The following is a 67,416-nucleotide window of genomic DNA, read 5'->3' as shown; positions in this document are numbered from 1 at the left end:
GCTGCAGCAGTTTATTTTATTTTACCCGTAATTCTGCGCGCGAAGATCCGAACGAAGATGACGGAGTCGTAAGTATTTAAAGTGTATACCGTTCGATTGGGTGGGATTCGGTTGCCTGTGTGTAAGAGTGTGATTGAGACGGAACCTGGTTCCGAAGTGATTGTGGAGGTCTTCTAACCGCGGTTCCAATCTCCCGCGAGGGACTTGGCCGGTGAAGGACCGAAGCGATTCCTATAGGATTCGTGGGTGGGTGATAGGTCCTAAACCCCCTGCAAGACACTCTTACTGGTAACCAAGGGCTGTAGGAATTGCCACAGTAAAATTCCTAGATGGGTCAGACAAAATCGAAGACCCAGGACCAGAGGAAAGGGAGCAAATTACCAGATATACCACTGGAAAGTCCATTAGGAATAATGATTAGGAATTGGAATGAAAGGGGCCCCAGAAAAGGAAAAAGTAAATTAAAATTAGTTCACTATTGTATGATTGAATGGCCGAAGAAACCTTTAAAACCACATGTCTTTTGGCCTGTTTTTGGATCCTTTGAAGACTGGATTTGCCAGGCCTTAAATCTATATGTTAATTCAAAGGAACCTTTTAGTCAGGAGGAAAGTGATTATGCAGGATTATGGATCAGGACTTCACGTCCTTTTCCGGCTTCAATACTTACATTAAAAACGGATGAAAAGTCTGAGAAAGAAGAAGGAAACAAAGACGAAAAAGGGAAGGAAAAAGATGATAAAGGGGAACCACTGGATAACTTACCACCTCCATATCCTAACAATCCTCCTCCGACGGCGGCTCTCCCTCCAGGGGCCGTAGTACCCCCACCAGTGCCACCGTTACCCCTGCCTCCACCACCGACAGCACCGGAATTAGATCGACCTCCAGCTGCATGTACGAGAAGTAGAACTGCCACATCTGGGGGAGCTTCTCTATATCCCTTACGAGAAGTACCCCTCGGAGGCAATCAGGGAGGCATCGGGTTTGTGGCAGTTCCATTAAATACCACAGATGTAAGGAATTTCAAGAAAGAAATGGGGACCCTATTAGATGATCCCCTTGGAGTAGCAGAAAAACTAGACCAATTTTTAGGACCTAATACTTATACCTGGGAAGAAATACAATCCATTTTAGGGATCTTATTTACTGCTGAGGAAAAGGGAATGATTAGACAAGCTGGAATGAGAATTTGGGAAAGACAGAATCAGGCAGGACCCCCCAGGAGATCAGAAATGGCCAAATGTGGATCCCCATTGGGATCATCAACAACCCCAAGGGAGACAGAACATGAGGGATTTGAGAACATTAATAATACAGGGAATAAGGGAAGCGGTTCCCCGAGGGCAAAACATTAATAAAGCGTCTAATGAACAACAAGGAAAAGACGAATCTCCTACAGAATGGTTGGAGAGGTTGAGGAAAAGCCTGCAAATGTATTCTGGAATTGATCCGAATACAGTGGCTGGGACTGCACTCCTTAGAACACAATTTGTAGCCAAATCCTGGGGGGGATATAAGAAAGAAATTAGAAAAACTTGAGGACTGGCAAGAAAGAGGATTAGAGGAGTTACTTAGAGAAGCCCAGAAGGTATATGTTAGAAGGGACGAAGAAAAACAGAAAGTAAAGGCAAAAATTTTTGTAGCAGCAGTAAAAGAAAGTCAGAAAAATCAGAATCCGTTTAGAGAGAAAAGGGAAAAAAGAATAGAGCAGACACCCAGAGGACAGCCTCATAGGGAGAGATTCACAATTCCTGTCTGTTACTACTGTAACAAGAGGGGACGTGTTCAGAGGAACTGTCGTAAGCGAGAACAAGATGAGAAAATGTTCAAAGAAGAATAGGGGTGTCAGGGGCTATATCTTTTGGGGACTTCAACATCAACAGAGCCCTTGATAAAATTATTAATAGGTCCCCATAAGGAGGAGGTTTTATTTTTAGTGGATACAGGAGCTGAAAAATCAACCATTCAGAAACTTCCAAAAGGAATAGAGATGATAGGGAAGAATTATATGTCAGTAGTCGGGGCAAAAGGAGAACCTTTTAAAGTCCCTATCTTGAAAGATGTAGAAGTAGAAACAGAAAAGAAAATTTGTCTTAACGACTTACTTTTGCTCCCTGAAGCGGAATACAATTTACTAGGAAGGGATCTGATTTTGAAGTTAAACTTGAGCATTCAGAGTCAGGGGAACAAACTGCAGATCAAATTATATACTTTAACACAGGAGGATGAAGAAGCTATTAACCCCTCGGTGTGGTATAAAGAAGGGGAAACTGGAAAAATAAAAATGAACCCCATAAGCGTTCAAATAATAGATCCACATCGTTCGATTAGAATCAAGCAATACCCTATACCCATGGAGGGTCGAAAAGGATTAAAACCTGTAGTTGACAGACTTTTGGAAAAAGGAACCTTGGAACCATGTATGTCACCTCATAATACACCCATCCTCCCTGTAAAGAAACCGGACGGGTCATACAGAATGGTACAGGATTTAAGAGCTGTAAATCAGCGAACGATTACTAAATTCCCTGTAGTGGCAAATCCCTATACTTTATTAAGTTATATTTCTCCCAGACATACTTGGTATAGTGTGATAGATTTGAAAGACGCTTTTGGGGCCTGTCCTCTGGACGAGGGATCTAGAGATTATTTTGCTTTCGAGTGGGAGGACCCCGAAACGGGACGGAAACAGCAATTAAGATGGACGGTATTACCACAGGGGTTTACGGAGTCACCAAATTTATTTGGGCAAACTTTAGAGAAAATCTTACAGGATTTTGCATTACCCCAGGAGATAAAATTATTGCAATATGTAGATGATTTATTAGTAGCAGGAGAAACTGAAGAGGGGACCCGAGAAGCTACTATTAAATTGTTAAATTTTCTAGGGGAGAAGGGATTGAAGGTGTCCCGATCAAAACTACAGTTTGTAGAACAGGAAGTAAAATACTTAGGACATTGGCTAAGTAAGGGAAAGAAGAAACTAGATTCTGATAGGATATCTGGGATTCTATCTTTAAGACCCCCACAAACTAAAAAGGAGGTTCGGCAAATATTGGGATTATTAGGATATTGTAGATCATGGCTTGAAAATTATAGTGACAAGGTAAAATTTCTATATGAAAAATTAACTAGTAACCAACTTAAGTGGTTTACAGAAGATGACCAGAAATTCGAGGAAATAAAAAAGGCATTAATACAAGCACCTGTATTGAGCCTCCCAGATCTAGAAAAACCTTTCCATCTTTTTGTGAATACATCAAATCAGACAGCATATGGAGTTCTTACTCAAGACTGGGCAGGAATAAAAATACCTGTGGGGTACTGTTCTAAATTACTTGATCCAGTAAGTAGAGGATGGCCTGCTTGTCTCCAAGCTTTGGTAGCTACCGCATTATTAATAGAGGAAGTTCGGAAAATTACCTTTAGTGCTCCTTTAAAAGTGTATACCCCACACAATGTCAGGAGTGTTTTACAACAAAAGGCAGAAAAATGGTTAACGGACAGCCGGATCTTGGAATATGAAGCAATATTAATAGACTCCCCCGATTTAGAACTGAGGGTGACTTCTGCTCAGAGTCCAGCACAGTTTTTGTTTGGAGAGCCATCAAAGGAAGTACAACATAATTGTTTAGAGGTAATTGAGACCCAGACTAAGGTGAGGCCAGACTTAAGAGATACTGAGTTAGAAAATGCAGAAGTGTTATTTGTAGATGGCTCCTCCCGTGTGGTGGAAGGGAGGAGAAAATCAGGATATGCCATAATTAATAAAAATTTAGAACTTATAGAATCAGGACCTCTGAGTCCATCATGGTCAGCTCAAGCTTGTGAGCTGTATGCCCTTTGTAGAGCCCTGGAATTATTACAAGGAAAAAGCGGGACCATATTTACGGATTCTAAATATGCGTATGGAGTAGTTCACACTTTTGGAAAAATTTGGGAGGAAAGAGGTTTAATTAATACCCAAGGAAGGAATCTAATACATCAAGAACTAATAGTGAAAATTTTAAAGGCGTTAAGAAAACCAAAGGAGATAGCAGTGGTACATGTGAGAGGACACCAAAAGGGATTAGATTATCGAACCAGAGGGAATAACCTAGCTGATAGAGAGGCCCAGGAAGCAGCCCTGAGGACTCAGGTCGCTAAAATTAATGTAGTACAAGTACAAGGAGACATTAGTGAAAAAGAACTAGAGGAGAAAGAGAAGAAATTTACCCCTGAGGAACAGGCAAAATTAGAGAAAATAGGAGCTAAGTTAGAACAGGGAAAATGGATGCTGCCCGACGGGCGAGAGATGTTGCCAAAAGCTTATGCCAGGCAAATGTTAGAACGATTACACACACAAACACATTGGGGTACAAAGGCGATAAGTGATCATTTCCTTAAACAATTTGGCTGTATTGGGATTTTTGAAATAGCAAAGCAAATCACGCGAGGATGTTTAACTTGTCAAAAAGTAAACAAGGAAGTGTTTCGACAAGCAGCCACGGGAGGAAGGAAAACAGCTTATAGACCTTTTGAAAGAATACAAGTCGATTTTACTGAATTGCCTAAGGTAGGGAGAATAAAATATTTACTAGTAATAGTAGATCATTTAACACAATGGGTAGAAGCTTACCCTGTAGCACGAGCTACGGCACAGATGGTAGTAAAAATCTTATTAGAACACTTAATACCTAGATATGGGATAATCCAGTATATTGATTCTGATCAGGGCACACATTTTACTTCTAAAATAATAAAATTATTATGTCAATCATTAGGTATTCAATGGGAATACCACACTCCGTGGCACCCACAAAGCTCAGGGAAAGTAGAAAGAATGAATCAAACAATAAAACAGCAATTGGCTAAATTAATGATTGAGACACAGATGTCCTGGACGAAATGCCTACCATTGGCACTATTAAACATAAGAACTAAGCCACACAGTGAGACTGGATTATCGCCATATGAAATGTTATATGGAATGCCTTACTCCCAAGGGATGCCCCTGGGGAATAATGTAGTTGAAGATTATAGTATCCAAAAATATATAATAACCATTGGAAAAAGGTTAAAAGAACTACGAGAGATTGGGATGATGGCTCAAACACCACCATTAGGATTTGCAATTCATCAATTAAAACCGGGAGATAAGGTTCTGATAAAAACATGGAAAGAAGAAACCCTATCTCCCCTCTGGGAAGGGCCTTTTCTTGTTTTATTAACTACAGAAACGGCTGTGAGAACTGCTGAAAAAGGATGGACACATGTGTCGCGAGTGAAAGGTCCAGTGAAGGAGTGGAGAGTCACATCTGAGCCCGGAGAAGCCAAGCTAACCATCAGACAAACTTAAAGAGACCTTCATCAAGAAGCATAAGCTAAGTTGCTGTGGGAATTTCATTGTAACTACTCCTGTAGAATTAGTGGACAGGGATAAATACCTATTAGGAAAGGTAATTTAGTCCATTGTGTAAACGGTGTTGTTTATTTTTAAGGGCAAAGTGTTCTACATGTTTTAAAATATATCATTTTCCAAAAAAGAAGTCAAGGATCTAGGAAACAGTTTAGAATTTTTGTGCATTCGCTGTGGGGCCACCACTCCCCTATATAACCTACCATGGGTTAGGCTTTATTGTTGTCAATTTAATCAAAGAGTGTTTCTTGATTAAAGGTTACCCCTTAAAAGATTAAGGAAGAGGGCAAGACCGGAGGGGAACGAGTGGTGCGGCTTGAAAGGTCTGCCAAGGGCTGCAACCCCTTCGGGCTGTGACCGCCGATCACTATGGCCCTGACCGGACCTCTTCTGGTCCTATTTGGGGTAAGCTCCTTGACTCTGGTTATGGCAAACAACTGCAGCCAGTGCGTAGTAACTACTAGGAGGGGACGGGTAAGTTCCCAGACTTTGGTTTATCATACTATTTATGACTGTAAAGGCCAGAAAATAGGAAGCTGCATTTATAATCTAACCCAATATACTTTATGCAAAGACGAAGAGAGGATTGTGTGCTATGATCCAAAGGAACTCCCCTATCAATATTGGGTAGAAATGAAGACAAATTCGGAAGTAGGAAGACTAATAGGAACAAGTGAGGTTATAACCAATTTAAGTACATCGGTGTCGGTAATTTTTGATGCGTGCGACATTATAGATGATGATCTAGACACTAATTGCGGGAGTTTAGAGTGGAGACGGTACTATAGTAATCAACCAAAATATATTTGCCCAGGGGGACACCAATGTGACATAAATCCTGATTATACACCTAGTCAAACAGTGAGATATCAATCAGCACACCTGTGTGGAAGAAGAGGGTGGTCTTGTGTATGTTGGGACACTGCAGGCTGGGGATATGATAGACAGTGTGGGAATTTACAAGCTTCAATCACAAAGATACAAACAGATAGTAATTGTACAACCCGTACCTGCAATCTAATAAATTTAACCCTAATAAATTTAGAAATTTGGAAGCAAAAGAAAGTAAATAAAATTGGACTTAAGATATATGGACCTGGAGAAGATCCGGGTGTAATTATTAATATCGAAATAAAAGAAAGAATAAGGGAATCGGTACAGCACAGACTACTATTTAACTCATTTTATCATGAAATAGAAACAGGAGTGGAATATGAAATTCCCACAGTTGCTAAAAATCTATTTGTAAATCTTGCTGAAAACATTGCTAAGTCATTAAATGTAACTAATTGTTATGTTTGTGGTGGAACAAACCAAGGTGAACGATGGCCATGGGAGGCCATGGAGAGCAACATTAGTAATCCTCAAATATGGAAAGCAATGGGAAAGGGTAACAGGAAACAACAGTGGGTACTTCAAACGAGTATAATTGGAAGGAGTTGTTGGCAAAATTTAAAAGAGAATGGAAAACAAGTAGGTAATCTAGAGTGTGAAGGAGGTTACCTATGGAACGAAACTCAGAATAAATGGGATAAGTGGGGGAGTCCATGGGAAATGAGTGATCAGTTTAAAAATTGGACCAATGGAACAAACATACCAAATGGATGGCCCACTCCTGAAGGACATTATTGGATTTGTGGTAAACTAGCTTATGCGTTTTTGCCACAAAATTGGACGGGATCCTGTGTATTGGGAATTATAAGGCCCAGTTTTTTCCTGTTACCTATAAATCGAGGAGAGCGATTGGGAGTCCAAGTGTATGCTGAAGCTGGTGAATTAAGAAAAAGGCACTATAAACGGAGTCTACAAATTGGACATTGGAAAGATAAAGATTGGCCTCCCGAAAGAGTCATTGCCTACTATGGTCCAGCCACATGGGCAGAAGATGGATCCTGGGGCTATAGAACTCCAATATATATGCTAAATAGAATAATTAGATTACAAGCTGTATTAGAAATAATTGTAAATACAACTGGAGATGCCCTTGGACGAATTGCGAGACAAAATACCAAGATGAGAACTGCTTTGTATCAAAATCGCTTAGCCCTGGATTATTTGCTAGCACAAGAGGGAGGTGTTTGTGGGAAGTTTAACCTTAGTAATTGTTGTTTAGAAATTGATGATGAAGGGGAAGCTGTAAATGAACTTGTAAAAGAAATGAAGAAAATTGCACATGTCCCAGTTCAGACTTGGACTGGAGTCGACCTAGAAGGATTCTGGGAAAACTTTACGGGAGGTGATTGGCTTACTAAAATCGGGATTGTTATATTGGGGGCATTTGCAGGATTGTTAATAATTCCATGTTTTATACCTTGTTTTATTAGACTAATACACTCAGTTATACAAGGAATGCAGATAGCTACAGTACCTGTTGATTCAGAACCAGGGAAAGAGAAAACTCTTTCCCTGATGATACTAAAGACAAAAGAAGATTCGAAACTAATACCAATTCGGCAAGTATTAACTCGGTTGGAAACAAAAACACGAATCAATGCTGTAGAAAAAGAAAATGGGGGATTGTGAAATGTGCTTAACTGATTCGTGTCAGTGTGGAACAGTGTTAGGGCCACAGGGTGAAGTGTGACCTTTGATTGTTTTGTCTGTATGGCCGCAGACGAGACGGTGTGTCTATCGTGTCTGTGTTTTGCAGGAGCCACCTGGCGAACATTCTACAATACCAACTTAAACCGGTCCTGTTGTTATCTGCATAGTGACCTGTAAGAGGGGGGATACACCCATTTTTGGCAAGGGCCAACCATTTTAGAGACAGTTATGAATATGTATTAGTATAGGAGATATAAACCAAAAATGGGGTCTGTAAGGTGTGTGTCTTGGTTGGGCAGAGACTCCCGGCACACCCAGTGCTGTTTGCTTGCCTTTATTCCTTTAATAAATTATAAATTCTAATTGGAATCCTGTTTGCGATTAAATCATTTATCACAAACACGTATTCTGGGTGGCCGTCAGTTGGGCTGGCCGCCTGGCTGAGATTTTTGCACCGCAAGAGCTGCTGCACGTGTACAAATCGCCGCTGAATGGATTTCGTCTGTTGCCCGTCGATCTAGGCACTGTTGATGTCGAATGTTTTGTGCCGCGTGTCTGTGGAAGGTAATAAAAGCTGTGAGCAGCAGTTGCACAATAAAGATTTAGCATGGGGATCTCACCTCCGTCTTGTGTGTCTTACTGAGGGAAATAGTTCCGCAAGTTAAAACGGCGTCTCCCCGGAGTGTAAGTACGTGGACTGTGTCGGTCTGTTAACAGTGTTCTATAGATAGATAGTGATTTGGCCAGTCATTTGAAGCGTGACGCTGGGACGGCTTAGCAGTCTCCTGCGTCCTGTAGGAAGCAGACTCTTGGCTCTTTGGAAGCGGTACGCAAATGTACGTAAAGCCAGTGTAGGCGGCTGCTGCTGCAACACCTTTAGAAAATACTGTATGCGACGCTACAGGCATGCCATACAAGGGTGCTTTTGTGGGAAAGCCTCCGTCCTCTTCTTTGTAGCCGCCCTTTAAGTACTGGCAGACTGCGATGAGGTTCCCTCCCCCGCGAGCCTTCTCTTCTGCAAGGGAGAAGAGACCCAACTCCTTCAGCCTTTCCTCCTAGGGCAGGTTCTCCAGCCCTTTGGTCATCTTTGCGGCCCTCCTTGGGACCTTCCCCAGTCGGTCTGCGTCTCTTTTTTGAATTGTGGGGACCAGAACTGGACACGGCGCTCCAGGTGCGGCCTGCGGGGGTAGCCTGTGTGAGAAGAGGCCAGGGTCTGCCCTGTGCTGGACGCAGCTGGTGCCAGCCAGCTAGGCACTGGACTTGCCGCAGGCCAAAGCTGAGCGGCTCAGCGAAGCCGGGGGCGCCCCTGGGAAAACCTATTGAAGAAAGGGCAAAGCGCTGTCCGGGGCAGGTATTTCCCTGCTGCCTGTGGGTCCGGCCGGTGGATGTTTCCTGAAGGAACTTTTTCATCCTATTTTCTCCCCCTGTCCTGTTGAGGAGGGGCAGTGAGAGAGCGGCTGGGCGGGCCCCTGACAGCCGGCCGAGGTCAATCCATCACAAAGCCTAAAGGGCAGATTCCTCCATGTAGAAGTGTTGAAGGGGGTTGGTGCTTTAAGGAACGATAGTGACTGGGGTTTTGGAGACAGGACGTTTTGGAGACAGGAAAGTCGGGAAATCGCTGGGGATCCAGTTGCTTCGAGGGGGGGAAATTCCAAGAGAAAAAGCCTTCTTTCTGAGCAATAAGAGGCTCTTGTGAGCAGAGGGCTCTAGTCTCCCTTTGTTCTCACTTGGTAATGAAAGAGACAAGGCACCGGAACTCCTGCGTGCGAAGGGATGAAAATGTGCGGAGCCTGTTGGATGCTCTTTGTGTGCGCGTGTTGGAAACCCAGGAACAGCTATAAGGAGGTGGGTGTGAGCTTGGTTAACTTGGCCAAGCCAACCACGCAAAGCTGACCCAACCTCCCGCCCGCATCAGAACCAGTGCCACCAGAAAAGCACGTAAGGTGTTAGCAATTGGAGATCCCCTACTGAGAGGCACCGACGCACCCGTTTGCCGTCCAGGCGATTTCTCTCGAGAAGTCTGCTGCCTACCAGGGGCTCGCATCCGTGGCGTCGCCGAGAGGCTGCCGAGCCTGGTGATCCCTGCAGATTATCATGCGCTCCTACTATTCCGCGTAGGGTCTGACGAGGCAACTTAGAACCCTCCAAAGAGACTTTATGTCCCTCGGAGCAATGTTAAAAGGATCAGGAGCACAGGTGGTGGTCTCCTCTCTCCTCCCAGTCAGAGGGAGGGGTCCAGGAAGGAGGAGACGAATTGAACAGGTGAATGCCTGGCTGCGTAGCTGGTGCCATACGCGAGGTTTTGGCTTCTGTGATCACGGGTGTACCTTTGAGAAGCCGGGTCTGTTGGGAGCTGATGGGATTCGCCTGACCAAGCGGGGCAAGAGGGTCTTTGCCAACAAGCTGGCCGGACTTACAAGGAGGGCTTTAAACTAGGCTCAGCGGGGGAAGGGGATGGAGTTCTGAGCAACAGAGAAGAGCCAGGGGCTGCTGATGCGTTAGGAACCAACAGGGGAACCCCTGAGAAATGCCGCAAAGGACTTGGGGCTTGATCCTCCAGAAAGGCGACACGGTCGGCAGCCCAACTGAAGTGCCTCTATACCACTGCGCGCAGCACAGGTAACAAACAGGAGGAGTTGGAAGCCCCTGTGCAGAAGGAGCAGAAGGGAGCTGGCAGCTCTTTCAGGACGTTTTTTCTTCGAGCACAAGAGCTCTCGATTCCCACGCGTAAGAAATGGGAAAATAGAAATTCGTCTACCTAGACTTTAGTAAAGCCTTTGACACCGTTTCCCACAGCGTTCTCCTGGAGAAACTGGCTGCTCGTGGCTTGGACGGGCGTACTCTTTGCTGGGTAAAGAACTGGCTGGAGGGCCGGGCCCAGAGAGTTGTGGTGAATGGAGTTAAATCCAGTTGGCGGCCGGTCACAAGTGGTGTTCCCCAGGGCTCAGTACCGGGGCCGGTTCTGTTTAATATCTTTCTCAACGACCTGGACGAGGGGATCGAGTGCACCCTCACTCAGTAAGTTTGCAGCCGACACCAAGTTGGGCGGGAGCGTCGATCTGCTTGAGGGTAGGATGGCTCTACAGAGGGATCTGGACAGGCTGGATCGATGGGCCGAGGCCGATGGTATGAGGTTCAACAAGGCCAAGTGCCGGGTCCTGCACTTGGGTCACAACAACCCCGTGCAACGCTACAGGCTTGGGGAAGAGTGGCTGGAAAGCTGCCCGGCAGAAAAGAGCCTGGGGGTATTGGTAGACAGCCGTCTGAATGTGAGCCAGCAGTGTGCCCAGGTGGCCAAGGCGGCCAACAGCATCCTGGCCTGTATCAGGAATAGCGTGGCGAGCAGGACTGGGGAAGCGACTGTCCCCCTGTACTCAGCACCGCTGAGGCCGCACCTCGAATACTGTGTTCCGTTTTGGGCCTCTCACTACAAGAAAGACACGGAGGTGCTGGAGCGTGTCCGGAGAAGGGCAACGGAGCTGGTGAGGGGTCTGGAGCACAAGGCTTATGAGGAGCGGCTGAGGGAACTGGGGTGGCTTAGCCTGGAGTAAAGGAGGCTGAGGGGAGACCTTATCGCTCTCTACAACTACCGGAAAGGAGGCTGTAGCGAGGCGGGGGTTGGTCTCTTCTCCCAAGTAACAGGCGATAGGACGAGAGGAAACGGCCTCGAGTTGCGCCAGGGGAGGTTTAGGACGGATATTAGGAAAAATTTCTTCGCGGAAAGGGTTATCGAACGTTGGACCAGGCTGCCCAGGGAAGTGGTTGAATCACCATCCCTGGAGGTATTTAAAAGACGGGTAGACGCGGCGCTTAGGGACGTGGTTTGGTGGTGGTTTTGGCAGCGTTAGGTTAATGGTTGGACTCGATGATCTTAAAGGTCCCTTCCGACCTAGACGATTCTATGAAATCAGGCAAGGAAGGCAGGAGCCCAGCATGGCTGAGTAAGGACCTTCTGGTCGAGCTGAAGCGCAAGGAGGAAATGCGTAGGCGGTGGAAGCAGAGACACGCATCCTGGGAAGAATATAGGGATGGGGTCGGGAAAGCTAAGGCACAGCTGGAGCTGAATTTGGCAAGGGATGTGAAGAAGAATCATAAGAAGGGCTTCTACAGGTGCGTTGGTCAGAAAAGGAAGACTAAAGAAAACGCACACCACCCCCACCCCCCTCCGATAGGTAAGACAGGAGAGCTAGCGCCAACTGACATGGAGAAGGCCGAGGCACTCAAGGATTTTTCTCCTCCGTTGTCGCTGGCAATCACCGTTCCCGCATCTCTCAAGTCCCTGAACCTCAAGGCAGGGACTGGGGGAACAAAGTCCCTCCCATCGTAGGAAAGGATCCGGTTCGAGACCACCTGAGGAACCTGAACATACGCAAGTCCTGCACTGGGGAGGAACAACCCCATGCACCAGTAGATGCTGGAGGCCGACTGGCTGGAGAGCAGCTTTGCTGACGTGGGGGGCTCCTGGTGGACATCAAGTTGAACGTGAGCCGACAACGTGCCCTTGCCGCAAAGGCGGCTAAGGATATCCTTAGCCCGCTACAGAGGAAAGCAGGGTTTATACATGTTACAATACAGTTGTGTAGACCAATCAAATTGCTCACTATCCCCGGGGGTGCAGGGCACCAGAGACCACCCTTGGGCAGCTTTGGGGGCACTGCCTGTTTTTCTACGAGCCTCCTACCCAGCTTAGCGCAAATCCTATCTCGATCTGCGCCCCCCCACACACACCCACACCCACAGCCCTCGAGCCACCAGTGCTGAAGACACGCTTTGTATTGTATTTTCTCCCAGGAGGCGCGCAGCTTAGAAACGTCTGCAATCCAAGCGGGGCTTGCAGGGAACAATTGAGAGCAACTTCTGTCGGTTCTGGGGAGTGTTCTGAAAAGTTAAGGCCTGCCCTGCCCTGGCAAAAGCAGTCCTTTGACTGGAGGGAGCAGCACCAAAAAGCCACAAGCACGTTTGGGGTGGAGTTGACGCGGTAATAAATAACAGTCAATAGTACTTGTAGCTACAACAGCCTCTTCTGAGACCTCGTCGCCCGCCCACAGGGTCGCAGCACTACACGGCACGGATCCCTCCGCGGACTGGCCCAACGTCTTCTCCCTCCGCCCCCAGGTCGGATCCCTCCGCGCCCCGAGGGCACGCAAACTCCCTGAGCCCCGCTAAGCACCAGGTCGACGAGGGCGGACCCGCCGGGGGGCCGGGGACAAGCGAAAACGACAGACGAGACAGCCAATCGAGACGCGGGATCGGCCGGCGGCCATCTGGCGGCCCAATGGGCGCCGCGGAGGGCCTGGCCGAGTGGAGGAAGCGCGGGGGCGACAAGGGGCGTTGTCGTGGCCGACGAGCTTATTGGGGCGCGGGCCGCCCGGCCTGGTGCCGCCGCCACCCGCAGTGTTTTCGGGAAGATCATCGGCAAGGCGCTTCCCCGCCAACGTCGCCTACGAGGACGAGGAGGTAGCCGCGGCTTTGCTCTGAGCGCGGTTCCTCCTCCCTCCCCCCGTCCCCCCCTCCCCCCGCGCTCGCAGGCACCCTGAGCCGAGGACCCGTTGCGCGGTGCCCGGGAGCGCGGCAGGGCGGGTGGCGGCCTTGCTGCGGGCGGGCGGGCGGTGGAGGGACGGGGCCTCTCTGGGTTGTGGCGCTCTCTACTGCGCGATCCCTATAACATCGCGCTTCTTCGGTGCGGCCCCCCCGCCCCCGGCTGCCGCGGCGCGTACTGGGTTGCTGGTGCTGGCCGGCTCGCCTCGGTTCCCAGCCCCGCCGTGTCGCGTGCGCGCGTGCGTAGAGGAGGGCCTCTGACGGTAAGGCACTTGGTGGCAGCCGCAGACGTTTGCCGCGTGATATCCCTTTGGCACTGCAAGTCGTGCAGAGTTTGCTGCCGAGGGATGCGAGTGGTCCTACCTCGTGTAGGACGACAGTCTTGAAACCTTAGATTAAGCGCACGCAGTCAGTCTCCTCGGGGATTCCAGGCGTATGTATGTAAACGGTGAACGTCTGAGTGGTGACCGTAATGAGTTAGTTCTGCGTAGGAGAAACGCAGGTCTTGATGTGCCTCCTAATAGCACTGTAGAGATTTCACAGCTCTGCTGTGCTAGGCTTTGGTTCTGCGCCCCCAAACTGGATTGTTACAGCTTTTCTTATTTTTCTTTACCAAAAAAGTAAATCCAGAAACTCGTCATCCTTAGGAAACGATCGACCCGAATTAAAACGTACTGGAGGTCGCTAGTCTGAAGTACTGGCCTGCCTCCTTGCCCCCATCACCTTGCATGCTGAATCCCACTTCTGGAGGGGGCTCTGTAAAGACGACGTATTTTTTTGTACAGAAAGCATTAATATCGCGTAAGAAAAATCAACGTTTCGGCTTGCGTTTGGGGTCTGCTTCTGACTTTTCGGAAGTCTGCTTCTGTAGGAGTTCAGTGGGGCATATTGATTTGCTTAAGCTATTATTACCTTTCTCTGAAGCCAATGACGTTTTAACTGTTTACTCTTCCTCCAGCGCCTTGCGTTCCGTGATCTTTCACCCCAAGCTCCGATGCTTTTCCTAGCCATGCCTAAGGAGGCAATTATGAGGTTATGCGAAGCAGAAGATCCTGGTGAATGTGTAAGTACTGTGGAAGCTTTCTGTATGCTAAACTGTACCTGTCGTTAGTTCCTAATTTAGTAGACTCTTTCCCATCCCCCCTTTTCCTCTTGATAGGGCACGGTAGGCTGGTTTGGGTTTTCTGGCGCTATAATCTTTTCTCTCTGGCTTGTAATGGAGCTGAGCTTTTTGACCGAAAGTAGCGATATAAAGCAATGCTCATCCCTGGGTACGTACTCCTGGTGCAAAATGCAGTGTTGTTTTGGAGCGCAGGGTGATGCCTACTGTCACGGTTTAGAGCAAGAGGAGGAGTAGTACTTCTTCTAATACGGAGAAGAGGGCTTGGGGTTTTTGGCAGGTCGGGGGTGAGGAAGGGCAAAGCTGGTCGAGAGGTGCTGGATGCTTCGCTTTTGGCTATAAAAGTCAAGTTCAGAGACTTTGTAAACCCACGCAAAAGGCAGCCTGAAGCTTATTTTCCACCCGAGTTGCGTATGTTGCCTGAAGAGATAACGGGGGGCTTTAACCCGGAGACAAACTTAGCTTCTGTGGCTGTTTTGTAGTCTGTTACTGTCTAGCTTGAAAACAGTTGCGTAGCCCTCTTTCTTCCCCCCCCCCCTACAGTGTGCGTAATCGGTCTTTGTAGCTTTGCTCGTGAAATGCCGGTTGCAGGCGGACAGACAGTAATTTGAAGCGCAGTGGTTGAATTGCTAGGAGTTGGCTAACTGGTTTCTCTGGGTGCTTCTCTGCTCTCATTCCTCCCCTCCCTGCCCTCTCCCCTTCTTGTGTGTGGCTTTTTATTTTACTTATTTATGGTTTTGTACTTCCTTCTCCAGCTTCTTGGGCATTTAATGATTGTTGGCAAGCAGCGTGCTGCTCACCTGGGCCTGACCGATGGATTCCGGATGGTTGCGGATGAAGGGCCCGAGGGTGGGCAGCCTGTCTGTCACGTACATCTACGTATTCTGGGTGGCCGTCGGTTGGGCTGGCCGCCTGGCTGAGATTTTTGCACCGCAAGAGCTGCTGCACGTGTACAAATCGCCGCTGAATGGATTTCGTCTGTTGCCCGTCGATCTAGGCACTGTTGATGTCGAATGTTTTGTGCCGCGTGTCTGTGGAAGGTAATAAAAGCTGTGAGCAGCAGTTGCACAATAAAGATTTAGCATGGGGATCTCACCTCCGTCTTGTGCGTCTTACTGAGGGAAATAGTTCCGCAAGTTAAAACGGCGTCTCCCCGGAGTGTAAGTACGTGGACTGTGTCGGTCTGTTAACAGTGTTCTATAGATAGATAGTGATTTGGCCAGTCATTTGAAGCGTGACGCTGGGACGGCTTAGCAGTCTCCTGCGTCCTGTAGGAAGCAGACTCTTGGCTCTTTGGAAGCGGTACGCAAATGTACGTAAAGCCAGTGTAGGCGGCTGCTGCTGCAACACCTTTAGAAAATACTGTATGCGACGCTACAGGCATGCCATACAAGGGTGCTTTCGGCACAGTGCAATGCGTTGGAAGCATCCAACTCCTGTTGGAGCACTTCATCAAGGGCTGCGTGATAAGGCCCCGTTGATAATCCCTTTTCTGCTGAGGAGGGACGTGGTAGGAGAAAACAATTGGTCTGAATGGCAGCTGTGGTGCTTCCATAGCACGGTGGAATATCTCTCTTGGTCCATTTGGGTCAGCTGTCCTGGCTGTGTCCCCTGCCAGCCTCTTGCCCACCCCCAGCTTACTGGACTGTGGGGGTGGGGGTGGCTGGAGAGACAGCCTCCGTGCTGTGGGAGCACTGCTCGGCAGTAGCCAGAACACTGGTGTGTTATCAACACCCTTCCAGCTACAGCTACGAAGCACAGCACTATGAGGGCTGCTGTGGGGAAAGTTACCTTCCATCCCAGCCAGACCCAAACCAAAGCTACGTCGCAGGGAGACAGCCAACTTCATCTTTCTTTAACAGCTATTAAAAAAGGGAGACGGGCATGGGAAAGCAGGGCCATCCTTCGTTGCCCTTGAACGCTGCGTCCGACCTTTTGTGGGAAAGCCTCCGTCCTCTTCTTTGTAGCCGCCCTTTAAGTACTGGCAGACTGCGATGAGGTTCCCTCCCCCGCGAGCCTTCTCTTCTGCAAGGGAGAAGAGACCCAACTCCTTCAGCCTTTCCTCCTAGGGCAGGTTCTCCAGCCCTTTGGTCATCTTTGCGGCCCTCCTTGGGACCTTCCCCAGTCGGTCTGCGTCTCTTTTTTGAATTGTGGGGACCAGAACTGGACACGGCGCTCCAGGTGCGGCCTGCGGGGGTAGCCTGTGTGAGAAGAGGCCAGGGTCTGCCCTGTGCTGGACGCAGCTGGTGCCAGCCAGCTAGGCACTGGACTTGCCGCAGGCCAAAGCTGAGCGGCTCAGCGAAGCCGGGGGCGCCCCTGGGAAAACCTATTGAAGAAAGGGCAAAGCGCTGTCCGGGGCAGGTATTTCCCTGCTGCCTGTGGGTCCGGCCGGTGGATGTTTCCTGAAGGAACTTTTTCATCCTATTTTCTCCCCCTGTCCTGTTGAGGAGGGGCAGTGAGAGAGCGGCTGGGCGGGCCCCTGACAGCCGGCCGAGGTCAATCCATCACAAAGCCTAAAGGGCAGATTCCTCCATGTAGAAGTGTTGAAGGGGGTTGGTGCTTTAAGGAACGATAGTGACTGGGGTTTTGGAGACAGGACGTTTTGGAGACAGGAAAGTCGGGAAATCGCTGGGGATCCAGTTGCTTCGAGGGGGGGAAATTTCAAGAGAAAAAGCCTTCTTTCTGAGCAATAAGAGGCTCTTGTGAGCAGAGGGCTCTAGTCTCCCTTTGTTCTCACTTGGTAATGAAAGAGACAAGGCACCGGAACTCCTGCGTGCGAAGGGATGAAAATGTGCGGAGCCTGTTGGATGCTCTTTGTGTGCGCGTGTTGGAAACCCAGGAACAGCTATAAGGAGGTGGGTGTGAGCTTGGTTAACTTGGCCAAGCCAACCACGCAAAGCTGACCCAACCTCCCGCCCGCATCAGAACCAGTGCCACCAGAAAAGCACGTAAGGTGTTAGCAATTGGAGATCCCCTACTGAGAGGCACCGACGCACCCGTTTGCCGTCCAGGCGATTTCTCTCGAGAAGTCTGCTGCCTACCAGGGGCTCGCATCCGTGGCGTCGCCGAGAGGCTGCCGAGCCTGGTGATCCCTGCAGGTTATCATGCGCTCCTACTATTCCGCGTAGGGTCTGACGAGGCAACTTAGAACCCTCCAAAGAGACTTTATGTCCCTCGGAGCAATGTTAAAAGGATCAGGAGCACAGGTGGTGGTCTCCTCTCTCCTCCCAGTCAGAGGGAGGGGTCCAGGAAGGAGGAGACGAATTGAACAGGTGAATGCCTGGCTGCGTAGCTGGTGCCATACGCGAGGTTTTGGCTTCTGTGATCACGGGTGTACCTTTGAGAAGCCGGGTCTGTTGGGAGCTGATGGGATTCGCCTGACCAAGCGGGGCAAGAGGGTCTTTGCCAACAAGCTGGCCGGACTTACAAGGAGGGCTTTAAACTAGGCTCAGCGGGGGAAGGGGATGGAGTTCTGAGCAACAGAGAAGAGCCAGGGGCTGCTGATGCGTTAGGAACCAACAGGGGAACCCCTGAGAAATGCCGCAAAGGACTTGGGGCTTGATCCTCCAGAAAGGCGACACGGTCGGCAGCCCAACTGAAGTGCCTCTATACCACTGCGCGCAGCACAGGTAACAAACAGGAGGAGTTGGAAGCCCCTGTGCAGAAGGAGCAGAAGGGAGCTGGCAGCTCTTTCAGGACGTTTTTTCTTCGAGCACAAGAGCTCTCGATTCCCACGCGTAAGAAATGGGAAAATAGAAATTCGTCTACCTAGACTTTAGTAAAGCCTTTGACACCGTTTCCCACAGCGTTCTCCTGGAGAAACTGGCTGCTCGTGGCTTGGACGGGCGTACTCTTTGCTGGGTAAAGAACTGGCTGGAGGGCCGGGCCCAGAGAGTTGTGGTGAATGGAGTTAAATCCAGTTGGCGGCCGGTCACAAGTGGTGTTCCCCAGGGCTCAGTACCGGGGCCGGTTCTGTTTAATATCTTTCTCAACGACCTGGACGAGGGGATCGAGTGCACCCTCACTCAGTAAGTTTGCAGCCGACACCAAGTTGGGCGGGAGCGTCGATCTGCTTGAGGGTAGGATGGCTCTACAGAGGGATCTGGACAGGCTGGATCGATGGGCCGAGGCCGATGGTATGAGGTTCAACAAGGCCAAGTGCCGGGTCCTGCACTTGGGTCACAACAACCCCGTGCAACGCTACAGGCTTGGGGAAGAGTGGCTGGAAAGCTGCCCGGCAGAAAAGAGCCTGGGGGTATTGGTAGACAGCCGTCTGAATGTGAGCCAGCAGTGTGCCCAGGTGGCCAAGGCGGCCAACAGCATCCTGGCCTGTATCAGGAATAGCGTGGCGAGCAGGACTGGGGAAGCGACTGTCCCCCTGTACTCAGCACCGCTGAGGCCGCACCTCGAATACTGTGTTCAGTTTTGGGCCTCTCACTACAAGAAAGACACGGAGGTGCTGGAGCGTGTCCGGAGAAGGGCAACGGAGCTGGTGAGGGGTCTGGAGCACAAGGCTTATGAGGAGCGGCTGAGGGAACTGGGGTGGCTTAGCCTGGAGTAAAGGAGGCTGAGGGGAGACCTTATCGCTCTCTACAACTACCGGAAAGGAGGCTGTAGCGAGGCGGGGGTTGGTCTCTTCTCCCAAGTAACAGGCGATAGGACGAGAGGAAACGGCCTCGAGTTGCGCCAGGGGAGGTTTAGGACGGATATTAGGAAAAATTTCTTCGCGGAAAGGGTTATCGAACGTTGGACCAGGCTGCCCAGGGAAGTGGTTGAATCACCATCCCTGGAGGTATTTAAAAGACGGGTAGACGCGGCGCTTAGGGACGTGGTTTGGTGGTGGTTTTGGCAGCGTTAGGTTAATGGTTGGACTCGATGATCTTAAAGGTCCCTTCCGACCTAGACGATTCTATGAAATCAGGCAAGGAAGGCAGGAGCCCAGCATGGCTGAGTAAGGACCTTCTGGTCGAGCTGAAGCGCAAGGAGGAAATGCGTAGGCGGTGGAAGCAGAGACACGCATCCTGGGAAGAATATAGGGATGGGGTCGGGAAAGCTAAGGCACAGCTGGAGCTGAATTTGGCAAGGGATGTGAAGAAGAATCATAAGAAGGGCTTCTACAGGTGCGTTGGTCAGAAAAGGAAGACTAAAGAAAACGCACACCACCCCCACCCCCCTCCGATAGGTAAGACAGGAGAGCTAGCGCCAACCGACATGGAGAAGGCCGAGGCACTCAAGGATTTTTCTCCTCCGTTGTCGCTGGCAATCACCGTTCCCGCATCTCTCAAGTCCCTGAACCTCAAGGCAGGGACTGGGGGAACAAAGTCCCTCCCATCGTAGGAAAGGATCCGGTTCGAGACCACCTGAGGAACCTGAACATACGCAAGTCCTGCACTGGGGAGGAACAACCCCATGCACCAGTAGATGCTGGAGGCCGACTGGCTGGAGAGCAGCTTTGCTGACGTGGGGGGCTCCTGGTGGACATCAAGTTGAACGTGAGCCGACAACGTGCCCTTGCCGCAAAGGCGGCTAAGGATATCCTTAGCCCGCTACAGAGGAAAGCAGGGTTTATACATGTTACAATACAGTTGTGTAGACCAATCAAATTGCTCACTATCCCCGGGGGTGCAGGGCACCAGAGACCACCCTTGGGCAGCTTTGGGGGCACTGCCTGTTTTTCTACGAGCCTCCTACCCAGCTTAGCGCAAATCCTATCTCGATCTGCGCCCCCCCCCCACACCCACACCCACAGCCCTCGAGCCACCAGTGCTGAAGACACGCTTTGTATTGTATTTTCTCCCAGGAGGCGCGCAGCTTAGAAACGTCTGCAATCCAAGCGGGGCTTGCAGGGAACAATTGAGAGCAACTTCTGTCGGTTCTGGGGAGTGTTCTGAAAAGTTAAGGCCTGCCCTGCCCTGGCAAAAGCAGTCCTTTGACTGGAGGGAGCAGCACCAAAAAGCCACAAGCACGTTTGGGGTGGAGTTGACGCGGTAATAAATAACAGTCAATAGTACTTGTAGCTACAACAGCCTCTTCTGAGCCCTCGTCGCCCGCCCACAGGGTCGCAGCACTACACGGCACGGATCCCTCCGCGGACTGGCCCAACGTCTTCTCCCTCCGCCCCCAGGTCGGATCCCTCCGCGCCCCGAGGGCACGCAAACTCCCTGAGCCCCGCTAAGCACCAGGTCGACGAGGGCGGACCCGCCGGGGGGCCGGGGACAAGCGAAAACGACAGACGAGACAGCCAATCGAGACGCGGGATCGGCCGGCGGCCATCTGGCGGCCCAATGGGCGCCGCGGAGGGCCTGGCCGAGTGGAGGAAGCGCGGGGGCGACAAGGGGCGTTGTCGTGGCCGACGAGCTTATTGGGGCGCGGGCCGCCCGGCCTGGTGCCGCCGCCACCCGCAGTGTTTTCGGGAAGATCATCGGCAAGGCGCTTCCCCGCCAACGTCGCCTACGAGGACGAGGAGGTAGCCGCGGCTTTGCTCTGAGCGCGGTTCCTCCTCCTTCCCCCCGTCCCCCCCTCCCCCCGCGCTCGCAGGCACCCTGAGCCGAGGACCCGTTGCGCGGTGCCCGGGAGCGCGGCAGGGCGGGTGGCGGCCTTGCTGCGGGCGGGCGGTGGAGGGACGGGGCCTCTCTGGGTTGTGGCGCTCTCTACTGCGCGATCCCTATAACATCGCGCTTCTTCGGTGCGGCCCCCCCGCCCCCGGCTGCCGCGGCGCGTACTGGGTTGCTGGTGCTGGCCGGCTCGCCTCGGTTCCCAGCCCCGCCGTGTCGCGTGCGTGCGTGCGTAGAGGAGGGCCTCTGACGGTAAGGCACTTGGTGGCAGCCGCAGACGTTTGCCGCGTGATATCCCTTTGGCACTGCAAGTCGTGCAAAGTTTGCTGCCGAGGGATGCGAGTGGTCCTACCTCGTGTAGGACGACAGTCTTGAAACCTTAGATTAAGCGCACGCAGTCAGTCTCCTCGGGGATTCCAGGCGTATGTATGTAAACGGTGAACGTCTGAGTGGTGACCGTAATGAGTTAGTTCTGCGTAGGAGAAACGCAGGTCTTGATGTGCCTCCTAATAGCACTGTAGAGATTTCGCAGCTCTGCTGTGCTAGGCTTTGGTTCTGCGCCCCCAAACTGGATTGTTACAGCTTTTCTTATTTTTCTTTACCAAAAAAGTAAATCCAGAAACTCGTCATCCTTAGGAAACGATCGACCCGAATTAAAACGTACTGGAGGTCGCTAGTCTGAAGTACTGGCCCGCCTCCTTGCCCCCATCACCTTGCATGCTGAATCCCACTTCTGGAGGGGGCTCTGTAAAGACGTTGTATTTTTTTGTACAGAAAGCATTAATATCGCGTAAGAAAAATCAACGTTTCGGCTTGCGTTTGGGGTCTGCTTCTGACTTTTCGGAAGTCTGCTTCTGTAGGAGTTCAGTGGGGCATATTGATTTGCTTAAGCTATTATTACCTTTCTCTGAAGCCAATGACGTTTTAACTGTTTACTCTTCCTCCAGCGCCTTGCGTTCCGTGATCTTTCACCCCAAGCTCCGATGCTTTTCCTAGCCATGCCTAAGGAGGCAATTATGAGGTTATGCGAAGCAGAAGATCCTGGTGAATGTGTAAGTACTGTGGAAGCTTTCTGTATGCTAAACTGTACCTGTCGTTAGTTCCTAATTTAGTAGACTCTTTCCCATCCCCCCTTTTCCCCTTGATAGGGCACGGTAGGCTGGTTTGGGTTTTCTGGCGCTATAATCTTTTCTCTCTGGCTTGTAATGGAGCTGAGCTTTTTGACCGAAAGTAGCGATATAAAGCAATGCTCATCCCTGGGTACGTACTCCTGGTGCAAAATGCAGTGTTGTTTTGGAGCGCAGGGTGATGCCTACTGTCACGGTTTAGAGCAAGAGGAGGAGTAGTACTTCTTCTAATACGGAGAAGAGGGCTTGGGGTTTTTGGCAGGTCGGGGGTGAGGAAGGGCAAAGCTGGTCGAGAGGTGCTGGATGCTTCGCTTTTGGCTATAAAAGTCAAGTTCAGAGACTTTGTAAACCCACGCAAAAGGCAGCCTGAAGCTTATTTTCCACCCGAGTTGCGTATGTTGCCTGAAGAGATAACGGGGGGCTTTAACCCGGAGACAAACTTAGCTTCTGTGGCTGTTTTGTAGTCTGTTACTGTCTAGCTTGAAAACAATTGCGTAGCCCTCTTTCTTTCCCCCCCCCCTACAGTGTGCGTAATCGGTCTTTGTAGCTTTGCTCGGGAAATGCCGGTTGCAGGCGGACAGACAGTAATTTGAAGCGCAGTGGTTGAATTGCTAGGAGTTGGCTAACTGGTTTCTCTGGGTGCTTCTCTGCTCTCATTCCTCCCCTCCCTGCCCTCTCCCCTTCTTGTGTGTGGCTTTTTATTTTACTTATTTATGGTTTTGTACTTCCTTCTCCAGCTTCTTGGGCATTTAATGATTGTTGGCAAGCAGCGTGCTGCTCACCTGGGCCTGACCGATGGATTCCGGATGGTTGCGGATGAAGGGCCCGAGGGTGGGCAGCCTGTCTGTCACGTACATCTACGTATTCTGGGTGGCCGTCGGTTGGGCTGGCCGCCTGGCTGAGATTTTTGCACCGCAAGAGCTGCTGCACGTGTACGAATCGCCGCTGAATGGATTTCGTCTGTTGCCCGTCAATCTAGGCACTGTTGATGTCGAATGTTTTGTGCCGCGTGTCTGTGGAAGGTAATAAAAGCTGTGAGCAGCAGTTGCACAATAAAGATTTAGCATGGGGATCTCACCTCCGTCTTGTGCGTCTTACTGAGGGAAATAGTTCCGCAAGTTAAAACGGCGTCTCCCCGGAGTGTAAGTACGTGGACTGTGTCGGTCTGTTAACAGTGTTCTATAGATAGATAGTGATTTGGCCAGTCATTTGAAGCGTGACGCTGGGACGGCTTAGCAGTCTCCTGCGTCCTGTAGGAAGCAGACTCTTGGCTCTTTGGAAGCGGTACGCAAATGTACGTAAAGCCAGTGTAGGCAGCTGCTGCTGCAACACCTTTAGAAAATACTGTATGCGACGCTACAGGCATGCCATACAAGGGTGCTTTCGGCACAGTGCAATGCGTTGGAAGCATCCAACTCCTGTTGGAGCACTTCATCAAGGGCTGCGTGATAAGGCCCCGTTGATAATCCCTTTTCTGCTGAGGAGGGACGTGGTAGGAGAAAACAATTGGTCTGAATGGCAGCTGTGGTGCTTCCATAGCACGGTGGAATATCTCTCTTGGTCCATTTGGGTCAGCTGTCCTGGCTGTGTCCCCTGCCAGCCTCTTGCCCACCCCCAGCTTACTGGACTGTGGGGGTGGGGGTGGCTGGAGAGACAGCCTCCGTGCTGTGGGAGCACTGCTCGGCAGTAGCCAGAACACTGGTGTGTTATCAACACCCTTCCAGCTACAGCTACGAAGCACAGCACTATGAGGGCTGCTGTGGGGAAAGTTACCTTCCATCCCAGCCAGACCCAAACCAAAGCTACGTCGCAGGGAGACAGCCAACTTCATCTTTCTTTAACAGCTATTAAAAAAGGGAGACGGGCATGGGAAAGCAGGGCCATCCTTCGTTGCCCTTGAACGCTGCGTCCGACCTTTTGTGGGAAAGCCTCCGTCCTCTTCTTTGTAGCCGCCCTTTAAGTACTGGCAGACTGTGATGAGGTTCCCTCCCCCGCGAGCCTTCTCTTCTGCAAGGGAGAAGAGACCCAACTCCTTCAGCCTTTCCTCCTAGGGCAGGTTCTCCAGCCCTTTGGTCATCTTTGCGGCCCTCCTTGGGACCTTCCCCAGTCGGTCTGCGTCTCTTTTTTGAATTGTGGGGACCAGAACTGGACACGGCGCTCCAGGTGCGGCCTGCGGGGGTAGCCTGTGTGAGAAGAGGCCAGGGTCTGCCCTGTGCTGGACGCAGCTGGTGCCAGCCAGCTAGGCACTGGACTTGCCGCAGGCCAAAGCTGAGCGGCTCAGCGAAGCCGGGGGCGCCCCTGGGAAAACCTATTGAAGAAAGGGCAAAGCGCTGTCCGGGGCAGGTATTTCCCTGCTGCCTGTGGGTCCGGCCGGTGGATGTTTCCTGAAGGAACTTTTTCATCCTATTTTCTCCCCCTGTCCTGTTGAGGAGGGGCAGTGAGAGAGCGGCTGGGCGGGCCCCTGACAGCCGGCCGAGGTCAATCCATCACAAAGCCTAAAGGGCAGATTCCTCCATGTAGAAGTGTTGAAGGGGGTTGGTGCTTTAAGGAACGATAGTGACTGGGGTTTTGGAGACAGGACGTTTTGGAGACAGGAAAGTCGGGAAATCGCTGGGGATCCAGTTGCTTCGAGGGGGGGAAATTTCAAGAGAAAAAGCCTTCTTTCTGAGCAATAAGAGGCTCTTGTGAGCAGAGGGCTCTAGTCTCCCTTTGTTCTCACTTGGTAATGAAAGAGACAAGGCACCGGAACTCCTGCGTGCGAAGGGATGAAAATGTGCGGAGCCTGTTGGATGCTCTTTGTGTGCGCGTGTTGGAAACCCAGGAACAGCTATAAGGAGGTGGGTGTGAGCTTGGTTAACTTGGCCAAGCCAACCACGCAAAGCTGACCCAACCTCCCGCCCGCATCAGAACCAGTGCCACCAGAAAAGCACGTAAGGTGTTAGCAATTGGAGATCCCCTACTGAGAGGCACCGACGCACCCGTTTGCCGTCCAGGCGATTTCTCTCGAGAAGTCTGCTGCCTACCAGGGGCTCGCATCCGTGGCGTCGCCGAGAGGCTGCCGAGCCTGGTGATCCCTGCAGATTATCATGCGCTCCTACTATTCCGCGTAGGGTCTGACGAGGCAACTTAGAACCCTCCAAAGAGACTTTATGTCCCTCGGAGCAATGTTAAAAGGATCAGGAGCACAGGTGGTGGTCTCCTCTCTCCTCCCAGTCAGAGGGAGGGGTCCAGGAAGGAGGAGACGAATTGAACAGGTGAATGCCTGGCTGCGTAGCTGGTGCCATACGCGAGGTTTTGGCTTCTGTGATCACGGGTGTACCTTTGAGAAGCCGGGTCTGTTGGGAGCTGATGGGATTCGCCTGACCAAGCGGGGCAAGAGGGTCTTTGCCAACAAGCTGGCCGGACTTACAAGGAGGGCTTTAAACTAGGCTCAGCGGGGGAAGGGGATGGAGTTCTGAGCAACAGAGAAGAGCCAGGGGCTGCTGATGCGTTAGGAACCAACAGGGGAACCCCTGAGAAATGCCGCAAAGGACTTGGGGCTTGATCCTCCAGAAAGGCGACACGGTCGGCAGCCCAACTGAAGTGCCTCTATACCACTGCGCGCAGCACAGGTAACAAACAGGAGGAGTTGGAAGCCCCTGTGCAGAAGGAGCAGAAGGGAGCTGGCAGCTCTTTCAGGACGTTTTTTCTTCGAGCACAAGAGCTCTCGATTCCCACGCGTAAGAAATGGGAAAATAGAAATTCGTCTACCTAGACTTTAGTAAAGCCTTTGACACCGTTTCCCACAGCGTTCTCCTGGAGAAACTGGCTGCTCGTGGCTTGGACGGGCGTACTCTTTGCTGGGTAAAGAACTGGCTGGAGGGCCGGGCCCAGAGAGTTGTGGTGAATGGAGTTAAATCCAGTTGGCGGCCGGTCACAAGTGGTGTTCCCCAGGGCTCAGTACCGGGGCCGGTTCTGTTTAATATCTTTCTCAACGACCTGGACGAGGGGATCGAGTGCACCCTCACTCAGTAAGTTTGCAGCCGACACCAAGTTGGGCGGGAGCGTCGATCTGCTTGAGGGTAGGATGGCTCTACAGAGGGATCTGGACAGGCTGGATCGATGGGCCGAGGCCGATGGTATGAGGTTCAACAAGGCCAAGTGCCGGGTCCTGCACTTGGGTCACAACAACCCCGTGCAACGCTACAGGCTTGGGGAAGAGTGGCTGGAAAGCTGCCCGGCAGAAAAGAGCCTGGGGGTATTGGTAGACAGCCGTCTGAATGTGAGCCAGCAGTGTGCCCAGGTGGCCAAGGCGGCCAACAGCATCCTGGCCTGTATCAGGAATAGCGTGGCGAGCAGGACTGGGGAAGCGACTGTCCCCCTGTACTCAGCACCGCTGAGGCCGCACCTCGAATACTGTGTTCCGTTTTGGGCCTCTCACTACAAGACAGACACGGAGGTGCTGGAGCGTGTCCGGAGAAGGGCAACGGAGCTGGTGAGGGGTCTGGAGCACAAGGCTTATGAGGAGCGGCTGAGGGAACTGGGGTGGCTTAGCCTGGAGTAAAGGAGGCTGAGGGGAGACCTTATCGCTCTCTACAACTACCGGAAAGGAGGCTGTAGCGAGGCGGGGGTTGGTCTCTTCTCCCAAGTAACAGGCGATAGGACGAGAGGAAACGGCCTCGAGTTGCGCCAGGGGAGGTTTAGGACGGATATTAGGAAAAATTTCTTCGCGGAAAGGGTTATCGAACGTTGGACCAGGCTGCCCAGGGAAGTGGTTGAATCACCATCCCTGGAGGTATTTAAAAGACGGGTAGACGCGGCGCTTAGGGACGTGGTTTGGTGGTGGTTTTGGCAGCGTTAGGTTAATGGTTGGACTCGATGATCTTAAAGGTCCCTTCCGACCTAGACGATTCTATGAAATCAGGCAAGGAAGGCAGGAGCCCAGCATGGCTGAGTAAGGACCTTCTGGTCGAGCTGAAGCGCAAGGAGGAAATGCGTAGGCGGTGGAAGCAGAGACACGCATCCTGGGAAGAATATAGGGATGGGGTCGGGAAAGCTAAGGCACAGCTGGAGCTGAATTTGGCAAGGGATGTGAAGAAGAATCATAAGAAGGGCTTCTACAGGTGCGTTGGTCAGAAAAGGAAGACTAAAGAAAACGCACACCACCCCCACCCCCCTCCGATAGGTAAGACAGGAGAGCTAGCGCCAACCGACATGGAGAAGGCCGAGGCACTCAAGGATTTTTCTCCTCCGTTGTCGCTGGCAATCACCGTTCCCGCATCTCTCAAGTCCCTGAACCTCAAGGCAGGGACTGGGGGAACAAAGTCCCTCCCATCGTAGGAAAGGATCCGGTTCGAGACCACCTGAGGAACCTGAACATACGCAAGTCCTGCACTGGGGAGGAACAACCCCATGCATCAGTAGATGCTGGAGGCCGACTGGCTGGAGAGCAGCTTTGCTGACGTGGGGGGCTCCTGGTGGACATCAAGTTGAACGTGAGCCGACAACGTGCCCTTGCCGCAAAGGCGGCTAAGGATATCCTTAGCCCGCTACAGAGGAAAGCAGGGTTTATACATGTTACAATACAGTTGTGTAGACCAATCAAATTGCTCACTATCCCCGGGGGTGCAGGGCACCAGAGACCACCCTTGGGCAGCTTTGGGGGCACTGCCTGTTTTTCTACGAGCCTCCTACCCAGCTTAGCGCAAATCCTATCTCGATCTGCGCCCCCCCCCCACACCCACACCCACAGCCCTCGAGCCACCAGTGCTGAAGACACGCTTTGTATTGTATTTTCTCCCAGGAGGCGCGCAGCTTAGAAACGTCTGCAATCCAAGCGGGGCTTGCAGGGAACAATTGAGAGCAACTTCTGTCGGTTCTGGGGAGTGTTCTGAAAAGTTAAGGCCTGCCCTGCCCTGGCAAAAGCAGTCCTTTGACTGGAGGGAGCAGCACCAAAAAGCCACAAGCACGTTTGGGGTGGAGTTGACGCGGTAATAAATAACAGTCAATAGTACTTGTAGCTACAACAGCCTCTTCTGAGCCCTCGTCGCCCGCCCACAGGGTCGCAGCACTACACGGCACGGATCCCTCCGCGGACTGGCCCAACGTCTTCTCCCTCCGCCCCCAGGTCGGATCCCTCCGCGCCCCGAGGGCACGCAAACTCCCTGAGCCCCGCTAAGCACCAGGTCGACGAGGGCGGACCCGCCGGGGGGCCGGGGACAAGCGAAAACGACAGACGAGACAGCCAATCGAGACGCGGGATCGGCCGGCGGCCATCTGGCGGCCCAATGGGCGCCGCGGAGGGCCTGGCCGAGTGGAGGAAGCGCGGGGGCGACAAGGGGCGTTGTCGTGGCCGACGAGCTTATTGGGGCGCGGGCCGCCCGGCCTGGTGCCGCCGCCACCCGCAGTGTTTTCGGGAAGATCATCGGCAAGGCGCTTCCCCGCCAACGTCGCCTACGAGGACGAGGAGGTAGCCGCGGCTTTGCTCTGAGCGCGGTTCCTCCTCCTTCCCCCCGTCCCCCCCTCCCCCCGCGCTCGCAGGCACCCTGAGCCGAGGACCCGTTGCGCGGTGCCCGGGAGCGCGGCAGGGCGGGTGGCGGCCTTGCTGCGGGCGGGCGGTGGAGGGACGGGGCCTCTCTGGGTTGTGGCGCTCTCTACTGCGCGATCCCTATAACATCGCGCTTCTTCGGTGCGGCCCCCCCGCCCCCGGCTGCCGCGGCGCGTACTGGGTTGCTGGTGCTGGCCGGCTCGCCTCGGTTCCCAGCCCCGCCGTGTCGCGTGCGTGCGTGCGTAGAGGAGGGCCTCTGACGGTAAGGCACTTGGTGGCAGCCGCAGACGTTTGCCGCGTGATATCCCTTTGGCACTGCAAGTCGTGCAAAGTTTGCTGCCGAGGGATGCGAGTGGTCCTACCTCGTGTAGGACGACAGTCTTGAAACCTTAGATTAAGCGCACGCAGTCAGTCTCCTCGGGGATTCCAGGCGTATGTATGTAAACGGTGAACGTCTGAGTGGTGACCGTAATGAGTTAGTTCTGCGTAGGAGAAACGCAGGTCTTGATGTGCCTCCTAATAGCACTGTAGAGATTTCGCAGCTCTGCTGTGCTAGGCTTTGGTTCTGCGCCCCCAAACTGGATTGTTACAGCTTTTCTTATTTTTCTTTACCAAAAAAGTAAATCCAGAAACTCGTCATCCTTAGGAAACGATCGACCCGAATTAAAACGTACTGGAGGTCGCTAGTCTGAAGTACTGGCCCGCCTCCTTGCCCCCATCACCTTGCATGCTGAATCCCACTTCTGGAGGGGGCTCTGTAAAGACGTTGTATTTTTTTGTACAGAAAGCATTAATATCGCGTAAGAAAAATCAACGTTTCGGCTTGCGTTTGGGGTCTGCTTCTGACTTTTCGGAAGTCTGCTTCTGTAGGAGTTCAGTGGGGCATATTGATTTGCTTAAGCTATTATTACCTTTCTCTGAAGCCAATGACGTTTTAACTGTTTACTCTTCCTCCAGCGCCTTGCGTTCCGTGATCTTTCACCCCAAGCTCCGATGCTTTTCCTAGCCATGCCTAAGGAGGCAATTATGAGGTTATGCGAAGCAGAAGATCCTGGTGAATGTGTAAGTACTGTGGAAGCTTTCTGTATGCTAAACTGTACCTGTCGTTAGTTCCTAATTTAGTAGACTCTTTCCCATCCCCCCTTTTCCCCTTGATAGGGCACGGTAGGCTGGTTTGGGTTTTCTGGCGCTATAATCTTTTCTCTCTGGCTTGTAATGGAGCTGAGCTTTTTGACCGAAAGTAGCGATATAAAGCAATGCTCATCCCTGGGTACGTACTCCTGGTGCAAAATGCAGTGTTGTTTTGGAGCGCAGGGTGATGCCTACTGTCACGGTTTAGAGCAAGAGGAGGAGTAGTACTTCTTCTAATACGGAGAAGAGGGCTTGGGGTTTTTGGCAGGTCGGGGGTGAGGAAGGGCAAAGCTGGTCGAGAGGTGCTGGATGCTTCGCTTTTGGCTATAAAAGTCAAGTTCAGAGACTTTGTAAACCCACGCAAAAGGCAGCCTGAAGCTTATTTTCCACCCGAGTTGCGTATGTTGCCTGAAGAGATAACGGGGGGCTTTAACCCGGAGACAAACTTAGCTTCTGTGGCTGTTTTGTAGTCCGTTACTGTCTAGCTTGAAAACAATTGCGTAGCCCTCTTTCTTTCCCCCCCCCCTACAGTGTGCGTAATCGGTCTTTGTAGCTTTGCTCGGGAAATGCCGGTTGCAGGCGGACAGACAGTAATTTGAAGCGCAGTGGTTGAATTGCTAGGAGTTGGCTAACTGGTTTCTCTGGGTGCTTCTCTGCTCTCATTCCTCCCCTCCCTGCCCTCTCCCCTTCTTGTGTGTGGCTTTTTATTTTACTTATTTATGGTTTTGTACTTCCTTCTCCAGCTTCTTGGGCATTTAATGATTGTTGGCAAGCAGCGTGCTGCTCACCTGGGCCTGACCGATGGATTCCGGATGGTTGCGGATGAAGGGCCCGAGGGTGGGCAGCCTGTCTGTCACGTACATCTACGTATTCTGGGTGGCCGTCGGTTGGGCTGGCCGCCTGGCTGAGATTTTTGCACCGCAAGAGCTGCTGCACGTGTACGAATCGCCGCTGAATGGATTTCGTCTGTTGCCCGTCAATCTAGGCACTGTTGATGTCGAATGTTTTGTGCCGCGTGTCTGTGGAAGGTAATAAAAGCTGTGAGCAGCAGTTGCACAATAAAGATTTAGCATGGGGATCTCACCTCCGTCTTGTGCGTCTTACTGAGGGAAATAGTTCCGCAAGTTAAAACGGCGTCTCCCCGGAGTGTAAGTACGTGGACTGTGTCGGTCTGTTAACAGTGTTCTATAGATAGATAGTGATTTGGCCAGTCATTTGAAGCGTGACGCTGGGACGGCTTAGCAGTCTCCTGCGTCCTGTAGGAAGCAGACTCTTGGCTCTTTGGAAGCGGTACGCAAATGTACGTAAAGCCAGTGTAGGCAGCTGCTGCTGCAACACCTTTAGAAAATACTGTATGCGACGCTACAGGCATGCCATACAAGGGTGCTTTCGGCACAGTGCAATGCGTTGGAAGCATCCAACTCCTGTTGGAGCACTTCATCAAGGGCTGCGTGATAAGGCCCCGTTGATAATCCCTTTTCTGCTGAGGAGGGACGTGGTAGGAGAAAACAATTGGTCTGAATGGCAGCTGTGGTGCTTCCATAGCACGGTGGAATATCTCTCTTGGTCCATTTGGGTCAGCTGTCCTGGCTGTGTCCCCTGCCAGCCTCTTGCCCACCCCCAGCTTACTGGACTGTGGGGGTGGGGGTGGCTGGAGAGACAGCCTCCGTGCTGTGGGAGCACTGCTCGGCAGTAGCCAGAACACTGGTGTGTTATCAACACCCTTCCAGCTACAGCTACGAAGCACAGCACTATGAGGGCTGCTGTGGGGAAAGTTACCTTCCATCCCAGCCAGACCCAAACCAAAGCTACGTCGCAGGGAGACAGCCAACTTCATCTTTCTTTAACAGCTATTAAAAAAGGGAGACGGGCATGGGAAAGCAGGGCCATCCTTCGTTGCCCTTGAACGCTGCGTCCGACCTTTTGTGGGAAAGCCTCCGTCCTCTTCTTTGTAGCCGCCCTTTAAGTACTGGCAGACTGCGATGAGGTTCCCTCCCCCGCGAGCCTTCTCTTCTGCAAGGGAGAAGAGACCCAACTCCTTCAGCCTTTCCTCCTAGGGCAGGTTCTCCAGCCCTTTGGTCATCTTTGCGGCCCTCCTTGGGACCTTCCCCAGTCGGTCTGCGTCTCTTTTTTGAATTGTGGGGACCAGAACTGGACACGGCGCTCCAGGTGCGGCCTGCGGGGGTAGCCTGTGTGAGAAGAGGCCAGGGTCTGCCCTGTGCTGGACGCAGCTGGTGCCAGCCAGCTAGGCACTGGACTTGCCGCAGGCCAAAGCTGAGCGGCTCAGCGAAGCCGGGGGCGCCCCTGGGAAAACCTATTGAAGAAAGGGCAAAGCGCTGTCCGGGGCAGGTATTTCCCTGCTGCCTGTGGGTCCGGCCGGTGGATGTTTCCTGAAGGAACTTTTTCATCCTATTTTCTCCCCCTGTCCTGTTGAGGAGGGGCAGTGAGAGAGCGGCTGGGCGGGCCCCTGACAGCCGGCCGAGGTCAATCCATCACAAAGCCTAAAGGGCAGATTCCTCCATGTAGAAGTGTTGAAGGGGGTTGGTGCTTTAAGGAACGATAGTGACTGGGGTTTTGGAGACAGGACGTTTTGGAGACAGGAAAGTCGGGAAATCGCTGGGGATCCAGTTGCTTCGAGGGGGGGAAATTTCAAGAGAAAAAGCCTTCTTTCTGAGCAATAAGAGGCTCTTGTGAGCAGAGGGCTCTAGTCTCCCTTTGTTCTCACTTGGTAATGAAAGAGACAAGGCACCGGAACTCCTGCGTGCGAAGGGATGAAAATGTGCGGAGCCTGTTGGATGCTCTTTGTGTGCGCGTGTTGGAAACCCAGGAACAGCTATAAGGAGGTGGGTGTGAGCTTGGTTAACTTGGCCAAGCCAACCACGCAAAGCTGACCCAACCTCCCGCCCGCATCAGAACCAGTGCCACCAGAAAAGCACGTAAGGTGTTAGCAATTGGAGATCCCCTACTGAGAGGCACCGACGCACCCGTTTGCCGTCCAGGCGATTTCTCTCGAGAAGTCTGCTGCCTACCAGGGGCTCGCATCCGTGGCGTCGCCGAGAGGCTGCCGAGCCTGGTGATCCCTGCAGATTATCATGCGCTCCTACTATTCCGCGTAGGGTCTGACGAGGCAACTTAGAACCCTCCAAAGAGACTTTATGTCCCTCGGAGCAATGTTAAAAGGATCAGGAGCACAGGTGGTGGTCTCCTCTCTCCTCCCAGTCAGAGGGAGGGGTCCAGGAAGGAGGAGACGAATTGAACAGGTGAATGCCTGGCTGCGTAGCTGGTGCCATACGCGAGGTTTTGGCTTCTGTGATCACGGGTGTACCTTTGAGAAGCCGGGTCTGTTGGGAGCTGATGGGATTCGCCTGACCAAGCGGGGCAAGAGGGTCTTTGCCAACAAGCTGGCCGGACTTACAAGGAGGGCTTTAAACTAGGCTCAGCGGGGGAAGGGGATGGAGTTCTGAGCAACAGAGAAGAGCCAGGGGCTGCTGATGCGTTAGGAACCAACAGGGGAACCCCTGAGAAATGCCGCAAAGGACTTGGGGCTTGATCCTCCAGAAAGGCGACACGGTCGGCAGCCCAACTGAAGTGCCTCTATACCACTGCGCGCAGCACAGGTAACAAACAGGAGGAGTTGGAAGCCCCTGTGCAGAAGGAGCAGAAGGGAGCTGGCAGCTCTTTCAGGACGTTTTTTCTTCGAGCACAAGAGCTCTCGATTCCCACGCGTAAGAAATGGGAAAATAGAAATTCGTCTACCTAGACTTTAGTAAAGCCTTTGACACCGTTTCCCACAGCGTTCTCCTGGAGAAACTGGCTGCTCGTGGCTTGGACGGGCGTACTCTTTGCTGGGTAAAGAACTGGCTGGAGGGCCGGGCCCAGAGAGTTGTGGTGAATGGAGTTAAATCCAGTTGGCGGCCGGTCACAAGTGGTGTTCCCCAGGGCTCAGTACCGGGGCCGGTTCTGTTTAATATCTTTCTCAACGACCTGGACGAGGGGATCGAGTGCACCCTCACTCAGTAAGTTTGCAGCCGACACCAAGTTGGGCGGGAGCGTCGATCTGCTTGAGGGTAGGATGGCTCTACAGAGGGATCTGGACAGGCTGGATCGATGGGCCGAGGCCGATGGTATGAGGTTCAACAAGGCCAAGTGCCGGGTCCTGCACTTGGGTCACAACAACCCCGTGCAACGCTACAGGCTTGGGGAAGAGTGGCTGGAAAGCTGCCCGGCAGAAAAGAGCCTGGGGGTATTGGTAGACAGCCGTCTGAATGTGAGCCAGCAGTGTGCCCAGGTGGCCAAGGCGGCCAACAGCATCCTGGCCTGTATCAGGAATAGCGTGGCGAGCAGGACTGGGGAAGCGACTGTCCCCCTGTACTCAGCACCGCTGAGGCCGCACCTCGAATACTGTGTTCCGTTTTGGGCCTCTCACTACAAGACAGACACGGAGGTGCTGGAGCGTGTCCGGAGAAGGGCAACGGAGCTGGTGAGGGGTCTGGAGCACAAGGCTTATGAGGAGCGGCTGAGGGAACTGGGGTGGCTTAGCCTGGAGTAAAGGAGGCTGAGGGGAGACCTTATCGCTCTCTACAACTACCGGAAAGGAGGCTGTAGCGAGGCGGGGGTTGGTCTCTTCTCCCAAGTAACAGGCGATAGGACGAGAGGAAACGGCCTCGAGTTGCGCCAGGGGAGGTTTAGGACGGATATTAGGAAAAATTTCTTCGCGGAAAGGGTTATCGAACGTTGGACCAGGCTGCCCAGGGAAGTGGTTGAATCACCATCCCTGGAGGTATTTAAAAGACGGGTAGACGCGGCGCTTAGGGACGTGGTTTGGTGGTGGTTTTGGCAGCGTTAGGTTAATGGTTGGACTCGATGATCTTAAAGGTCCCTTCCGACCTAGACGATTCTATGAAATCAGGCAAGGAAGGCAGGAGCCCAGCATGGCTGAGTAAGGACCTTCTGGTCGAGCTGAAGCGCAAGGAGGAAATGCGTAGGCGGTGGAAGCAGAGACACGCATCCTGGGAAGAATATAGGGATGGGGTCGGGAAAGCTAAGGCACAGCTGGAGCTGAATTTGGCAAGGGATGTGAAGAAGAATCATAAGAAGGGCTTCTACAGGTGCGTTGGTCAGAAAAGGAAGACTAAAGAAAACGCACACCACCCCCACCCCCCTCCGATAGGTAAGACAGGAGAGCTAGCGCCAACTGACATGGAGAAGGCCGAGGCACTCAAGGATTTTTCTCCTCCGTTGTCGCTGGCAATCACCGTTCCCGCATCTCTCAAGTCCCTGAACCTCAAGGCAGGGACTGGGGGAACAAAGTCCCTCCCATCGTAGGAAAGGATCCGGTTCGAGACCACCTGAGGAACCTGAACATACGCAAGTCCTGCACTGGGGAGGAACAACCCCATGCACCAGTAGATGCTGGAGGCCGACTGGCTGGAGAGCAGCTTTGCTGACGTGGGGGGCTCCTGGTGGACATCAAGTTGAACGTGAGCCGACAACGTGCCCTTGCCGCAAAGGCGGCTAAGGATATCCTTAGCCCGCTACAGAGGAAAGCAGGGTTTATACATGTTACAATACAGTTGTGTAGACCAATCAAATTGCTCACTATCCCCGGGGGTGCAGGGCACCAGAGACCACCCTTGGGCAGCTTTGGGGGCACTGCCTGTTTTTCTACGAGCCTCCTACCCAGCTTAGCGCAAATCCTATCTCGATCTGCGCCCCCCCCCCACACCCACACCCACAGCCCTCGAGCCACCAGTGCTGAAGACACGCTTTGTATTGTATTTTCTCCCAGGAGGCGCGCAGCTTAGAAACGTCTGCAATCCAAGCGGGGCTTGCAGGGAACAATTGAGAGCAACTTCTGTCGGTTCTGGGGAGTGTTCTGAAAAGTTAAGGCCTGCCCTGCCCTGGCAAAAGCAGTCCTTTGACTGGAGGGAGCAGCACCAAAAAGCCACAAGCACGTTTGGGGTGGAGTTGACGCGGTAATAAATAACAGTCAATAGTACTTGTAGCTACAACAGCCTCTTCTGAGCCCTCGTCGCCCGCCCACAGGGTCGCAGCACTACACGGCACGGATCCCTCCGCGGACTGGCCCAACGTCTTCTCCCTCCGCCCCCAGGTCGGATCCCTCCGCGCCCCGAGGGCACGCAAACTCCCTGAGCCCCGCTAAGCACCAGGTCGACGAGGGCGGACCCGCCGGGGGGCCGGGGACAAGCGAAAACGACAGACGAGACAGCCAATCGAGACGCGGGATCGGCCGGCGGCCATCTGGCGGCCCAATGGGCGCCGCGGAGGGCCTGGCCGAGTGGAGGAAGCGCGGGGGCGACAAGGGGCGTTGTCGTGGCCGACGAGCTTATTGGGGCGCGGGCCGCCCGGCCTGGTGCCGCCGCCACCCGCAGTGTTTTCGGGAAGATCATCGGCAAGGCGCTTCCCCGCCAACGTCGCCTACGAGGACGAGGAGGTAGCCGCGGCTTTGCTCTGAGCGCGGTTCCTCCTCCTTCCCCCCGTCCCCCCCTCCCCCCGCGCTCGCAGGCACCCTGAGCCGAGGACCCGTTGCGCGGTGCCCGGGAGCGCGGCAGGGCGGGTGGCGGCCTTGCTGCGGGCGGGCGGTGGAGGGACGGGGCCTCTCTGGGTTGTGGCGCTCTCTACTGCGCGATCCCTATAACATCGCGCTTCTTCGGTGCGGCCCCCCCGCCCCCGGCTGCCGCGGCGCGTACTGGGTTGCTGGTGCTGGCCGGCTCGCCTCGGTTCCCAGCCCCGCCGTGTCGCGTGCGTGCGTGCGTAGAGGAGGGCCTCTGACGGTAAGGCACTTGGTGGCAGCCGCAGACGTTTGCCGCGTGATATCCCTTTGGCACTGCAAGTCGTGCAAAGTTTGCTGCCGAGGGATGCGAGTGGTCCTACCTCGTGTAGGACGACAGTCTTGAAACCTTAGATTAAGCGCACGCAGTCAGTCTCCTCGGGGATTCCAGGCGTATGTATGTAAACGGTGAACGTCTGAGTGGTGACCGTAATGAGTTAGTTCTGCGTAGGAGAAACGCAGGTCTTGATGTGCCTCCTAATAGCACTGTAGAGATTTCGCAGCTCTGCTGTGCTAGGCTTTGGTTCTGCGCCCCCAAACTGGATTGTTACAGCTTTTCTTATTTTTCTTTACCAAAAAAGTAAATCCAGAAACTCGTCATCCTTAGGAAACGATCGACCCGAATTAAAACGTACTGGAGGTCGCTAGTCTGAAGTACTGGCCCGCCTCCTTGCCCCCATCACCTTGCATGCTGAATCCCACTTCTGGAGGGGGCTCTGTAAAGACGTTGTATTTTTTTGTACAGAAAGCATTAATATCGCGTAAGAAAAATCAACGTTTCGGCTTGCGTTTGGGGTCTGCTTCTGACTTTTCGGAAGTCTGCTTCTGTAGGAGTTCAGTGGGGCATATTGATTTGCTTAAGCTATTATTACCTTTCTCTGAAGCCAATGACGTTTTAACTGTTTACTCTTCCTCCAGCGCCTTGCGTTCCGTGATCTTTCACCCCAAGCTCCGATGCTTTTCCTAGCCATGCCTAAGGAGGCAATTATGAGGTTATGCGAAGCAGAAGATCCTGGTGAATGTGTAAGTACTGTGGAAGCTTTCTGTACGCTAAACTGTACCTGTCGTTAGTTCCTAATTTAGTAGACTCTTTCCCATCCCCCCTTTTCCCCTTGATAGGGCACGGTAGGCTGGTTTGGGTTTTCTGGCGCTATAATCTTTTCTCTCTGGCTTGTAATGGAGCTGAGCTTTTTGACCGAAAGTAGCGATATAAAGCAATGCTCATCCCTGGGTACGTACTCCTGGTGCAAAATGCAGTGTTGTTTTGGAGCGCAGGGTGATGCCTACTGTCACGGTTTAGAGCAAGAGGAGGAGTAGTACTTCTTCTAATACGGAGAAGAGGGCTTGGGGTTTTTGGCAGGTCGGGGGTGAGGAAGGGCAAAGCTGGTCGAGAGGTGCTGGATGCTTCGCTTTTGGCTATAAAAGTCAAGTTCAGAGACTTTGTAAACCCACGCAAAAGGCAGCCTGAAGCTTATTTTCCACCCGAGTTGCGTATGTTGCCTGAAGAGATAACGGGGGGCTTTAACCCGGAGACAAACTTAGCTTCTGTGGCTGTTTTGTAGTCCGTTACTGTCTAGCTTGAAAACAATTGCGTAGCCCTCTTTCTTTCCCCCCCCCCTACAGTGTGCGTAATCGGTCTTTGTAGCTTTGCTTGGGAAATGCCGGTTGCAGGCGGACAGACAGTAATTTGAAGCGCAGTGGTTGAATTGCTAGGAGTTGGCTAACTGGTTTCTCTGGGTGCTTCTCTGCTCTCATTCCTCCCCTCCCTGCCCTCTCCCCTTCTTGTGTGTGGCTTTTTATTTTACTTATTTATGGTTTTGTACTTCCTTCTCCAGCTTCTTGGGCATTTAATGATTGTTGGCAAGCAGCGTGCTGCTCACCTGGGCCTGACCGATGGATTCCGGATGGTTGCGGATGAAGGGCCCGAGGGTGGGCAGCCTGTCTGTCACGTACATCTACGTATTCTGGGTGGCCGTCGGTTGGGCTGGCCGCCTGGCTGAGATTTTTGCACCGCAAGAGCTGCTGCACGTGTACGAATCGCCGCTGAATGGATTTCGTCTGTTGCCCGTCAATCTAGGCACTGTTGATGTCGAATGTTTTGTGCCGCGTGTCTGTGGAAGGTAATAAAAGCTGTGAGCAGCAGTTGCACAATAAAGATTTAGCATGGGGATCTCACCTCCGTCTTGTGCGTCTTACTGAGGGAAATAGTTCCGCAAGTTAAAACGGCGTCTCCCCGGAGTGTAAGTACGTGGACTGTGTCGGTCTGTTAACAGTGTTCTATAGATAGATAGTGATTTGGCCAGTCATTTGAAGCGTGACGCTGGGACGGCTTAGCAGTCTCCTGCGTCCTGTAGGAAGCAGACTCTTGGCTCTTTGGAAGCGGTACGCAAATGTACGTAAAGCCAGTGTAGGCAGCTGCTGCTGCAACACCTTTAGAAAATACTGTATGCGACGCTACAGGCATGCCATACAAGGGTGCTTTCGGCACAGTGCAATGCGTTGGAAGCATCCAACTCCTGTTGGAGCACTTCATCAAGGGCTGCGTGATAAGGCCCCGTTGATAATCCCTTTTCTGCTGAGGAGGGACGTGGTAGGAGAAAACAATTGGTCTGAATGGCAGCTGTGGTGCTTCCATAGCACGGTGGAATATCTCTCTTGGTCCATTTGGGTCAGCTGTCCTGGCTGTGTCCCCTGCCAGCCTCTTGCCCACCCCCAGCTTACTGGACTGTGGGGGTGGGGGTGGCTGGAGAGACAGCCTCCGTGCTGTGGGAGCACTGCTCGGCAGTAGCCAGAACACTGGTGTGTTATCAACACCCTTCCAGCTACAGCTACGAAGCACAGCACTATGAGGGCTGCTGTGGGGAAAGTTACCTTCCATCCCAGCCAGACCCAAACCAAAGCTACGTCGCAGGGAGACAGCCAACTTCATCTTTCTTTAACAGCTATTAAAAAAGGGAGACGGGCATGGGAAAGCAGGGCCATCCTTCGTTGCCCTTGAACGCTGCGTCCGACCTTTTGTGGGAAAGCCTCCGTCCTCTTCTTTGTAGCCGCCCTTTAAGTACTGGCAGACTGCGATGAGGTTCCCTCCCCCGCGAGCCTTCTCTTCTGCAAGGGAGAAGAGACCCAACTCCTTCAGCCTTTCCTCCTAGGGCAGGTTCTCCAGCCCTTTGGTCATCTTTGCGGCCCTCCTTGGGACCTTCCCCAGTCGGTCTGCGTCTCTTTTTTGAATTGTGGGGACCAGAACTGGACACGGCGCTCCAGGTGCGGCCTGCGGGGGTAGCCTGTGTGAGAAGAGGCCAGGGTCTGCCCTGTGCTGGACGCAGCTGGTGCCAGCCAGCTAGGCACTGGACTTGCCGCAGGCCAAAGCTGAGCGGCTCAGCGAAGCCGGGGGCGCCCCTGGGAAAACCTATTGAAGAAAGGGCAAAGCGCTGTCCGGGGCAGGTATTTCCCTGCTGCCTGTGGGTCCGGCCGGTGGATGTTTCCTGAAGGAACTTTTTCATCCTATTTTCTCCCCCTGTCCTGTTGAGGAGGGGCAGTGAGAGAGCGGCTGGGCGGGCCCCTGACAGCCGGCCGAGGTCAATCCATCACAAAGCCTAAAGGGCAGATTCCTCCATGTAGAAGTGTTGAAGGGGGTTGGTGCTTTAAGGAACGATAGTGACTGGGGTTTTGGAGACAGGACGTTTTGGAGACAGGAAAGTCGGGAAATCGCTGGGGATCCAGTTGCTTCGAGGGGGGGAAATTCCAAGAGAAAAAGCCTTCTTTCTGAGCAATAAGAGGCTCTTGTGAGCAGAGGGCTCTAGTCTCCCTTTGTTCTCACTTGGTAATGAAAGAGACAAGGCACCGGAACTCCTGCGTGCGAAGGGATGAAAATGTGCGGAGCCTGTTGGATGCTCTTTGTGTGCGCGTGTTGGAAACCCAGGAACAGCTATAAGGAGGTGGGTGTGAGCTTGGTTAACTTGGCCAAGCCAACCACGCAAAGCTGACCCAACCTCCCGCCCGCATCAGAACCAGTGCCACCAGAAAAGCACGTAAGGTGTTAGCAATTGGAGATCCCCTACTGAGAGGCACCGACGCACCCGTTTGCCGTCCAGGCGATTTCTCTCGAGAAGTCTGCTGCCTACCAGGGGCTCGCATCCGTGGCGTCGCCGAGAGGCTGCCGAGCCTGGTGATCCCTGCAGGTTATCATGCGCTCCTACTATTCCGCGTAGGGTCTGACGAGGCAACTTAGAACCCTCCAAAGAGACTTTATGTCCCTCGGAGCAATGTTAAAAGGATCAGGAGCACAGGTCGTGGTCTCCTCTCTCCTCCCAGTCAGAGGGAGGGGTCCAGGAAGGAGGAGACGAATTGAACAGGTGAATGCCTGGCTGCGTAGCTGGTGCCATACGCGAGGTTTTGGCTTCTGTGATCACGGGTGTACCTTTGAGAAGCCGGGTCTGTTGGGAGCTGATGGGATTCGCCTGACCAAGCGGGGCAAGAGGGTCTTTGCCAACAAGCTGGCCGGACTTACAAGGAGGGCTTTAAACTAGGCTCAGCGGGGGAAGGGGATGGAGTTCTGAGCAACAGAGAAGAGCCAGGGGCTGCTGATGCGTTAGGAACCAACAGGGGAACCCCTGAGAAATGCCGCAAAGGACTTGGGGCTTGATCCTCCAGAAAGGCGACACGGTCGGCAGCCCAACTGAAGTGCCTCTATACCACTGCGCGCAGCACAGGTAACAAACAGGAGGAGTTGGAAGCCCCTGTGCAGAAGGAGCAGAAGGGAGCTGGCAGCTCTTTCAGGACGTTTTTTCTTCGAGCACAAGAGCTCTCGATTCCCACGCGTAAGAAATGGGAAAATAGAAATTCGTCTACCTAGACTTTAGTAAAGCCTTTGACACCGTTTCCCACAGCGTTCTCCTGGAGAAACTGGCTGCTCGTGGCTTGGACGGGCGTACTCTTTGCTGGGTAAAGAACTGGCTGGAGGGCCGGGCCCAGAGAGTTGTGGTGAATGGAGTTAAATCCAGTTGGCGGCCGGTCACAAGTGGTGTTCCCCAGGGCTCAGTACCGGGGCCGGTTCTGTTTAATATCTTTCTCAACGACCTGGACGAGGGGATCGAGTGCACCCTCACTCAGTAAGTTTGCAGCCGACACCAAGTTGGGCGGGAGCGTCGATCTGCTTGAGGGTAGGATGGCTCTACAGAGGGATCTGGACAGGCTGGATCGATGGGCCGAGGCCGATGGTATGAGGTTCAACAAGGCCAAGTGCCGGGTCCTGCACTTGGGTCACAACAACCCCGTGCAACGCTACAGGCTTGGGGAAGAGTGGCTGGAAAGCTGCCCGGCAGAAAAGAGCCTGGGGGTATTGGTAGACAGCCGTCTGAATGTGAGCCAGCAGTGTGCCCAGGTGGCCAAGGCGGCCAACAGCATCCTGGCCTGTATCAGGAATAGCGTGGCGAGCAGGACTGGGGAAGCGACTGTCCCCCTGTACTCAGCACCGCTGAGGCCGCACCTCGAATACTGTGTTCCGTTTTGGGCCTCTCACTACAAGACAGACACGGAGGTGCTGGAGCGTGTCCGGAGAAGGGCAACGGAGCTGGTGAGGGGTCTGGAGCACAAGGCTTATGAGGAGCGGCTGAGGGAACTGGGGTGGCTTAGCCTGGAGTAAAGGAGGCTGAGGGGAGACCTTATCGCTCTCTACAACTACCGGAAAGGAGGCTGTAGCGAGGCGGGGGTTGGTCTCTTCTCCCAAGTAACAGGCGATAGGACGAGAGGAAACGGCCTCGAGTTGCGCCAGGGGAGGTTTAGGACGGATATTAGGAAAAATTTCTTCGCGGAAAGGGTTATCGAACGTTGGACCAGGCTGCCCAGGGAAGTGGTTGAATCACCATCCCTGGAGGTATTTAAAAGACGGGTAGACGCGGCGCTTAGGGACGTGGTTTGGTGGTGGTTTTGGCAGCGTTAGGTTAATGGTTGGACTCGATGATCTTAAAGGTCCCTTCCGACCTAGACGATTCTATGAAATCAGGCAAGGAAGGCAGGAGCCCAGCATGGCTGAGTAAGGACCTTCTGGTCGAGCTGAAGCGCAAGGAGGAAATGCGTAGGCGGTGGAAGCAGAGACACGCATCCTGGGAAGAATATAGGGATGGGGTCGGGAAAGCTAAGGCACAGCTGGAGCTGAATTTGGCAAGGGATGTGAAGAAGAATCATAAGAAGGGCTTCTACAGGTGCGTTGGTCAGAAAAGGAAGACTAAAGAAAACGCACACCACCCCCACCCCCCTCCGATAGGTAAGACAGGAGAGCTAGCGCCAACTGACATGGAGAAGGCCGAGGCACTCAAGGATTTTTCTCCTCCGTTGTCGCTGGCAATCACCGTTCCCGCATCTCTCAAGTCCCTGAACCTCAAGGCAGGGACTGGGGGAACAAAGTCCCTCCCATCGTAGGAAAGGATCCGGTTCGAGACCACCTGAGGAACCTGAACATACGCAAGTCCTGCACTGGGGAGGAACAACCCCATGCATCAGTAGATGCTGGAGGCCGACTGGCTGGAGAGCAGCTTTGCTGACGTGGGGGGCTCCTGGTGGACATCAAGTTGAACGTGAGCCGACAACGTGCCCTTGCCGCAAAGGCGGCTAAGGATATCCTTAGCCCGCTACAGAGGAAAGCAGGGTTTATACATGTTACAATACAGTTGTGTAGACCAATCAAATTGCTCACTATCCCCGGGGGTGCAGGGCACCAGAGACCACCCTTGGGCAGCTTTGGGGGCACTGCCTGTTTTTCTACGAGCCTCCTACCCAGCTTAGCGCAAATCCTATCTCGATCTGCGCCCCCCCCCCACACCCACACCCACAGCCCTCGAGCCACCAGTGCTGAAGACACGCTTTGTATTGTATTTTCTCCCAGGAGGCGCGCAGCTTAGAAACGTCTGCAATCCAAGCGGGGCTTGCAGGGAACAATTGAGAGCAACTTCTGTCGGTTCTGGGGAGTGTTCTGAAAAGTTAAGGCCTGCCCTGCCCTGGCAAAAGCAGTCCTTTGACTGGAGGGAGCAGCACCAAAAAGCCACAAGCACGTTTGGGGTGGAGTTGACGCGGTAATAAATAACAGTCAATAGTACTTGTAGCTACAACAGCCTCTTCTGAGCCCTCGTCGCCCGCCCACAGGGTCGCAGCACTACACGGCACGGATCCCTCCGCGGACTGGCCCAACGTCTTCTCCCTCCGCCCCCAGGTCGGATCCCTCCGCGCCCCCAGGGCACGCAAACTCCCTGAGCCCCGCTAAGCACCAGGTCGACGAGGGCGGACCCGCCGGGGGGCCGGGGACAAGCGAAAACGACAGACGAGACAGCCAATCGAGACGCGGGATCGGCCGGCGGCCATCTGGCGGCCCAATGGGCGCCGCGGAGGGCCTGGCCGAGTGGAGGAAGCGCGGGGGCGACAAGGGGCGTTGTCGTGGCCGACGAGCTTATTGGGGCGCGGGCCGCCCGGCCTGGTGCCGCCGCCACCCGCAGTGTTTTCGGGAAGATCATCGGCAAGGCGCTTCCCCGCCAACGTCGCCTACGAGGACGAGGAGGTAGCCGCGGCTTTGCTCTGAGCGCGGTTCCTCCTCCCTCCCCCCGTCCCCCCCTCCCCCCGCGCTCGCAGGCACCCTGAGCCGAGGACCCGTTGCGCGGTGCCCGGGAGCGCGGCAGGGCGGGTGGCGGCCTTGCTGCGGGCGGGCGGTGGAGGGACGGGGCATCTCTGGGTTGTGGCGCTCTCTACTGCGCGATCCCTATAACATCGCGCTTCTTCGGTGCGGCCCCCCCGCCCCCGGCTGCCGCGGCGCGTACTGGGTTGCTGGTGCTGGCCGGCTCGCCTCGGTTCCCAGCCCCGCCGTGTCGCGTGCGCGCGTGCGTAGAGGAGGGCCTCTGACGGTAAGGCACTTGGTGGCAGCCGCAGACGTTTGCCGCGTGATATCCCTTTGGCACTGCAAGTCGTGCAAAGTTTGCTGCCGAGGGATGCGAGTGGTCCTACCTCGTGTAGGACGACAGTCTTGAAACCTTAGATTAAGCGCACGCAGTCAGTCTCCTCGGGGATTCCAGGCGTATGTATGTAAACGGTGAACGTCTGAGTGGTGACCGTAATGAGTTAGTTCTGCGTAGGAGAAACGCAGGTCTTGATGTGCCTCCTAATAGCACTGTAGAGATTTCACAGCTCTGCTGTGCTAGGCTTTGGTTCTGCGCCCCCAAACTGGATTGTTACAGCTTTTCTTATTTTTCTTTACCAAAAAAGTAAATCCAGAAACTCGTCATCCTTAGGAAACGATCGACCCGAATTAAAACGTACTGGAGGTCGCTAGTCTGAAGTACTGGCCCGCCTCCTTGCCCCCATCACCTTGCATGCTGAATCCCACTTCTGGAGGGGGCTCTGTAAAGACGTTGTATTTTTTTGTACAGAAAGCATTAATATCGCGTAAGAAAAATCAACGTTTCGGCTTGCGTTTGGGGTATCCGGTAGTCTGCTTCTGTAGGAGTTCAGTGGGGCATATTGATTTGCTTAAGCTATTATTACCTTTCTCTGAAGCCAATGACGTTTTAACTGTTTACTCTTCCTCCAGCGCCTTGCGTTCCGTGATCTTTCACCCCAAGCTCCGACGCTTTTCCTAGCCATGCCTAAGGAGGCAATTATGAGGTTATGCGAAGCAGAAGATCCTGGTGAATGTGTAAGTACTGTGGAAGCTTTCTGTACGCTAAACTGTACCTGTCGTTAGTTCCTAATTTAGTAGACTCTTTCCCATCCCCCCTTTTCCCCTTGATAGGGCACGGTAGGCTGGTTTGGGTTTTCTGGCGCTATAATCTTTTCTCTCTGGCTTGTAATGGAGCTGAGCTTTTTGACCGAAAGTAGCGATATAAAGCAATGCTCATCCCTGGGTACGTACTCCTGGTGCAAAATGCAGTGTTGTTTTGGAGCGCAGGGTGATGCCTACTGTCACGGTTTAGAGCAAGAGGAGGAGTAGTACTTCTTCTAATACGGAGAAGAGGGCTTGGGGTTTTTGGCAGGTCGGGGGTGAGGAAGGGCAAAGCTGGTCGAGAGGTGCTGGATGCTTCGCTTTTGGCTATAAAAGTCAAGTTCAGAGACTTTGTAAACCCACGCAAAAGGCAGCCTGAAGCTTATTTTCCACCCGAGTTGCGTATGTTGCCTGAAGAGATAACGGGGGGCTTTAACCCGGAGACAAACTTAGCTTCTGTGGCTGTTTTGTAGTCCGTTACTGTCTAGCTTGAAAACAATTGCGTAGCCCTCTTTCTTTCCCCCCCCCCTACAGTGTGCGTAATCGGTCTTTGTAGCTTTGCTTGGGAAATGCCGGTTGCAGGCGGACAGACAGTAATTTGAAGCGCAGTGGTTGAATTGCTAGGAGTTGGCTAACTGGTTTCTCTGGGTGCTTCTCTGCTCTCATTCCTCCCCTCCCTGCCCTCTCCCCTTCTTGTGTGTGGCTTTTTATTTTACTTATTTATGGTTTTGTACTTCCTTCTCCAGCTTCTTGGGCATTTAATGATTGTTGGCAAGCAGCGTGCTGCTCACCTGGGCCTGACCGATGGATTCCGGATGGTTGCGGATGAAGGGCCCGAGGGTGGGCAGCCTGTCTGTCACGTACATCTACGTATTCTGGGTGGCCGTCGGTTGGGCTGGCCGCCTGGCTGAGATTTTTGCACCGCAAGAGCTGCTGCACGTGTACGAATCGCCGCTGAATGGATTTCGTCTGTTGCCCGTCGATCTAGGCACTGTTGATGTCGAATGTTTTGTGCCGCGTGTCTGTGGAAGGTAATAAAAGCTGTGAGCAGCAGTTGCACAATAAAGATTTAGCATGGGGATCTCACCTCCGTCTTGTGCGTCTTACTGAGGGAAATAGTTCCGCAAGTTAAAACGGCGTCTCCCCGGAGTGTAAGTACGTGGACTGTGTCGGTCTGTTAACAGTGTTCTATAGATAGATAGTGATTTGGCCAGTCATTTGAAGCGTGACGCTGGGACGGCTTAGCAGTCTCCTGCGTCCTGTAGGAAGCAGACTCTTGGCTCTTTGGAAGCGGTACGCAAATGTACGTAAAGCCAGTGTAGGCGGCTGCTGCTGCAACACCTTTAGAAAATACTGTATGCGACGCTACAGGCATGCCATACAAGGGTGCTTTCGGCACAGTGCAATGCGTTGGAAGCATCCAACTCCTGTTGGAGCACTTCATCAAGGGCTGCGTGATAAGGCCCCGTTGATAATCCCTTTTCTGCTGAGGAGGGACGTGGTAGGAGAAAACAATTGGTCTGAATGGCAGCTGTGGTGCTTCCATAGCACGGTGGAATATCTCTCTTGGTCCATTTGGGTCAGCTGTCCTGGCTGTGTCCCCTGCCAGCCTCTTGCCCACCCCCAGCTTACTGGACTGTGGGGGTGGGGGTGGCTGGAGAGACAGCCTCCGTGCTGTGGGAGCACTGCTCGGCAGTAGCCAGAACACTGGTGTGTTATCAACACCCTTCCAGCTACAGCTACGAAGCACAGCACTATGAGGGCTGCTGTGGGGAAAGTTACCTTCCATCCCAGCCAGACCCAAACCAAAGCTACGTCGCAGGGAGACAGCCAACTTCATCTTTCTTTAACAGCTATTAAAAAAGGGAGACGGGCATGGGAAAGCAGGGCCATCCTTCGTTGCCCTTGAACGCTGCGTCCGACCTTTTGTGGGAAAGCCTCCGTCCTCTTCTTTGTAGCCGCCCTTTAAGTACTGGCAGACTGCGATGAGGTTCCCTCCCCCGCGAGCCTTCTCTTCTGCAAGGGAGAAGAGACCCAACTCCTTCAGCCTTTCCTCCTAGGGCAGGTTCTCCAGCCCTTTGGTCATCTTTGCGGCCCTCCTTGGGACCTTCCCCAGTCGGTCTGCGTCTCTTTTTTGAATTGTGGGGACCAGAACTGGACACGGCGCTCCAGGTGCGGCCTGCGGGGGTAGCCTGTGTGAGAAGAGGCCAGGGTCTGCCCTGTGCTGGACGCAGCTGGTGCCAGCCAGCTAGGCACTGGACTTGCCGCAGGCCAAAGCTGAGCGGCTCAGCGAAGCCGGGGGCGCCCCTGGGAAAACCTATTGAAGAAAGGGCAAAGCGCTGTCTGGGGCAGGTATTTCCCTGCTGCCTGTGGGTCCGGCCGGTGGATGTTTCCTGAAGGAACTTTTTCATCCTATTTTCTCCCCCTGTCCTGTTGAGGAGGGGCAGTGAGAGAGCGGCTGGGCGGGCCCCTGACAGCCGGCCGAGGTCAATCCATCACAAAGCCTAAAGGGCAGATTCCTCCATGTAGAAGTGTTGAAGGGGGTTGATGCTTTAAGGAACGATAGTGACTGGGGTTTTGGAGACAGGACGTTTTGGAGACAGGAAAGTCGGGAAATCGCTGGGGATCCAGTTGCTTCGAGGGGGGGAAATTCCAAGAGACAAAGCCTTCTTTCTGAGCAATAAGAGGCTCTTGTGAGCAGAGGGCTCTAGTCTCCCTTTGTTCTCACTTGGTAATGAAAGAGACAAGGCACCGGAACTCCTGCGTGCGAAGGGATGAAAATGTGCGGAGCCTGTTGGATGCTCTTTGTGTGCGAGTGTTGGAAACCCAGGAACAGCTATAAGGAGGTGGGTGTGAGCTTGGTTAACTTGGCCAAGCCAACCACGCAAAGCTGACCCAACCTCCCGCCCGCATCAGAACCAGTGCCACCAGAAAAGCACGTAAGGTGTTAGCAATTGGAGATCCCCTACTGAGAGGCACCGACGCACCCGTTTGCCGTCCAGGCGATTTCTCTCGAGAAGTCTGCTGCCTACCAGGGGCTCGCATCCGTGGCGTCGCCGAGAGGCTGCCGAGCCTGGTGATCCCTGCAGGTTATCATGCGCTCCTACTATTCCGCGTAGGGTCTGACGAGGCAACTTAGAACCCTCCAAAGAGACTTTATGTCCCTCGGAGCAATGTTAAAAGGATCAGGAGCACAGGTGGTGGTCTCCTCTCTCCTCCCAGTCAGAGGGAGGGGTCCAGGAAGGAGGAGACGAATTGAACAGGTGAATGCCTGGCTGCGTAGCTGGTGCCATACGCGAGGTTTTGGCTTCTGTGATCACGGGTGTACCTTTGAGAAGCCGGGTCTGTTGGGAGCTGATGGGATTCGCCTGACCAAGCGGGGCAAGAGGGTCTTTGCCAACAAGCTGGCCGGACTTACAAGGAGGGCTTTAAACTAGGCTCAGCGGGGGAAGGGGATGGAGTTCTGAGCAACAGAGAAGAGCCAGGGGCTGCTGATGCGTTAGGAACCAACAGGGGAACCCCTGAGAAATGCCGCAAAGGACTTGGGGCTTGATCCTCCAGAAAGGCGACACGGTCGGCAGCCCAACTGAAGTGCCTCTATACCACTGCGCGCAGCACAGGTAACAAACAGGAGGAGTTGGAAGCCCCTGTGCAGAAGGAGCAGAAGGGAGCTGGCAGCTCTTTCAGGACGTTTTTTCTTCGAGCACAAGAGCTCTCGATTCCCACGCGTAAGAAATGGGAAAATAGAAATTCGTCTACCTAGACTTTAGTAAAGCCTTTGACACCGTTTCCCACAGCGTTCTCCTGGAGAAACTGGCTGCTCGTGGCTTGGACGGGCGTACTCTTTGCTGGGTAAAGAACTGGCTGGAGGGCCGGGCCCAGAGAGTTGTGGTGAACGGAGTTAAATCCAGTTGGCGGCCGGTCACAAGTGGTGTTCCCCAGGGCTCAGTACCGGGGCCGGTTCTGTTTAATATCTTTCTCAACGACCTGGACGAGGGGATCGAGTGCACCCTCACTCAGTAAGTTTGCAGCCGACACCAAGTTGGGCGGGAGCGTCGATCTGCTTGAGGGTAGGATGGCTCTACAGAGGGATCTGGACAGGCTGGATCGATGGGCCGAGGCCGATGGTATGAGGTTCAACAAGGCCAAGTGCCGGGTCCTGCACTTGGGTCACAACAACCCCGTGCAACGCTACAGGCTTGGGGAAGAGTGGCTGGAAAGCTGCCCGGCAGAAAAGAGCCTGGGGGTATTGGTAGACAGCCGTCTGAATGTGAGCCAGCAGTGTGCCCAGGTGGCCAAGGCGGCCAACAGCATCCTGGCCTGTATCAGGAATAGCGTGGCGAGCAGGACTGGGGAAGCGACTGTCCCCCTGTACTCAGCACCGCTGAGGCCGCACCTCGAATACTGTGTTCAGTTTTGGGCCTCTCACTACAAGAAAGACACGGAGGTGCTGGAGCGTGTCCGGAGAAGGGCAACGGAGCTGGTGAGGGGTCTGGAGCACAAGGCTTATGAGGAGCGGCTGAGGGAACTGGGGTGGCTTAGCCTGGAGTAAAGGAGGCTGAGGGGAGACCTTATCGCTCTCTACAACTACCGGAAAGGAGGCTGTAGCGAGGCGGGGGTTGGTCTCTTCTCCCAAGTAACAGGCGATAGGACGAGAGGAAACGGCCTCGAGTTGCGCCAGGGGAGGTTTAGGACGGATATTAGGAAAAATTTCTTCGCGGAAAGGGTTATCGAACGTTGGACCAGGCTGCCCAGGGAAGTGGTTGAATCACCATCCCTGGAGGTATTTAAAAGACGGGTAGACGCGGCGCTTAGGGACGTGGTTTGGTGGTGGTTTTGGCAGCGTTAGGTTAATGGTTGGACTCGATGATCTTAAAGGTCCCTTCCGACCTAGACGATTCTATGAAATCAGGCAAGGAAGGCAGGAGCCCAGCATGGCTGAGTAAGGACCTTCTGGTCGAGCTGAAGCGCAAGGAGGAAATGCGTAGGCGGTGGAAGCAGAGACACGCATCCTGGGAAGAATATAGGGATGGGGTTGGGAAAGCTAAGGCACAGCTGGAGCTGAATTTGGCAAGGGATGTGAAGAAGAATCATAAGAAGGGCTTCTACAGGTGCGTTGGTCAGAAAAGGAAGACTAAAGAAAACGCACACCACCCCCACCCCCCTCCGATAGGTAAGACAGGAGAGCTAGCGCCAACCGACATGGAGAAGGCCGAGGCACTCAAGGATTTTTCTCCTCCGTTGTCGCTGGCAATCACCGTTCCCGCATCTCTCAAGTCCCTGAACCTCAAGGCAGGGACTGGGGGAACAAAGTCCCTCCCATCGTAGGAAAGGATCCGGTTCGAGACCACCTGAGGAACCTGAACATACGCAAGTCCTGCACTGGGGAGGAACAACCCCATGCACCAGTAGATGCTGGAGGCCGACTGGCTGGAGAGCAGCTTTGCTGACGTGGGGGGCTCCTGGTGGACATCAAGTTGAACGTGAGCCGACAACGTGCCCTTGCCGCAAAGGCGGCTAAGGATATCCTTAGCCCGCTACAGAGGAAAGCAGGGTTTATACATGTTACAATACAGTTGTGTAGACCAATCAAATTGCTCACTATCCCCGGGGGTGCAGGGCACCAGAGACCACCCTTGGGCAGCTTTGGGGGCACTGCCTGTTTTTCTACGAGCCTCCTACCCAGCTTAGCGCAAATCCTATCTCGATCTGCGCCCCCCCACACACACCCACACCCACAGCCCTCGAGCCACCAGTGCTGAAGACACGCTTTGTATTGTATTTTCTCCCAGGAGGCGCGCAGCTTAGAAACGTCTGCAATCCAAGCGGGGCTTGCAGGGAACAATTGAGAGCAACTTCTGTCGGTTCTGGGGAGTGTTCTGAAAAGTTAAGGCCTGCCCTGCCCTGGCAAAAGCAGTCCTTTGACTGGAGGGAGCAGCACCAAAAAGCCACAAGCACGTTTGGGGTGGAGTTGACGCGGTAATAAATAACAGTCAATAGTACTTGTAGCTACAACAGCCTCTTCTGAGACCTCGTCTCCCGCCCACAGGGTCGCAGCACTACACGGCACGGATCCCTCCGCGGACTGGCCCAACGTCTTCTCCCTCCGCCCCCAGGTCGGATCCCTCCGCGCCCCCAGGGCACGCAAACTCCCTGAGCCCCGCTAAGCACCAGGTCGACGAGGGCGGACCCGCCGGGGGGCCGGGGACAAGCGAAAACGACAGACGAGACAGCCAATCGAGACGCGGGATCGGCCGGCGGCCATCTGGCGGCCCAATGGGCGCCGCGGAGGGCCTGGCCGAGTGGAGGAAGCGCGGGGGCGACAAGGGGCGTTGTCGTGGCCGACGAGCTTATTGGGGCGCGGGCCGCCCGGCCTGGTGCCGCCGCCACCCGCAGTGTTTTCGGGAAGATCATCGGCAAGGCGCTTCCCCGCCAACGTCGCCTACGAGGACGAGGAGGTAGCCGCGGCTTTGCTCTGAGCGCGGTTCCTCCTCCCTCCCCCCGTCCCCCCCTCCCCCCGCGCTCGCAGGCACCCTGAGCCGAGGACCCGTTGCGCGGTGCCCGGGAGCGCGGCAGGGCGGGTGGCGGCCTTGCTGCGGGCGGGCGGTGGAGGGACGGGGCATCTCTGGGTTGTGGCGCTCTCTACTGCGCGATCCCTATAACATCGCGCTTCTTCGGTGCGGCCCCCCCGCCCCCGGCTGCCGCGGCGCGTACTGGGTTGCTGGTGCTGGCCGGCTCGCCTCGGTTCCCAGCCCCGCCGTGTCGCGTGCGCGCGTGCGTAGAGGAGGGCCTCTGACGGTAAGGCACTTGGTGGCAGCCGCAGACGTTTGCCGCGTGATATCCCTTTGGCACTGCAAGTCGTGCAAAGTTTGCTGCCGAGGGATGCGAGTGGTCCTACCTCGTGTAGGACGACAGTCTTGAAACCTTAGATTAAGCGCACGCAGTCAGTCTCCTCGGGGATTCCAGGCGTATGTATGTAAACGGTGAACGTCTGAGTGGTGACCGTAATGAGTTAGTTCTGCGTAGGAGAAACGCAGGTCTTGATGTGCCTCCTAATAGCACTGTAGAGATTTCACAGCTCTGCTGTGCTAGGCTTTGGTTCTGCGCCCCCAAACTGGATTGTTACAGCTTTTCTTATTTTTCTTTACCAAAAAAGTAAATCCAGAAACTCGTCATCCTTAGGAAACGATCGACCCGAATTAAAACGTACTGGAGGTCGCTAGTCTGAAGTACTGGCCCGCCTCCTTGCCCCCATCACCTTGCATGCTGAATCCCACTTCTGGAGGGGGCTCTGTAAAGACGACGTATTTTTTTGTACAGAAAGCATTAATATCGGGTAAGAAAAATCAACGTTTCGGCTTGCGTTTGGGGTATCCGGTAGTCTGCTTCTGTAGGAGTTCAGTGGGGCATATTGATTTGCTTAAGCTATTATTACCTTTCTCTGAAGCCAATGACGTTTTAACTGTTTACTCTTCCTCCAGCGCCTTGCGTTCCGTGATCTTTCACCCCAAGCTCCGACGCTTTTCCTAGCCATGCCTAAGGAGGCAATTATGAGGTTATGCGAAGCAGAAGATCCTGGTGAATGTGTAAGTACTGTGGAAGCTTTCTGTACGCTAAACTGTACCTGTCGTTAGTTCCTAATTTAGTAGACTCTTTCCCATCCCCCCTTTTCCCCTTGATAGGGCACGGTAGGCTGGTTTGGGTTTTCTGGCGCTATAATCTTTTCTCTCTGGCTTGTAATGGAGCTGAGCTTTTTGACCGAAAGTAGCGATATAAAGCAATGCTCATCCCTGGGTACGTACTCCTGGTGCAAAATGCAGTGTTGTTTTGGAGCGCAGGGTGATGCCTACTGTCACGGTTTAGAGCAAGAGGAGGAGTAGTACTTCTTCTAATACGGAGAAGAGGGCTTGGGGTTTTTGGCAGGTCGGGGGTGAGGAAGGGCAAAGCTGGTCGAGAGGTGCTGGATGCTTCGCTTTTGGCTATAAAAGTCAAGTTCAGAGACTTTGTAAACCCACGCAAAAGGCAGCCTGAAGCTTATTTTCCACCCGAGTTGCGTATGTTGCCTGAAGAGATAACGGGGGGCTTTAACCCGGAGACAAACTTAGCTTCTGTGGCTGTTTTGTAGTCCGTTACTGTCTAGCTTGAAAACAATTGCGTAGCCCTCTTTCTTCCCCCCCCCCCTACAGTGTGCGTAATCGGTCTTTGTAGCTTTGCTCGGGAAATGCCGGTTGCAGGCGGACAGACAGTAATTTGAAGCGCAGTGGTTGAATTGCTAGGAGTTGGCTAACTGGTTTCTCTGGGTGCTTCTCTGCTCTCATTCCTCCCCTCCCTGCCCTCTCCCCTTCTTGTGTGTGGCTTTTTATTTTACTTATTTATGGTTTTGTACTTCCTTCTCCAGCTTCTTGGGCATTTAATGATTGTTGGCAAGCAGCGTGCTGCTCACCTGGGCCTGACCGATGGATTCCGGATGGTTGCGGATGAAGGGCCCGAGGGTGGGCAGCCTGTCTGTCACGTACATCTACGTATTCTGGGTGGCCGTCGGTTGGGCTGGCCGCCTGGCTGAGATTTTTGCACCGCAAGAGCTGCTGCACGTGTACAAATCGCCGCTGAATGGATTTCGTCTGTTGCCCGTCGATCTAGGCACTGTTGATGTCGAATGTTTTGTGCCGCGTGTCTGTGGAAGGTAATAAAAGCTGTGAGCAGCAGTTGCACAATAAAGATTTAGCATGGGGATCTCACCTCCGTCTTGTGCGTCTTACTGAGGGAAATAGTTCCGCAAGTTAAAACGGCGTCTCCCCGGAGTGTAAGTACGTGGACTGTGTCGGTCTGTTAACAGTGTTCTATAGATAGATAGTGATTTGGCCAGTCATTTGAAGCGTGACGCTGGGACGGCTTAGCAGTCTCCTGCGTCCTGTAGGAAGCAGACTCTTGGCTCTTTGGAAGCGGTACGCAAATGTACGTAAAGCCAGTGTAGGCGGCTGCTGCTGCAACACCTTTAGAAAATACTGTATGCGACGCTACAGGCATGCCATACAAGGGTGCTTTCGGCACAGTGCAATGCGTTGGAAGCATCCAACTCCTGTTGGAGCACTTCATCAAGGGCTGCGTGATAAGGCCCCGTTGATAATCCCTTTTCTGCTGAGGAGGGACGTGGTAGGAGAAAACAATTGGTCTGAATGGCAGCTGTGGTGCTTCCATAGCACGGTGGAATATCTCTCTTGGTCCATTTGGGTCAGCTGTCCTGGCTGTGTCCCCTGCCAGCCTCTTGCCCACCCCCAGCTTACTGGACTGTGGGGGTGGGGGTGGCTGGAGAGACAGCCTCCGTGCTGTGGGAGCACTGCTCGGCAGTAGCCAGAACACTGGTGTGTTATCAACACCCTTCCAGCTACAGCTACGAAGCACAGCACTATGAGGGCTGCTGTGGGGAAAGTTACCTTCCATCCCAGCCAGACCCAAACCAAAGCTACGTCGCAGGGAGACAGCCAACTTCATCTTTCTTTAACAGCTATTAAAAAAGGGAGACGGGCATGGGAAAGCAGGGCCATCCTTCGTTGCCCTTGAACGCTGCGTCCGACCTTTTGTGGGAAAGCCTCCGTCCTCTTCTTTGTAGCCGCCCTTTAAGTACTGGCAGACTGCGATGAGGTTCCCTCCCCCGCGAGCCTTCTCTTCTGCAAGGGAGAAGAGACCCAACTCCTTCAGCCTTTCCTCCTAGGGCAGGTTCTCCAGCCCTTTGGTCATCTTTGCGGCCCTCCTTGGGACCTTCCCCAGTCGGTCTGCGTCTCTTTTTTGAATTGTGGGGACCAGAACTGGACACGGCGCTCCAGGTGCGGCCTGCGGGGGTAGCCTGTGTGAGAAGAGGCCAGGGTCTGCCCTGTGCTGGACGCAGCTGGTGCCAGCCAGCTAGGCACTGGACTTGCCGCAGGCCAAAGCCGAGCAGCTCAGCGAAGCCGGGGGCGCCCCTGGGAAAACCTATTGAAGAAAGGGCAAAGCGCTGTCCGGGGCAGGTATTTCCCTGCTGCCTGTGGGTCCGGCTGGTGGATGTTTCCTGAAGGAACTTTTTCATCCTATTTTCTCCCCCTGTCCTGTTGAGGAGGGGCAGTGAGAGAGCGGCTGGGCGGGCCCCTGACAGCCGGCCGAGGTCAATCCATCACAAAGCCTAAAGGGCAGATTCCTCCATGTAGAAGTGTTGAAGGGGGTTGGTGCTTTAAGGAACGATAGTGACTGGGGTTTTGGAGACAGGACGTTTTGGAGACAGGACGTTTTGGAGACAGGAAAGTCGGGAAATCGCTGGGGATCCAGTTGCTTCGAGGGGGGGAAATTCCAAGAGAAAAAGCCTTCTTTCTGAGCAATAAGAGGCTCTTGTGAGCAGAGGGCTCTAGTCTCCCTTTGTTCTCACTTGGTAATGAAAGAGACAAGGCACCGGAACTCCTGCGTGCGAAGGGATGAAAATGTGCGGAGCCTGTTGGATGCTCTTTGTGTGCGCGTGTTGGAAACCCAGGAACAGCTATAAGGAGGTGGGTGTGAGCTTGGTTAACTTGGCCAAGCCAACCACGCAAAGCTGACCCAACCTCCCGCCCGCATCAGAACCAGTGCCACCAGAAAAGCACGTAAGGTGTTAGCAATTGGAGATCCCCTACTGAGAGGCACCGACGCACCCGTTTGCCGTCCAGGCGATTTCTCTCGAGAAGTCTGCTGCCTACCAGGGGCTCGCATCCGTGGCGTCGCCGAGAGGCTGCCGAGCCTGGTGATCCCTGCAGGTTATCATGCGCTCCTACTATTCCGCGTAGGGTCTGACGAGGCAACTTAGAACCCTCCAAAGAGACTTTATGTCCCTCGGAGCAATGTTAAAAGGATCAGGAGCACAGGTCGTGGTCTCCTCTCTCCTCCCAGTCAGAGGGAGGGGTCCAGGAAGGAGGAGACGAATTGAACAGGTGAATGCCTGGCTGCGTAGCTGGTGCCATACGCGAGGTTTTGGCTTCTGTGATCACGGGTGTACCTTTGAGAAGCCGGGTCTGTTGGGAGCTGATGGGATTCGCCTGACCAAGCGGGGCAAGAGGGTCTTTGCCAACAAGCTGGCCGGACTTACAAGGAGGGCTTTAAACTAGGCTCAGCGGGGGAAGGGGATGGAGTTCTGAGCAACAGAGAAGAGCCAGGGGCTGCTGATGCGTTAGGAACCAACAGGGGAACCCCTGAGAAATGCCGCAAAGGACTTGGGGCTTGATCCTCCAGAAAGGCGACACGGTCGGCAGCCCAACTGAAGTGCCTCTATACCACTGCGCGCAGCACAGGTAACAAACAGGAGGAGTTGGAAGCCCCTGTGCAGAAGGAGCAGAAGGGAGCTGGCAGCTCTTTCAGGACGTTTTTTCTTCGAGCACAAGAGCTCTCGATTCCCACGCGTAAGAAATGGGAAAATAGAAATTCGTCTACCTAGACTTTAGTAAAGCCTTTGACACCGTTTCCCACAGCGTTCTCCTGGAGAAACTGGCTGCTCGTGGCTTGGACGGGCGTACTCTTTGCTGGGTAAAGAACTGGCTGGAGGGCCGGGCCCAGAGAGTTGTGGTGAACGGAGTTAAATCCAGTTGGCGGCCGGTCACAAGTGGTGTTCCCCAGGGCTCAGTACCGGGGCCGGTTCTGTTTAATATCTTTCTCAACGACCTGGACGAGGGGATCGAGTGCACCCTCACTCAGTAAGTTTGCAGCCGACACCAAGTTGGGCGGGAGCGTCGATCTGCTTGAGGGTAGGATGGCTCTACAGAGGGATCTGGACAGGCTGGATCGATGGGCCGAGGCCGATGGTATGAGGTTCAACAAGGCCAAGTGCCGGGTCCTGCACTTGGGTCACAACAACCCCGTGCAACGCTACAGGCTTGGGGAAGAGTGGCTGGAAAGCTGCCCGGCAGAAAAGAGCCTGGGGGTATTGGTAGACAGCCGTCTGAATGTGAGCCAGCAGTGTGCCCAGGTGGCCAAGGCGGCCAACAGCATCCTGGCCTGTATCAGGAATAGCGTGGCGAGCAGGACTGGGGAAGCGACTGTCCCCCTGTACTCAGCACCGCTGAGGCCGCACCTCGAATACTGTGTTCAGTTTTGGGCCTCTCACTACAAGAAAGACACGGAGGTGCTGGAGCGTGTCCGGAGAAGGGCAACGGAGCTGGTGAGGGGTCTGGAGCACAAGGCTTATGAGGAGCGGCTGAGGGAACTGGGGTGGCTTAGCCTGGAGTAAAGGAGGCTGAGGGGAGACCTTATCGCTCTCTACAACTACCGGAAAGGAGGTTGTAGCGAGGCGGGGGTTGGTCTCTTCTCCCAAGTAACAGGCGATAGGACGAGAGGAAACGGCCTCGAGTTGCGCCAGGGGAGGTTTAGGACGGATATTAGGAAAAATTTCTTCGCGGAAAGGGTTATCGAACGTTGGACCAGGCTGCCCAGGGAAGTGGTTGAATCACCATCCCTGGAGGTATTTAAAAGACGGGTAGACGCGGCGCTTAGGGACGTGGTTTGGTGGTGGTTTTGGCAGCGTTAGGTTAATGGTTGGACTCGATGATCTTAAAGGTCCCTTCCGACCTAGACGATTCTATGAAATCAGGCAAGGAAGGCAGGAGCCCAGCATGGCTGAGTAAGGACCTTCTGGTCGAGCTGAAGCGCAAGGAGGAAATGCGTAGGCGGTGGAAGCAGAGACACGCATCCTGGGAAGAATATAGGGATGGGGTCGGGAAAGCTAAGGCACAGCTGGAGCTGAGTTTGGCAAGGGATGTGAAGAAGAATCATAAGAAGGGCTTCTACAGGTGCGTTGGTCAGAAAAGGAAGACTAAAGAAAACGCACACCACCCCCACCCCCCTCCGATAGGTAAGACAGGAGAGCTAGCACCAACTGACATGGAGAAGGCCGAGGCACTCAAGGATTTTTCTCCTCCGTTGTCGCTGGCAATCACCGTTCCCGCATCTCTCAAGTCCCTGAACCTCAAGGCAGGGACTGGGGGAACAAAGTCCCTCCCATCGTAGGAAAGGATCCGGTTCGAGACCACCTGAGGAACCTGAACATACACAAGTCCTGCACTGGGGAGGAACAACCCCATGCACCAGTAGATGCTGGAGGCCGACTGGCTGGAGAGCAGCTTTGCTGACGTGGGGGGCTCCTGGTGGACATCAAGTTGAACGTGAGCCGACAACGTGCCCTTGCCGCAAAGGCGGCTAAGGATATCCTTAGCCCGCTACAGAGGAAAGCAGGGTTTATACATGTTACAATACAGTTGTGTAGACCAATCAAATTGCTCACTATCCCCGGGGGTGCAGGGCACCAGAGACCACCCTTGGGCAGCTTTGGGGGCACTGCCTGTTTTTCTACGAGCCTCCTACCCAGCTTAGCGCAAATCCTATCTCGATCTGCGCCCCCCCACACACACCCACACCCACAGCCCTCGAGCCACCAGTGCTGAAGACACGCTTTGTATTGTATTTTCTCCCAGGAGGCGCGCAGCTTAGAAACGTCTGCAATCCAAGCGGGGCTTGCAGGGAACAATTGAGAGCAACTTCTGTCGGTTCTGGGGAGTGTTCTGAAAAGTTAAGGCCTGCCCTGCCCTGGCAAAAGCAGTCCTTTGACTGGAGGGAGCAGCACCAAAAAGCCACAAGCACGTTTGGGGTGGAGTTGACGCGGTAATAAATAACAGTCAATAGTACTTGTAGCTACAACAGCCTCTTCTGAGACCTCGTCGCCCGCCCACAGGGTCGCAGCACTACACGGCACGGATCCCTCCGCGGACTGGCCCAACGTCTTCTCCCTCCGCCCCCAGGTCGGATCCCTCCGCGCCCCGAGGGCACGCAAACTCCCTGAGCCCCGCTAAGCACCAGGTCGACGAGGGCGGACCCGCCGGGGGGCCGGGGACAAGCGAAAACGACAGACGAGACAGCCAATCGAGACGCGGGATCGGCCGGCGGCCATCTGGCGGCCCAATGGGCGCCGCGGAGGGCCTGGCCGAGTGGAGGAAGCGCGGGGGCGACAAGGGGCGTTGTCGTGGCCGACGAGCTTATTGGGGCGCGGGCCGCCCGGCCTGGTGCCGCCGCCACCCGCAGTGTTTTCGGGAAGATCATCGGCAAGGCGCTTCCCCGCCAACGTCGCCTACGAGGACGAGGAGGTAGCCGCGGCTTTGCTCTGAGCGCGGTTCCTCCTCCCTCCCCCCGTCCCCCCCTCCCCCCGCGCTCGCAGGCACCCTGAGCCGAGGACCCGTTGCGCGGTGCCCGGGAGCGCGGCAGGGCGGGTGGCGGCCTTGCTGCGGGCGGGCGGGCGGGCGGGCGGTGGAGGGACGGGGCCTCTCTGGGTTGTGGCGCTCTCTACTGCGCGATCCCTATAACATCGCGCTTCTTCGGTGCGGCCCCCCCGCCCCCGGCTGCCGCGGCGCGTACTGGGTTGCTGGTGCTGGCCGGCTCGCCTCGGTTCCCAGCCCCGCCGTGTCGCGTGCGCGCGTGCGTAGAGGAGGGCCTCTGACGGTAAGGCACTTGGTGGCAGCCGCAGACGTTTGCCGCGTGATATCCCTTTGGCACTGCAAGTCGTGCAAAGTTTGCTGCCGAGGGATGCGAGTGGTCCTACCTCGTGTAGGACGACAGTCTTGAAACCTTAGATTAAGCGCACGCAGTCAGTCTCCTCGGGGATTCCAGGCGTATGTATGTAAACGGTGAACGTCTGAGTGGTGACCGTAATGAGTTAGTTCTGCGTAGGAGAAACGCAGGTCTTGATGTGCCTCCTAATAGCACTGTAGAGATTTCACAGCTCTGCTGTGCTAGGCTTTGGTTCTGCGCCCCCAAACTGGATTGTTACAGCTTTTCTTATTTTTCTTTACCAAAAAAGTAAATCCAGAAACTCGTCATCCTTAGGAAACGATCGACCCAAATTAAAACGTACTGGAGGTCGCTAGTCTGAAGTACTGGCCCGCCTCCTTGCCCCCATCACCTTGCATGCTGAATCCCACTTCTGGAGGGGGCTCTGTAAAGACGTTGTATTTTTTTGTACAGAAAGCATTAATATCGCGTAAGAAAAATCAACGTTTCGGCTTGCGTTTGGGGTATCCGGTAGTCTGCTTCTGTAGGAGTTCAGTGGGGCATATTGATTTGCTTAAGCTATTATTACCTTTCTCTGAAGCCAGTGATGTTTTAACTGTTTACTCTTCCTCCAGCGCCTTGCGTTCCGTGATCTTTCACCCCAAGCTCCGATGCTTTTCCTAGCCATGCCTAAGGAGGCAATTATGAGGTTATGCGAAGCAGAAGATCCTGGTGAATGTGTAAGTACTGTGGAAGCTTTCTGTACGCTAAACTGTACCTGTCGTTAGTTCCTAATTTAGTAGACTCTTTCCCATCCCCCCTTTTCCTCTTGATAGGGCACGGTAGGCTGGTTTGGGTTTTCTGGCGCTATAATCTTTTCTCTCTGGCTTGTAATGGAGCTGAGCTTTTTGACCGAAAGTAGCGATATAAAGCAATGCTCATCCCTGGGTACGTACTCCTGGTGCAAAATGCAGTGTTGTTTTGGAGCGCAGGGTGATGCCTACTGTCACGGTTTAGAGCAAGAGGAGGAGTAGTACTTCTTCTAATACGGAGAAGAGGGCTTGGGGTTTTTGGCAGGTCGGGGGTGAGGAAGGGCAAAGCTGGTCGAGAGGTGCTGGATACTTCGCTTTTGGCTATAAAAGTCAAGTTCAGAGACTTTGTAAACCCACGCAAAAGGCAGCCTGAAGCTTATTTTCCACCCGAGTTGCGTATGTTGCCTGAAGAGATAATGGGGGGCTTTAACCCGGAGACAAACTTAGCTTCTGTGGCTGTTTTGTAGTCCGTTACTGTCTAGCTTGAAAACAGTTGCGTAGCCCTCTTTCTTTCCCCCCCCCCTACAGTGTGCGTAATCGGTCTTTGTAGCTTTGCTCGGGAAATGCCGGTTGCAGGCGGACAGACAGTAATTTGAAGCGCAGTGGTTGAATTGCTAGGAGTTGGCTAACTGGTTTCTCTGGGTGCTTCTCTGCTCTCATTCCTCCCCTCCCTGCCCTCTCCCCTTCTTGTGTGTGGCTTTTTATTTTACTTATTTATGGTTTTGTACTTCCTTCTCCAGCTTCTTGGGCATTTAATGATTGTTGGCAAGCAGCGTGCTGCTCACCTGGGCCTGACCGATGGATTCCGGATGGTTGCGGATGAAGGGCCCGAGGGTGGGCAGCCTGTCTGTCACGTACATCTACGTATTCTGGGTGGCCGTCGGTTGGGCTGGCCGCCTGGCTGAGATTTTTGCACCGCAAGAGCTGCTGCACGTGTACGAATCGCCGCTGAATGGATTTCGTCTGTTGCCCGTCAATCTAGGCACTGTTGATGTCGAATGTTTTGTGCCGCGTGTCTGTGGAAGGTAATAAAAGCTGTGAGCAGCAGTTGCACAATAAAGATTTAGCATGGGGATCTCACCTCCGTCTTGTGCGTCTTACTGAGGGAAATAGTTCCGCAAGTTAAAACGGCGTCTCCCCGGAGTGTAAGTACGTGGACTGTGTCGGTCTGTTAACAGTGTTCTATAGATAGATAGTGATTTGGCCAGTCATTTGAAGCGTGATGCTGGGACGGCTTAGCAGTCTCCTGCGTCCTGTAGGAAGCAGACTCTTGGCTCTTTGGAAGCGGTACGCAAATGTACGTAAAGCCAGTGTAGGCGGCTGCTGCTGCAACACCTTTAGAAAATACTGTATGCGACGCTACAGGCATGCCATACAAGGGTGCTTTCGGCACAGTGCAATGCGTTGGAAGCATCCAACTCCTGTTGGAGCACTTCATCAAGGGCTGCGTGATAAGGCCCCGTTGATAATCCCTTTTCTGCTGAGGAGGGACGTGGTAGGAGAAAACAATTGGTCTGAATGGCAGCTGTGGTGCTTCCATAGCACGGTGGAATATCTCTCTTGGTCCATTTGGGTCAGCTGTCCTGGCTGTGTCCCCTGCCAGCCTCTTGCCCACCCCCAGCTTACTGGACTGTGGGGGTGGGGGTGGCTGGAGAGACAGCCTCCGTGCTGTGGGAGCACTGCTCGGCAGTAGCCAGAACACTGGTGTGTTATCAACACCCTTCCAGCTACAGCTACGAAGCACAGCACTATGAGGGCTGCTGTGGGGAAAGTTACCTTCCATCCCAGCCAGACCCAAACCAAAGCTACGTCGCAGGGAGACAGCCAACTTCATCTTTCTTTAACAGCTATTAAAAAAGGGAGACGGGCATGGGAAAGCAGGGCCATCCTTCGTTGCCCTTGAACGCTGCGTCCGACCTTTTGTGGGAAAGCCTCCGTCCTCTTCTTTGTAGCCGCCCTTTAAGTACTGGCAGACTGCGATGAGGTTCCCTCCCCCGCGAGCCTTCTCTTCTGCAAGGGAGAAGAGACCCAACTCCTTCAGCCTTTCCTCCTAGGGCAGGTTCTCCAGCCCTTTGGTCATCTTTGCGGCCCTCCTTGGGACCTTCCCCAGTCGGTCTGCGTCTCTTTTTTGAATTGTGGGGACCAGAACTGGACACGGCGCTCCAGGTGCGGCCTGCGGGGGTAGCCTGTGTGAGAAGAGGCCAGGGTCTGCCCTGTGCTGGACGCAGCTGGTGCCAGCCAGCTAGGCACTGGACTTGCCGCAGGCCAAAGCTGAGCGGCTCAGCGAAGCCGGGGGCGCCCCTGGGAAAACCTATTGAAGAAAGGGCAAAGCGCTGTCTGGGGCAGGTATTTCCCTGCTGCCTGTGGGTCCGGCCGGTGGATGTTTCCTGAAGGAACTTTTTCATCCTATTTTCTCCCCCTGTCCTGTTGAGGAGGGGCAGTGAGAGAGCGGCTGGGCGGGCCCCTGACAGCCGGCCGAGGTCAATCCATCACAAAGCCTAAAGGGCAGATTCCTCCATGTAGAAGTGTTGAAGGGGGTTGGTGCTTTAAGGAACGATAGTGACTGGGGTTTTGGAGACAGGACGTTTTGGAGACAGGAAAGTCGGGAAATCGCTGGGGATCCAGTTGCTTCGAGGGGGGGAAATTCCAAGAGAAAAAGCCTTCTTTCTGAGCAATAAGAGGCTCTTGTGAGCAGAGGGCTCTAGTCTCCCTTTGTTCTCACTTGGTAATGAAAGAGACAAGGCACCGGAACTCCTGCGTGCGAAGGGATGAAAATGTGCGGAGCCTGTTGGATGCTCTTTGTGTGCGCGTGTTGGAAACCCAGGAACAGCTATAAGGAGGTGGGTGTGAGCTTGGTTAACTTGGCCAAGCCAACCACGCAAAGCTGACCCAACCTCCCGCCCGCATCAGAACCAGTGCCACCAGAAAAGCACGTAAGGTGTTAGCAATTGGAGATCCCCTACTGAGAGGCACCGACGCACCCGTTTGCCGTCCAGGCGATTTCTCTCGAGAAGTCTGCTGCCTACCAGGGGCTCGCATCCGTGGCGTCGCCGAGAGGCTGCCGAGCCTGGTGATCCCTGCAGGTTATCATGCGCTCCTACTATTCCGCGTAGGGTCTGACGAGGCAACTTAGAACCCTCCAAAGAGACTTTATGTCCCTCGGAGCAATGTTAAAAGGATCAGGAGCACAGGTGGTGGTCTCCTCTCTCCTCCCAGTCAGAGGGAGGGGTCCAGGAAGGAGGAGACGAATTGAACAGGTGAATGCCTGGCTGCGTAGCTGGTGCCATACGCGAGGTTTTGGCTTCTGTGATCACGGGTGTACCTTTGAGAAGCCGGGTCTGTTGGGAGCTGATGGGATTCGCCTGACCAAGCGGGGCAAGAGGGTCTTTGCCAACAAGCTGGCCGGACTTACAAGGAGGGCTTTAAACTAGGCTCAGCGGGGGAAGGGGATGGAGTTCTGAGCAACAGAGAAGAGCCAGGGGCTGCTGATGCGTTAGGAACCAACAGGGGAACCCCTGAGAAATGCCGCAAAGGACTTGGGGCTTGATCCTCCAGAAAGGCGACACGGTCGGCAGCCCAACTGAAGTGCCTCTATACCACTGCGCGCAGCACAGGTAACAAACAGGAGGAGTTGGAAGCCCCTGTGCAGAAGGAGCAGAAGGGAGCTGGCAGCTCTTTCAGGACGTTTTTTCTTCGAGCACAAGAGCTCTCGATTCCCACGCGTAAGAAATGGGAAAATAGAAATTCGTCTACCTAGACTTTAGTAAAGCCTTTGACACCGTTTCCCACAGCGTTCTCCTGGAAAAACTGGCTGCTCGTGGCTTGGACGGGCGTACTCTTTGCTGGGTAAAGAACTGGCTGGAGGGCCGGGCCCAGAGAGTTGTGGTGAATGGAGTTAAATCCAGTTGGCGGCCGGTCACAAGTGGTGTTCCCCAGGGCTCAGTACCGGGGCCGGTTCTGTTTAATATCTTTCTCAACGACCTGGACGAGGGGATCGAGTGCACCCTCACTCAGTAAGTTTGCAGCCGACACCAAGTTGGGCGGGAGCGTCGATCTGCTTGAGGGTAGGATGGCTCTACAGAGGGATCTGGACAGGCTGGATCGATGGGCCGAGGCCGATGGTATGAGGTTCAACAAGGCCAAGTGCCGGGTCCTGCACTTGGGTCACAACAACCCCGTGCAACGCTACAGGCTTGGGGAAGAGTGGCCGGAAAGCTGCCCGGCAGAAAAGAGCCTGGGGGTATTGGTAGACAGCCGTCTGAATGTGAGCCAGCAGTGTGCCCAGGTGGCCAAGGCGGCCAACAGCATCCTGGCCTGTATCAGGAATAGCGTGGCGAGCAGGACTGGGGAAGCGACTGTCCCCCTGTACTCAGCACCGCTGAGGCCGCACCTCGAATACTGTGTTCAGTTTTGGGCCTCTCACTACAAGAAAGACACGGAGGTGCTGGAGCGTGTCCGGAGAAGGGCAACGGAGCTGGTGAGGGGTCTGGAGCACAAGGCTTATGAGGAGCGGCTGAGGGAACTGGGGTGGCTTAGCCTGGAGTAAAGGAGGCTGAGGGGAGACCTTATCGCTCTCTACAACTACCGGAAAGGAGGCTGTAGCGAGGCGGGGGTTGGTCTCTTCTCCCAAGTAACAGGCGATAGGACGAGAGGAAACGGCCTCGAGTTGCGCCAGGGGAGGTTTAGGACGGATATTAGGAAAAATTTCTTCGCGGAAAGGGTTATCGAACGTTGGACCAGGCTGCCCAGGGAAGTGGTTGAATCACCATCCCTGGAGGTATTTAAAAGACGGGTAGACGCGGCACTTAGGGACGTGGTTTGGTGGTGGTTTTGGCAGCGTTAGGTTAATGGTTGGACTCGATGATCTTAAAGGTCCCTTCCGACCTAGACGATTCTATGAAATCAGGCAAGGAAGGCAGGAGCCCAGCATGGCTGAGTAAGGACCTTCTGGTCGAGCTGAAGCGCAAGGAGGAAATGCGTAGGCGGTGGAAGCAGAGACACGCATCCTGGGAAGAATATAGGGATGGGGTCGGGAAAGCTAAGGCACAGCTGGAGCTGAATTTGGCAAGGGATGTGAAGAAGAATCATAAGAAGGGCTTCTACAGGTGCGTTGGTCAGAAAAGGAAGACTAAAGAAAACGCACACCACCCCCACCCCCCTCCGATAGGTAAGACAGGAGAGCTAGCGCCAACCGACATGGAGAAGGCCGAGGCACTCAAGGATTTTTCTCCTCCGTTGTCGCCGGCAATCACTGTTCCCGCATCTCCCAAGTCCCTGAACCTCAAGGCAGGGACTGGGGGAACAAAGTCCCTCCCATCGTAGGAAAGGATCCGGTTCGAGACCACCTGAGGAACCTGAACATACGCAAGTCCTGCACTGGGGAGGAACAACCCCATGCACCAGTAGATGCTGGAGGCCGACTGGCTGGAGAGCAGCTTTGCTGACGTGGGGGGCTCCTGGTGGACATCAAGTTGAACGTGAGCCGACAACGTGCCCTTGCCGCAAAGGCGGCTAAGGATATCCTTAGCCCGCTACAGAGGAAAGCAGGGTTTATACATGTTACAATACAGTTGTGTAGACCAATCAAATTGCTCACTATCCCCGGGGGTGCAGGGCACCAGAGACCACCCTTGGGCAGCTTTGGGGGCACTGCCTGTTTTTCTACGAGCCTCCTACCCAGCTTAGCGCAAATCCTATCTCGATCTGTGCCCCCCCACTGTTGCGTGAAAAGGGGCAAAGCGGTTTTGGCAGAAAATAAACCCCCTTGCGTTCTAACACTCCTCACCGAGGTGGGAGGCTAGGTGCGGCTAGGTTTAAATTCTGAGCGATGCCCAATTCAGCACTATCAGTCCAATCGCATTTAATATGTATTAAACTGTTACGATTTGGATACACTAATAGTGGACTGCACCTTCAGTCTAGTCGTGCTCATGAACTAGCACGGCCACTCTCGAGTCTTTGGTCGCGTTCAGTGAGAAACCAAAACGACTAGCTACTTAAAAAAGTGCAGTTTATTTAAACAACATGTGAATTGTGCTTAACTGATTCGTGTCAGTGTGGAACAGTGTTAGGGCCACAGGGTGAAGTGTGACCTTTGATTGTTTTGTCTGTATGGCCGCAGACGAGACGGTGTGTCTATCGTGTCTGTGTTTTGCAGGAGCCACCTGGCGAACATTCTAGAATACCAACTTAAACCGGTCCTGTTGTTATCTGCATAGTGACCTGTAAGAGGGGGGATACACCCATTTTTGGCAAGGGCCAACCATTTTAGAGACAGTTATGAATATGTATTAGTATAGGAGATATAAACCAAAAATGGGGTCTGTAAGGTGTGTGTCTTGGTTGGGCAGAGACTCCCGGCACACCCAGCGCTGTTTGCTTGCCTTTATTCCTTTAATAAATTATAAATTCTAATTGGAATCCTGTTTGCGATTAAATCATTTATCACAATTTGGGGGCTCGTCCGGGATGGTCTTAGTTCCTGAATTCTGACTTGATCTAGGAGGGGCGCCCCACCATTAGGTGGCTCCTGATCAGGTCAGGTCGGGACTAATGCCATCCTGAACCTGAGTAAAGGCAAGCAAAGAAAAGATTTTGATTTTTATTTTTATGAGCTCCCTTGCCGGCTGCAGCAGTTTATTTTATTTTACCCGTAATTCTGCGCGCGAAGATCCGAACGAAGATGACGGAGTCGTAACTATTTAAAGTGTATACCGTTCGATTGGGTGGGATTCGGTTGCCTGTGTGTAAGAGTGTGATTGAGACGGAACCTGGTTCCGAAGTGATTGTGGAGGTCTTCTAACCGCGGTTCCAATCTCCCGCGAGG

General features: G+C 53.7%; 7 protein-coding genes across 7 annotated transcripts; all 7 read left to right on the top strand.

Annotated features, from left to right (window-relative positions):
• The first annotated feature begins 13,250 nt into the window (after positions 1 to 13,250).
• On the top strand, positions 13,251 to 15,767 carry LOC141735544 (adenosine 5'-monophosphoramidase HINT1-like). Its single transcript, XM_074568517.1, has 3 exons — positions 13,251 to 13,402; positions 14,442 to 14,546; positions 15,359 to 15,767. Exons 2-3 carry the CDS (start codon positions 14,478 to 14,480, stop codon positions 15,521 to 15,523), a joined length of 234 nt encoding a protein of 77 aa, XP_074424618.1. The 5' UTR covers positions 13,251 to 13,402; positions 14,442 to 14,477; the 3' UTR covers positions 15,524 to 15,767.
• A 5,146-nt stretch (positions 15,768 to 20,913) lies between these two features.
• LOC141735543 (adenosine 5'-monophosphoramidase HINT1-like) lies at positions 20,914 to 23,361 on the top strand. Its single transcript, XM_074568516.1, has 3 exons — positions 20,914 to 21,069; positions 22,105 to 22,209; positions 23,022 to 23,361. The coding sequence occupies exons 2-3, from the start codon at positions 22,141 to 22,143 to the stop codon at positions 23,184 to 23,186; spliced, it is 234 nt and encodes a 77-aa protein (XP_074424617.1). The 5' UTR covers positions 20,914 to 21,069; positions 22,105 to 22,140; the 3' UTR covers positions 23,187 to 23,361.
• Positions 23,362 to 28,576: 5,215 nt separating this feature from the next.
• LOC141735542 (adenosine 5'-monophosphoramidase HINT1-like) lies at positions 28,577 to 31,024 on the top strand. Its single transcript, XM_074568515.1, has 3 exons — positions 28,577 to 28,732; positions 29,768 to 29,872; positions 30,685 to 31,024. Exons 2-3 carry the CDS (start codon positions 29,804 to 29,806, stop codon positions 30,847 to 30,849), a joined length of 234 nt encoding a protein of 77 aa, XP_074424616.1. The 5' UTR covers positions 28,577 to 28,732; positions 29,768 to 29,803; the 3' UTR covers positions 30,850 to 31,024.
• Positions 31,025 to 36,239: 5,215 nt separating this feature from the next.
• Positions 36,240 to 38,687, top strand: LOC141735541 (adenosine 5'-monophosphoramidase HINT1-like). The gene is made up of 3 exons (XM_074568514.1): positions 36,240 to 36,395; positions 37,431 to 37,535; positions 38,348 to 38,687. The coding sequence occupies exons 2-3, from the start codon at positions 37,467 to 37,469 to the stop codon at positions 38,510 to 38,512; spliced, it is 234 nt and encodes a 77-aa protein (XP_074424615.1). The 5' UTR covers positions 36,240 to 36,395; positions 37,431 to 37,466; the 3' UTR covers positions 38,513 to 38,687.
• Positions 38,688 to 43,931: 5,244 nt separating this feature from the next.
• Positions 43,932 to 46,338, top strand: LOC141735655 (adenosine 5'-monophosphoramidase HINT1-like; the record flags this gene model as incomplete). Its single annotated transcript, XM_074568708.1, is given in 4 exon segments — positions 43,932 to 44,027; positions 44,029 to 44,058; positions 45,082 to 45,186; positions 45,999 to 46,338. Coding segments are annotated over 4 exon segments (396 nt in total), but the record flags the coding sequence as incomplete, so codon positions are not given.
• A 5,245-nt stretch (positions 46,339 to 51,583) lies between these two features.
• Positions 51,584 to 53,989, top strand: LOC141735654 (adenosine 5'-monophosphoramidase HINT1-like; the record flags this gene model as incomplete). The annotated part of the gene is given in 4 exon segments (XM_074568706.1): positions 51,584 to 51,679; positions 51,681 to 51,710; positions 52,734 to 52,838; positions 53,651 to 53,989. Coding segments are annotated over 4 exon segments (396 nt in total), but the record flags the coding sequence as incomplete, so codon positions are not given.
• Positions 53,990 to 59,222: 5,233 nt separating this feature from the next.
• Positions 59,223 to 61,670, top strand: LOC141735579 (adenosine 5'-monophosphoramidase HINT1-like). The gene is made up of 3 exons (XM_074568593.1): positions 59,223 to 59,378; positions 60,414 to 60,518; positions 61,331 to 61,670. Exons 2-3 carry the CDS (start codon positions 60,450 to 60,452, stop codon positions 61,493 to 61,495), a joined length of 234 nt encoding a protein of 77 aa, XP_074424694.1. The 5' UTR covers positions 59,223 to 59,378; positions 60,414 to 60,449; the 3' UTR covers positions 61,496 to 61,670.
• The last annotated feature ends 5,746 nt before the right edge of the window (positions 61,671 to 67,416 follow it).

The sequence above is a fragment of the Larus michahellis genome, chromosome W (genome assembly GCF_964199755.1).
Source record: "Larus michahellis chromosome W, bLarMic1.1, whole genome shotgun sequence".
NCBI classification, from domain to species: Eukaryota; Metazoa; Chordata; class Aves; order Charadriiformes; family Laridae; genus Larus; species Larus michahellis.
This window is presented reverse-complemented; position numbering and strand designations above follow the sequence as displayed.

What these genes read in the sequence shown, in the direction of transcription:
- LOC141735544 (XM_074568517.1), top strand. Translation starts at nt 14,478, where the DNA reads ATGCTTTTCCTAGCCATGCCTAAGGAGGCAATTATGAGGTTATGCGAA. An exon ending in CAGAAGATCCTGGTGAATGT is followed by an intron (nt 14,547 to 15,358) that starts GTAAGTACTGTG and finishes TTCCTTCTCCAG; the next exon opens with CTTCTTGGGCATTTAATGAT.
- LOC141735543 (XM_074568516.1), top strand. Translation starts at nt 22,141, where the DNA reads ATGCTTTTCCTAGCCATGCCTAAGGAGGCAATTATGAGGTTATGCGAA. An exon ending in CAGAAGATCCTGGTGAATGT is followed by an intron (nt 22,210 to 23,021) that starts GTAAGTACTGTG and finishes TTCCTTCTCCAG; the next exon opens with CTTCTTGGGCATTTAATGAT.
- LOC141735541 (XM_074568514.1), top strand. Translation starts at nt 37,467, where the DNA reads ATGCTTTTCCTAGCCATGCCTAAGGAGGCAATTATGAGGTTATGCGAA. An exon ending in CAGAAGATCCTGGTGAATGT is followed by an intron (nt 37,536 to 38,347) that starts GTAAGTACTGTG and finishes TTCCTTCTCCAG; the next exon opens with CTTCTTGGGCATTTAATGAT.
- LOC141735579 (XM_074568593.1), top strand. Translation starts at nt 60,450, where the DNA reads ATGCTTTTCCTAGCCATGCCTAAGGAGGCAATTATGAGGTTATGCGAA. An exon ending in CAGAAGATCCTGGTGAATGT is followed by an intron (nt 60,519 to 61,330) that starts GTAAGTACTGTG and finishes TTCCTTCTCCAG; the next exon opens with CTTCTTGGGCATTTAATGAT.
- LOC141735542 (XM_074568515.1), top strand. Translation starts at nt 29,804, where the DNA reads ATGCTTTTCCTAGCCATGCCTAAGGAGGCAATTATGAGGTTATGCGAA. An exon ending in CAGAAGATCCTGGTGAATGT is followed by an intron (nt 29,873 to 30,684) that starts GTAAGTACTGTG and finishes TTCCTTCTCCAG; the next exon opens with CTTCTTGGGCATTTAATGAT.